This window comes from Melozone crissalis, unplaced genomic scaffold, assembly GCF_028551555.1.
Source record: "Melozone crissalis strain CALT ecotype California unplaced genomic scaffold, PUWL_Pcris_2 ptg000003l_1, whole genome shotgun sequence".
Lineage (NCBI taxonomy): Eukaryota > Metazoa > Chordata > Aves > Passeriformes > Passerellidae > Melozone > Melozone crissalis.
In genome coordinates this window covers 3,679,764-3,751,852 of record NW_026535781.1, presented here as the reverse complement: position 1 = coordinate 3,751,852, position 72,089 = coordinate 3,679,764, and positions in this window count along the sequence as shown.

Here is a 72,089-nt window from a genome sequence, read left to right as displayed (position 1 = left end):
GCAACACCTGTGCTACCAATATAGAAACACAGAAATATCAATTTATGAATAAAATTTATTCTTAGAATTGTGCTATTTAAATATATACAGATATCAACTTCAGTGAAAAAAAATTATTGCAACCCTCTGCAACAACTCACAAATATTGAAGTTACTGAATTGAAGTTTAACAATTAAATTCATTACTTATTACTACAAATGTACAGCCCATATACAAATACAGAAACAGCAATATCCCTCTGTAAAGGAACTCAGATCCAGAACTAAATAAATAGAATTTTAGAACTATACAACTCCATACATAATAAATAGAAGTAAATACATATATAGGCATAACAATATAGACATGTAAACATGCATTACATATTTCATGACATATAACATGACAATATATTACAAACATAACAAACCTGTCTATAAATACACAAATATCAATGGACCAATAAAAAAATCCATAGAACCCCAGCAATAGAAATGTACAGCTACAGAGCTATACAAGTATGTAAACAGATGAATATACACGCATCAATATAACAATATACATACATAATATCCCTATACAAATATCAGTGTATATAAATATCCCTATACTTGTAACTATCCAAATCTAACTACACATCCATAAACAGCGCTAGATCAGGAGGGATTGCAGCCGCCGATGTTCCCAGGCCCTCGCTCGGTCTCCTCCTCCCGAGCAGAGCAGCTCTCCTGGACAGGGACAGCAGATGGGACATCTGACAAGCAAAGGGAACACTGAGTGAGTGTGGGGACGTTTGCCTTGGCAGCAGCTGCACTTCCATCAGGGAAGAGGAAATGTCAGAGCCTCCCCAGGGGGATCAGAAGGAAAAGCAGCCGAGCGGGCCAGGCTGTGGTGAGCTGTTCACTTCTTTCTAACATCCCAGTTGCTCTGAGGGAACTCCCTCATGTCACGTTATTGAACCACCTCTGCACTTAGCAAGACTGTGGCCCCCAAATCAATCAGCATTTATGTCTCCAGCTGCTTGCACCAATGACTGGGAATGTCCTCTAACAGTGCTGGGGCACAAAGTTACTTTGCACAGGTCATCTGACAGGGCCTTGCTCCTTCTCTGCTTCCTGTGTTTCTCCTAACCTTCCACTTGGAACTTTTACAGCATTTCTTTTTCTTTCCCCTTGATCAGTGCTGAAATGTGTGTTTCTCTTCCAAGTTACAGTTTGTTCAGTGATCCTGTCAAGCCTTTTCTCAGAAGCTTTTATCATGGAATTGAGAGTTAATTTCAGCAATTTTGGTGATTTTCTGTGAGATTTATGCGAGTGTCCTGTTCATTGGGCACCATTTAGGAAGGTACAAAAGAGAAAAAGGATGTTCTGTAGGTCAGTTCACTAGTGGAATATTCATGGATAGAGAGAGTGATTAGCTGAATTTTACATCTACTCCTAACCTGAAAGTGCAACAGGTAATTTGGGGAGAAATTAAAGCCTGATTTCTCCTTCTACCAGCCTGTATTCAAATGTAAAGTAAATAGAGCAGGGAGAGAATGTCAGTGTTCAGTTCCTGAAGTGCCTTATTAAGGTGTTCTTAAAGTAATGGAGATAAAATCTGGGTGGGCATTCCTAATTTCCAGCCACTCATTGTCAATTTCATTGACTCTGAAAACAGCAGAGATGTGCACATCATACCTGATCAATCCATTTGGGGATGGTTTAGGTTCAGATTCTCTGAGGCTTTAGATTTTTAGATCTCTAGACAATGCTTCCAGGAATCTCAATAGCTTTCAGAAATTAAACTTTTCTCCTTTTTTCCTCAGTCTTTGCACTCATGTGCACCAGAGACCTTCAGTGAATGGATTCCACTCTAATCCATCTCCAAGCTGAATCTCCCAGCTGTGCTCACATTGGTGGTTCGTGTGTCTCTTCTGCACAGTGCAATTTTAAAATCCTCGTTCCTTATTATCTCTGCCCTTCCTTTTCTGTTTTAGCTTGCAAATGCATGCAGATATATCAGAAATTATACATCTAATTTCTGATGCATCAGTTCCTGTCTAGCAATTTCATTTTATCCTGTTCTGATGTTATGCTAGCCTTATATGTTTTATTTTAAGTGGACTCCTGTTTTCTTGCATGTGGAAGTTTTACAATGCAATGCTCTCATTCACCTGCTTTCATGAAACCCTTCATTAACATTAGCACAAATAACTGTGTGATTCCCCTCTGCTTTGTAGATTTGGGAAGCTCAAGTCCTGCTCAGCTACAGAAAAACATACATGGTGCTTGGTAATTCCCCTAAGAGCTTAAGCTAATGGTAAACAACTGCAGCTTATTCATTTCACAGAAATTGGGAGAAAAGAAATTGCAAATATTGAGGAATGTAGTGCAATATTGATGGGCATCCCTCAGTTATCCAGACAGACTGATCTCACTGGCAAAATTCCCTCTTTTCCAAAGGTTTTCATTTGCTTTGGCTGTGCTTCGTATGGCTGCAGGTCACATTTCCCTTGGTTGAAGGAAGTGTCTTTGTCCCGTTCTCGGCTGTTTTTGATGGCCTGGAAAGGCTCGGGATTGCCTTGGGACAGCCCGCGCTCCAAAGGACGAAAAGAGTCTTCGGGTTTTTTCTCGGTCTTCAGTGTTTATTAGTTTTTATCTACAAGATTTTCTCCCGGCCCAACAGAGGTCTGCACAGCACGTCGGCCATGAGCACACTGAGAGCCCTCGGGGCGGTCACTTATCTTTATACCCAAAACTACGTATAAGATATTTACCTATTTTCCCCAATACCTTTCACCCTTATTGACAAGTGCACTTTTAGTAAGAACCAATCCCAAAGTGCCACCACCATCACAGAAGATGGAGGCCAAGAAGAAGAAGGAGGACAGGACACGCCCTAATTCCTCCATCTTGTTTCTCTAGACCGCCCTGTACTGAAATTCTAAAACCTGTGTTTCACACTATAATTAACCTATCCCTTCACCATTTATCCCCGTGAGATCCTCCCATCCTCATACAGGTGTCGTCTCCTGTGCAGGATCAAAGTCCAGCCACCAGACACTTCTGGCAACATTCCAGGACCTCTGAGCCCCCCAAGGGTTATCTCGGTGACTCTGCACATCAGGACTGATGTGCTGAGATCCCACATATCTTGGTAGGTATTCTTGGTGTTATATCTTGCTAATTCTGCCCTTGGAGGAATTACTGAGTTCTGCAGTCCTTATTACACGCCCTTTTCTAAAAGACTTTTATACTGTTTTCCCTCTCTCTATGTTTTCACATGTGTTCAACAAGGTTTTCTTTCTAAGAATATTAATCACTATATCCCAAAAGATTAAAAAATGCTTAGGTATTTTTCCCTAAGTATTTACTAAAGAAAAATAATAATAATTTCAAAAACCTGTATGCATGCTGGATGTAAAATACAAACAGAAATAAACTTGAGAGTTCTCCCAAAAACCCTTAAGAAAAAAACCCCATGTATTCTATAAAACCCAGAGTATTCATCTACAGTATACAAAAATGGGCATGTTCTAGAAGAGAAAATTTGTGCAACGGTTCTGCACAGAATTCTATGCTTTCAAGCTGTTTGCCCTTCAGGGGCAGTGCCATTCTCTGAACTGTAATGCTCTGAGCATGTTCTGCTCACCATGGCAGCTTTCTGCTCTCCCCTGGTACAGATCATCCTCCCAGCAAAGGGGGAGTGCAGCCACCGAAACTCGCAGCACCTTCCCACACAGCAAGAACCTGAAGGAGACAGATGGCTTTCACCAGCTGCTGCGGGTTCTAATAGTGCCACCTCTCAGCTGCTGAAAGCCTGAATTTCTGTGCTTCAGTGTGGTAGTTTATTGAGCCAAATGTTGTTATATAGTGGTATGTTCAAGTGTTCCCCGAGTTATTACAGTTAGTTTCTCCCCTGTGTTATCCCCTCCTACCCAAGTGTCTCTCAAGGAATTCCCTCCCTCCTCACCAGATTTTTCGCTGTCTATCAAGACAACCCGGCCCCTTTGCCCCATCCATCAGCCCAAACCCTACCCTTTGTTCCAGAAAGTTCCCTGTCCCTCACCCTAAGATCCAATCACTATCCCAACGCTCTCTCTTCCCCTTGTTCTGATTTGTTCTAGCCCTCAAAACCAGTACCCAAGAGTTGCTTATTGGTTACTATATGGTGTCCACCCCGTGTTTTGAAAGATTTTAATAACCCGTGCACAGGGGGGCTGGGGATTCTCTGAACGTTTGTTCCTTTTTGTAATTCTCTGCTGTGAACCTTCCCCTTGCCTGTCCTGATGAATTTGCTGCGCTTTACACCGCAGAAGAGCCTCCTGTGCTTCCTCCACTCGGTCCTCCAGGGGTCTCTACTGCTCGGCATTTGGCCTAGAGGTTCTGGCTCAGGCAAAACCCTAACCTAGCCAGATCCCCACTCCTGCCGTTGTCCCTGGAGCATCACAGAGGTAGTCAGGGCTGCGGAGGGCAGTGACAGTGACCCATGCCCTGGCATGTCACAGCCCCCAGAGCCACACCTGCCAAGCCACAAGCCTCAGCCCTGGTCCTCACTGCCGGCCTCAGGGGCTCCTGGGCATCCTCACCCTGAGTGCAAAGGCAGCCTCAGGAGTCCTCCAGGCCGCTCTGGATCCAGGCTGCAGACACCCTAAAGCCATCACTGAAAGGGACGTGGATGGGGACCGCAGCTGGATCTTGCAGTGCTCACCAGCCCTGATTGTTCTCTAAGTGAACCTAAACCTCATTTGCAGCACCTTGAGCACATTGACCCTGCTCGCCCCTCCTGGAACGTGGTGTTCCCACATCCTACACCAGCCCTTTTCAGGGAGTGACCAGCTCCCAGCTGCTCTGCTACCCTGGCCTTACTTTCTGTTTGCCAGCAATGAACTTAACGGATACCCTCCTGAGAAACCTAGCACAACATTTGCTTCTCAGGAGCTCTTTGGCAAAAAAACTCCCTTAATCCCTAGTTTTGCACAGAGAAGGAGGTTCTGACAAAGCATAAGGCACAGGCAGGGCTCTGGCATATGAATTCCTGAGCCACAGGATTCCACCCATTGTTGTTCCTAGCTACTTTGCTGATATTTTAGAGCCAGTTCTGGACAAGGGCTGCTGCTGACAGGATAGGAAAATTTGGAGAAAAAAAGGTGCAGGAGACAACCAAAAAAAACCAAGGGGGAAAACCCTTAGAAATACAGAGCACAACAGAAGTCCTTGGAGATGGTTCAATAGAAAATGCCAGCAGCAGTGAGCAGAGCCCGAGGTTGCTCACTGCCAGCCCAGGGGCTCCTCAGTCCCCTGCTGGTTTGTGTCTGATGCAGCCCTGCCTGGAAAGGGGTCCATGCTCTGGTGTTCCCAGCTTGCTCCAGGCTACATTCTTAGCAGCACTGAAAGAAGAGGTGAAACAAAGAGCCATTTTCTGTGCTGCCTGCAAACTCTTCTTCTTCAGTGCCACTGCCAGAGATCATCCCTCTGTCAGCTTGGCACTGTGCCTGCTGCATCCTTGTCCCTGTCCCTTGCATCAGCTCCTGCACATCATCAGCACTCGCTGTCCCACATCAGGAACAGAGAGAGCTGTGTCAGAAGAGCAAGGAGTGCATTTTCTTGGCCTTTCTAACAGACACAAGAAGCATGAGTCCAAATAACTTTGTTGTTTGTTCCTGTTCTCCTTTTCGATAACTCTTTTCTGCTTTAATGCAAAAGCCTCTTTTCATACATGGATGGAATGATCTGGAATTGGCAGTTGCTTCAGGCTGTCAGGCACCATGGGAGTTTTCTCTTGTCTCTGATGAGGATTTGGTGAATTTTCCATTGGTCACTTGGTGTTGTCACCATGGGCTGAGCTCAGCGGCCAACTCTGCTGTCCCCAGGGGAAGCATTGGGACGCCAAGCCCCTCATGGCTGGGATTCGGGGGAGGGCGGGCTCGGAGCGCCCAGGGCCTGGGCCCGTGAGGAGGTGCTGCTGGCGCTGGCTGTGCTCAGCCCACCGTGCCGAGCAGCCGCGGCCATGGAGACACAGGCGGGAGCTGTGGCCGAGGCCGGCAGGCGGCCCGTGCCGGCTCGCAGCTGCGAGGACGCCGGCAGCCTGTGCTCTGAGGCCGAGGCCGTGGCGGGCGGTTTGCGGGCAGGGCTTTTCCGAGCCGGCCACAATGTGCTGCCTCCGGTGTCGGCCCGGCTGCGGCAGAGGCAGGCGGGAGCGCGGCGGGGCCGGCAGTGGCAGGCAAAAGGCCGCAGAGAGCAGCAGCCCGGCCGGGCCCACTGCAGAGCGGCATGGAGCTGCCGGGCAGCCCTCGGCCGTGTCTGTGCCCACAGGGCAGGAGCAGAGGCAGGAGCCGCGGCAGGAGCTGCGGCAGGAGCCGGCCATAGCGGCAGCTTGTCGTGCCCGGGGCCGCAGCCGCAGCTCTCCCCTGCCGGTCACAGCAGCAGCCGCTCGCCTCCGAGGCTCCGGCGCTTCCCGAAGACGAGGGGCCCGGCCCCCAGCACGCCCTGGAGCCCCGCAGCCAGAGGAGCCGCCGGCGCCGCAAAGGGCAGTGCAGAGGGCGCAGGTTGAGGAGGAGGACATGAGGCTGGCTCTGGGCCGGGCTGTGGCAGCAGTGCCCTGTCAGCCTTCGCCTTGAGCCCTTTGCTTCTTTTCCATGAGACCTGATCCCCGTCCTTGGCCAAGGGCCCCCACAGCCCTTTGCAGGGCTGCAGGAGAAGCTGCCTCAGTCACAGAATCACATAATCCCTGGCTTGGAAGACACACTTTCAAGATGATCGAGTTCAATCTGTGGCCTAATACCTCAACTAAAGCACGGCACCGAGTGCCACATCCAGTCTTCTTTCAAAGGCTTGCAGGGATGGTGAGTCCACCAGCTCCCTGCAGGGGTCTGTCCCAGGAAGAACCAAGATAACACTGGGGCCTTCTACCCCCTGGCACTTGGAGCTCTGGAAGTTTGTCTTTCTGCTTAGGCAAAGGCCATGGAAAAGGCCTGGGAAAAGTAGTCACAAATCGAGTAGCCTACAGAGCTCTAAATTGATGTGCAAGGAATACAGAAAAGACAGAAAAGAAAAAAGGCAAAACCCAAATGGCATCAGCAAAGTCTTGGGCATGAAGACGTAGCTGCAAAGGGTCTTCTCAGCCCTATTTCTTTGTATTTCTGGGAACCAGAGGAATCCTGCTAGAGCCTCTGGGGAGATGGGTTTGGGAGGTAAAAGTTCATGTCTTTTTTCTCCTTGGGGCAGCTCCTGTTCCTAGCATCAGCTGAGCCTCTCTCCAGCCTGATGCCTGTTCTGATTGTTGCAGCAAAACAAGTCAAGGCAGACAGAAGAGACTGACACTTGCAGAGACGTGACTTTTTCCAGTGCCAGCTGGGAGTGGGAGTCAGAAGAAAAACTCGTGAAAGCACAACTCCATTGGAAGATTGCCTTCCTTTTCATTGCGTAAAGAAGCTCTAGATTCACTTGTGAATTGTCAGTTGTTTGTTAAGGATGGGAAGTTTTCTTTCCTGATTTTTTTCCTGTGGTTTGGAAGTGGATGAGGCTCTCGTTCATTCACAAACTCCAGACCAGAGTGCTTTTGGAAGATGGCCCACATGGCAGTTTTTGCCCAGCCATGGTACTTGTGGATAGAAGAAAGCAAGGGCAATGGTATTTGCAGCCAAAACCCAGCAAAGCTTGGCTCAGCCAAAACATCCTGGGGAGAGAGAGGCCTCCAGCTGTTCCTAGAAATCAGCAGAGTACCAGCCAAATGGTTGTGTAGCACTAAGTGCAATCTCTTTGCCTGGATCAGAGCCTTGCTCAGCTGAAGAAGCAGAAAGATCAGCAAGGAGCTCCCAAAGGCCCCTCAAATAATTTTGATTTTGCTCATCTTGTGTAAGTTTGCAACTAAACGTGTGTTTGCAGTTGAGCTAATGAGAGAAAAAAAAAGTAAATAGAGGCTTTACGGTGGGGCCCTGACATTGCACAAGAGGAATCACCGGTGTGCATTTCATTGGAGCTCTCTCAATCCTATAAAAGTATTGTAGCCCTGATTTAAAATAGGCCGATATGAACCAATTTGGAGAGACAGAGACTAAAATGGCTTATGGGGGTTTTTTTAAGAGTGAGAAAAACTACCCAAAAGGCGTTGTTTTGTGACATTTTAAAATATACTACCTCAAAATTACCAACTGCAATAAATCAAGAGTTTAAAATGGAGTGTTTAGGTATATGAATAATTAAAACCACAAAAATGTGAAGATATGAATGCATGTTTTCATAAAAATCATGAAAGTATAGACCAAAAAATACATGCCCTGAACTACAATGCAAAGGCAGGTAGAACTGTACTTGAATGATTTCTTTTTAGATTGCTGGAGTTTTTTCCTTGTGAGGAGGAGCTAGGGTATTGCTGAAGAAAAGTGGCACAAGCAGGACAGGGCAGCGTGCTGTGCTCCATGCAGAGGCTGCCAGGGGCTGCCCGAAGAGCGCCCTGCTGCAGCCAGAGCCCTCCTGGCCTGGGGTCCGGGAGCAAAGGGCCAGGGCAGCCACCTCCTCCTCGTCCTGACCCTGCCATCGCTCCCTGCTGCTGCTGCTGCTGCTGCTGCTGCTGCTGCTGCTGCTGAGGGAAAGAGAAGACTCTCCTAAGGCCCCATGAACGAATGCACTTACGCAGCCCTGGGGATGCCAGTGAAGGAAACCATGTGTCACATAAAGCATGTGTGACCAGAGTCACCAAACACCACCTAAACATGGAATTGTTGCACCTCTGGGACAGGCAGAAATTTATAGAATTAACTGGGGACTTGAAGGCAGAAGAGGCCGGAGGAGGAAAACAACTCTGATGGAAAAAAACCACCATATCTGGAGGGGAAAACATCTCGGCCTGCTCAGAATTGGTCGAGGGAGCATGTCTCTAATCCTCTCCTGAAAGGGATGCTTTAGGTGAGCTTTGCATCTCCAACTGCCTTGGACCAGAGCAAGGAAGATTCAATTATGTAAATGTTACATAGATAGATAAATAGATAGATAGATAGATAGATAGATAGATAGATACATACATACATACATACATACATAGACAGACAGATCTCATTACTGAAATCTCTCTTTACTGTCCTCTCTATTGCTACACACATCAGAACTTTGTAGCCAGTGCCCCACTCAACTACAATCCTGAGATTGCTCTCCTGTTGCTTCAAAAAAGCACACTCTTGGGGAATCTGGAGCATGTAGGTCCTTAAGGAATGCAACCAGACACCCAGAGCATTGCACTGGGAACTGGACTCTTTGTGCATCTGTGCTCGGGCAAGTTCTTCTCTTGGACTCGACCACACTGGTGGTGCTAAAGTGGCTGGAATCAGAAATGCAGCCCAGCCCACCCCAGCTCCTCTGATCCCTGAGCGCCAGGTGGAATGCAAGGGCATTGATTTCCTGCTCAATTCCCAAACACAACACACACTGATTCCCTGGGCTGCCAAAAGACACGGGAGCCATTAACCTTGAAAGTGATGTGTTTCTGCCAGTGCTGGAAAAGGGCAGCAAAAACTGAGAAAAAGCTCCCTGGAGAAAGAGAAATTACACAAGGCTTCTCCTTCGAGCAAAGAAACAAATAAACAAAATATGAAAGTGTTACCTACTCCAGTGTCTAAAGCACTTGGATGCACTGAAGAGATGTTTGGCAGGGAAGCAGCCCTTGTGCTGAGCATTGGCTCTATGGATCTAAGGCAGGGATCTATGGAAGTCTGCCTGAAGGTCCCTCAGGAGCCCCCATTGTGCAGGCTAAAGCTCCCTCAGCACCTCCTCACTGGCCCTGTGCTGCCCCCCCTTGCCCAGCTCCCCTGTCCTTCTGTGCACACGCTGCAGCCCCTCCATGACTTTCTGCTTCCCAGGGCCCACAGCTGCACACAGCACTCCAGCTGTGGCCGCAGCGCTGCCCAGCACAGGCCACGCTCCCTGCCCTGCTCCTGCTGCCCCACTGCTGCTGGCACAGCCACCGTGCCCTTGGCCTTCTTGGCCGCCTGGCCCCACGCTGCCTCATCTTCAGCTGCTCACGGCCGCCAGCCCTGCGTCCTTTTGGCCCACGCAGCTCCCCAGCCACAAAGGTGCCCATTGCACTTCAGGTACAGCAGGCACCATTGCAAGACGGTCTTCCTGTTCTACAACGACATCTTCTAAGTAGATATCATAAAGTGTGATAAGTATAGAATTGTAAGGCACTCTGACTAAATCAAAATGGTCTAATTCAACTGTACAGGAAATTGCTCTTAAGTAAATATTCCACCCTATCTGCCGTCAGCAAGCAAGGTTCTCTCTGCAAAGCTGGATTTGTAGTTCTTTAAAGCTCTGAGATGGAAATTTTAAAATATCCACTTATGCCTTTGTTATTTTCATTGCAGGCATGAAAACTGATTTTCTTTCAGCCTTCCTTGCTGGCCCTCTACACTCTGTTGCTACTGACCAAGCTCTCAGCTTCCTCTACAATTCTTAAGCACCAGGAACATGAAATGTTCCTTTCTCACTCACCTCAGGGTCAGCACTGCTGAATGCATACTTCAGGTGACCTGTAGTGGGCAGGGAAAATGAACCAGATGGTGTGAGAAAACTGCTTGGGCTGCTGAATCCAACAGAAAAGTCAACCCAAACAGAGAAGATTTCCCATTTTGTAACATCCCTCCAGGAGACACCTTTCATTCACACAGCCAGCAAGGGGTCAGGACAATATTCTTGCTTGTGCCTACACTTCAACCTGTTTAGCCAGTAAATGAATACAAACATGACCAAGAAAATCCAAATTGTTCTTTAACACTCAATGCTCCTGTTCTAGAAAACACATAAAATGGCTTTTTAAATCCACTCCTTCAGGTCTTTTTTTTGGGTTTTTTTTTGTTTGTTTTTTTTTTTTTTTTTTTTTAAATCAGTTGCATGCACTAATTCTCTTTAATTTGCTGGAAATGCTTGCCCAGAAATGCTTCCTCAAAATCCCCTCTGAGCTGTGGCGGACACTCACTGCTTTAGAGTTTACATTTCCTTGCAAAGAGAATCACTAGCTAAGCACTTGGTAAAGGGTCAAGTTAGAGAGTAAAATCCTTTCATGACAAAATTTAAAAAGAAATAAGCTTTCCATGAGTTCTGGGAACAACTGCAGAGATTTTAAAAGGCATTCCAAGAAGGTCTGCCAGTCTGCATTTTCAAAGCTGTCTTGCTTGTCCCAGCAGCCTGAGGAAATGACAGACTCTGCTGCCACAGACTCTCCCGTGAAGGGAACGGAAGCCCTGCAGGTTCCCCTGCAAATGCTGCCCCTGTGGCTACAGACACCCCCTTTTTAGCTGAACCTCTTGGCAGGAGCTTTACCAAACCACTGGCATCCTAATGCTCTTTCTCCTACAAAATCAGAAACTCAGCCACCAAGAAAGAGCAGGAAGACATAGAAAAGCCAGGTTAGGATACACCCTAACCTAAGTAGAATGGAAAACTCTACTTACGTGCAAAGTGGGTAACATAACACGCGGAAAAAGAAATGCCATAAGCAGCAAAAGCTGCTCTGGCCAGATAGTGAAACATTGTTATTTTTGAAAGTTAGGTAAATAGATGAAACAATGCTCTTGTCAGTGGGCAGCTACCCACTGACAAAGGTGCCAATCAGGAAAGTTCTCCTGAATCTGAGCCAGCACTAGGGCTGCTCTGACACTCAGGCCTTCTGTGCACCAAGGCAACCTTCTGATGCCACTATGACGATGTGGCAACCATGCCCTGACATCACAAAGCAAACGCTCCATGTTGGTCTGTGAATTTATGCCAAGCAATAACCAACCTTCCCTACAGCAAACACAGAAGAGCCTGGGAAGTTTTCCTCTGTCACAAAGCAGCACAAATTCCCCTCAGGGGCCAAACCCTGTTGTTCAGGGGATCCAAGAGGAGCTCCAAGAGTGCCCCAAGCACCTACAGCCTGTACCCCAGCTGAGCACTCAGATGGGATACAAGCAAAGGCAACCAGACCAAGAAAATGGCCCACAGCCCAGGGCTCCTGTGGATGTACATCTCTGCCTTTCTTTCCCTTTGGAAGCAGTCAAACTGGCAACTTGAGGGGAAACCAAGGGCTTTGTGGGGGCTGCATTGCTCTGCACACACCCAGGCCACCCGTGGCACAGAGCTTTGGTGCCTAAAAGGATAAACCAGCTGGAAAATGTTTCATTTTGACCTTTCTTACCTGCTAACAGAAGTTGCCAAAATGAAAGTTTCCAAGCAGGGCCTGATCCCTGTTGCCAGCTCTGGGCTAGAAAGGAGGCATTACTTTGTTTCAGTGGTGGGTGCATAGGGAATCACTTCCCTAAGCCCTGCACACCCAGCAATCTCACCTACCCGTTTTGTATCCATGGAACTAAGACATATTCAATACTTTGCTGAAACTCATAGGCTAAACATTACCTCAAATTTATTGACATATTTCAATCACTTCTCAGAATTTACTGACATCAGAATAGGAGTGTCCTGTAGGTCCCTGCTGGTCGTTGCCACAGGTTCAGGAGGCGATCCATGCACAAAAGAACCTAAGACACAACTGAGCTTGCAAAGCAACTTTATTCCATTAGTTGCAGTAGCAAATAATACATACCAACCCCTGGATTCCCAAAAATCCGCTGAGCAGGAGAAGGAGATGGAGCGTGGTGCTCGGCAGCAGGGGCAGTTAGGCAGTGCACTTCCAGGACATCCTCTGGATCAAAACGCTGTGCATCTCATCCTTCTCACCCTTCCAGCTCAGAACCAGGCCTTGTATCTCCTGCTAAGGATGTGGAATTTTCCCAGTTACAGCACCAGCTCACACATGGCTGGCGTGTGAGATGATGGCTCAGGATGACTCCATGACTCCCTGCCACCGACGGCTCCATTGTTCCCCTTTCACAGCTTGACTGCCCACTGATTGACCAATACATTGTTTCTCTTTCAAGGGTCAAGGTCCCCCATGTTAAACAAGACACTTTCCTTCACTGTCTTGTCAACCTGCTCAAACATGGATCAAATATGGCAGGGCTTCGGGCCCGTCTCTGGTTCCTGACACAGTTGTTTGGGAAATATTCCCATTCCTCAAATTCTCCTTTGGTGGTCAAGAGCCTCCTAAAAACACTTTCTTCCCTTTGAATGCATTCCAGCTATGTTCTTAGCAGGGGCACTCTCCTTATTCTCAAGGCCAAGATCGCCAGTTGCACACAGTAAGCACTGCAGTGGGGGAATACAGGCTTCAGCACTCCTGTTAAAGCTAAAAGAATTCACAAGACTAAGCCCTGTTTGTTACACGCCTCTTCTTCCTATTCTGGGAATCAAACACAAGCGTTTCATCAATACACCCTGCAAGTGCTCTTGCTGAGTGAAGCCACATTGCTGTGTCAATAAAGCGGCTGGGACTCAGTTTCTTCATGCAGGGAAAGCCAATTCTTCATTCACATAACTCATTTTTACACGGTTTTCACAGATCTCGTGTTCAGTCCAGCTGGCTGGTAGTTTCCTTGCCACACAATTTATTGCTTAGAAGGTGTATTAGTGTGTACATGCAAAGACTCACTCTTTTTAAGACTCACTCTTACTCAGGTGATTACATTTTTTTTCGTGGATGCTCATGGGAGAGATTTCTTGTTTATTAGAGATGCAAACAGTTTTCTTAGCACAATAGCTTGTTGTGCTAACTGCACTCATGACTGTTCCCATGGGAAGTTTGCTGGCTGCACGTAGAAGATGTAACAGGCTATCTGGGAATTTACTATAGCAAGGCCTGATTTTATAAGGCCTTTCTTTTCTAATAACCCTACCTGTGTGCAACACATTATGACTTTCTTTCAGAAATTAATGAAGAAAACACAAATTGCCTGCTCAAACCCTTCTGCCCCCTTCCAAATCAGTTCACTCCACAAGCACAAACCTCAGGCACATCCCCGACTGCCTCTCTCCCAGCAGCTCAGAGCTGCATTGCACAGTGCATGCTGTGCGCCACAAAGCACAAAGCAGGCTGGCCTGGTGGGCCTGAATATTTCTGCCAATCACTCTGCATCTCACACCTTTGCTCAGGCTCAGTGCAGAACTGCAGGGTTGCAGGCGCTTCCTCTCAGAGCTGTGTGAGGTGCTGGCTCCTGCAGGTGTGCCCTGCCAAGCTGTCCCTGCCTCATGCTGGCCTCACTTCCCTGGCACAAGTGCCGGCCTGAAGGAGATGCCCTGTGCTCCAGCCTGCCGAGCAGCCCAGCTCCCTCCCATGGTGCCCAGAGTGCTGCACACACTGCTGGCCTTTGCCAGGGGTTGCAGGGCAGCCTGCAGAAGAGGAGGAATCCTCAGCCAGCCCAGCGGCCCGCGGCTGCCCTTGGCCTTTCTCTGCTCCTGGGCACACTCCAGACGGCCAATGCCTCCAGGCCGGGCTGTGCCCAGCACGGATGCGCTTCCCCTCAGCAGTAGCCAGCTGCCACCTGGGCTCTGAGAGCGGAGGATTCACCCGCTCCCAGCAAGAGGCACCCAGGGCCCGGCTGCTGCCTCTTGCAGCTCCAAGGGCCTCCTTCCAGCCTGCCTCTGCCGGGGCTCAGGCTGCTCCGGCCTCTGCCGGGGCTCTGCTGGGGCTCCAGCCGGGGCAAGGCCGGGCCCACTCTCACCTCACAGGCGCTGACAGCTCTGCACCACAGGAGACCTTCCCGAGCACCCTCTCTGATCTTTCTGCTTTCTCACTTGAGCAAGGCTCTCCTCCAGCCAAAGAGATTATTGCATTTAGGGATACAAATCCAAGTGGCAGGAACCCCAATGCTCTGCAGTCACAGCTGAAGGCCTGAACCTGCACAAGATGTTTGGGCTGCCTCATTCTTCCTTTGTTTTTGCCTTCAAATGCCATTGCCCTTACTGCCTCAACTAGAAATATCACAGCTGTGCCATAACCAGCCAGTGGCTCATATTCCAAAGGCAGTGTGGTCTGGAGAGGATGAATGAAGAGGAGCCCTCCTCACTTATGAAACCATACAAAAGAAGCCATATGTGTGACTTAGCACCCATAAAAAACAACTGGTAATTCAGAAGGAAATGTTGAATTTTCTGAAGGGGTCAGAAGGAGGAGAATCTTCCAAATGAGTTGATGTTTCAGAAACTTTATTAATTACAACTCTTATCTATAATTCTATGCTACAAATCTGTTCAGCAACCCTACTCTACAATCCTACTCTAAATTGGTAACAGAGATAACATCTTGACATGATTGCTATGTTCTCGTCTCCTAGGGTTAGGCTTAGGCTTAGGCTTAGGCTTAGGCTTAGGCTTAGGCTTAGGTTTAGGTTTAGGCCTAGGCTTAGACTTAGGGTTGGGGTTAGGGTAAGGGTTAGAGATAGGGACAGGGTTAGGGTTTGGGTTTGGGTTAGCATTTAAGGTAAGGGTTAGGGTTTAGGGTTAGGGTTTAGAGTTAGGGTTATTCGTCTTCTTCACTGAGTTGATGAGTTGTGCCAGGATGAATGGTGGCTTGGCTGAAGTTACAAATGGATGCTGTCCACCGGAAAAAAAAATACAACAAAGAACAGTGAACCATTACTTTCCAAGCTCATTGCTTCAGGGACTCAATCAGGATACATCAAGTTCCTGGAAAGACCCAGAAAGAGGAGCAATGGGACCATCTGCTCCCCAGTCATCTCCAGTGTGCAAGACCTTGCCATCACAGGCAAACCTGGCCCAGAATCCCAGTCATCTGTTTATTGTGATGTCTTCATCATGCTGGGATTTTTGCCCTGCCAGTGCTCTAGAAATGGCGCTTTCTGTCCCTAGGTTTTCTTTCTTTCAGGAAACTCCAATGACTCACACAGGCCCCTGCCTTTGAAAGACAGGCACTGTGCTGATTCCCACAGGGACAGAAAGCAGTGTCTACCGTTCCATGCCCTGCCCCTCGTGTGCTGGATGGCACCTTCCTTCCCAGCAGGGCCAGCCCAGTGGCACTGGGCCCTGCAGTTCCCTCTCTGCCACACAACCTGGCAGTAACCCTGGCGCGGTTCCCGTCTGCTTGAGCGTGCCAGGCAGCAGATGGGGCTGGGACAACTCCCTCCCAGCTGTCCCTGTTTGCGTGGCAGAAACCTCTGAGGGTGGGCTGGGGGGCACAAACCAGGGCCCCTCAGAGGCTCACAGTGAGCCCCCCACAGCCCCTCCTGCCCACAGCCAAATCTCTGACCCCTAGGCTGGGACTGGCTTCCTTAGGTTCCTCCACCACCATTTCATGTCTCTGTACCCCACATTGCTCTACTTCAATTCTTTTGCCATTAGATAAAACTGAACACCCCACCAAATCACAAAAGAGGGTGACTGAAACAGTCAGAGGACAGAGCGCCTCTCCTCTCAAGAAATGCAGAGGGAGCTGGGGTTATTCAGTTTTGTGAAGAACAGGCCCCGGGTAGACTTTATTGCCACTTTCCAAGACTTCAGAGTGGCTTTGAAGAAAGTAGGGGACATCTTTTTTAACAGGGCCAGTTACAATAGGATATGGACAAATATTTTTAAACACAAAGGGCATCTAATCAGAGTAGATCTAAGGAATAACTTGTTTCTCGGAGTATGGTGCAACCCTGGCACAGGTTGCCCCAAGAGCTTGTAGGAGCCCCATCCCTGCAACCATTCCATCTCCGGTGGCAAAGGGCTCTGAGCAACCTGATCTCTTTAAAGAGGTCCCTGCTCATTGCAGGACACTTGCACCACAGGACCTTTATAGGGCCATCCAGCCCAGCCCAGTCTAGGATTCCTCACCATTTTCATTTGAAGAGCACCAAGAGTGGAGGTGAGGAGGAAGGGGGCTCATCTGCTGCCTTGGACTTGAGTGGAAGAGGAGCCCATCCCTCAGAGCCTGTTTCACCTGCAGCCCCTTCACATTTTACCTGCAGGAGCTCCTTGGCAGACCAGCGCCGCTCCTCGTCTGTCTGCAGGCAGCAGCTCAGGAAGTCACGCAGCAAAGCCGAGAGGAGCTTGGGCTGCCGCAGCTGTGGAGTCCCTACTGTGGCTATCAGGTGTGTAGCCTGGAGAAAAAGGAGACACCAGGCTCCACCTCCTGCTTTCACATCTCTAAGGCTCTCCCAGATCCCTTTGTTTAACCTCTGTTCTGCAGTGGCAGTTTCTGCCCTGGCACAGACCCAGAGATAACTTTCCTTTACCAACCAAAAACCCAAACCCCGATGCAGCCACAGCTTTTCCACCATCCCTCAGATCTTGCCTTGGCAGCTGATTTCATTGCCTGACCTAGTTAGTGGGAACTACATCAGCAAAAGGACATTTGCATCTCTGAGGATTCATGCCAGCTTCAGAGGCTTTTTGGAAGAGGGACTTTGCTATACTAACTAATTTCAAGGGTTAGTACATGAAGGGCATCTCTGCAGTGCTTTTTGGTCCTTTAAGCGCATGTGCCCTAGAAAAAAACTCATCAGGCTTTTTGTGCTGTTCTTGAAAACAATGGTAATTGGAAGAAAAGAAAGGAAATCCATCAGTTAATACCCAGATAGGGAACCAAACATTTACAATCTCCTCTTCAACACAGACACATTAAGGTGCCTGCACAAATGTATTGGGATGAAAATGCCTGCTTGGGCACACAGGAGCCACCTGCAGCTCTGTCTCTCAGCAGTCTGAAAATTTCAGCTTCCCATTTTTGCAGCAAAAGAAAAATTGTCTAGGTCAGAAGAAGGAGAGGCTCCATCCCTATGGCCACCCTCTAGTCATTTGGCTACTCAAGTCAATGCATGAATGGTAGGCCCATCCCAGAAAGTGCCAGGAATCACTGGGAGGTTTTGGCAGGCCCTCTGCATCACCAGGCTCTGGCTTGGTGACGTGCAGAATGTTGCTTGGGCTAGAAGAGAAACACGGTCACTGAGTGTTTCCACAGCACTGCACAAGAAGCAGAAGAGACTCTGTGGCCTTTACACCCTCATGCCCATGTTTCCCAATAAGAAGAAACTGCACACAGGGTTAGGTTCCTCTCTAAAGACCACAGTTTTAGAAACTTTGTTGGGTTTGGGTTTGGGTTTCCTTCCTTCATTTCTGGAAAGATAACAACACTCTTAAGATGCTCTTTTCCTGTTATTAAGGCCATCTACACAGACAAAAGAACTGGAACCACTAACCCAAATGAAAGTGTTGCCTGAGAACACTTTGTTTGTTTGGAGTTTGTTTGCATGTGGTAAGGCTTCAATTCCCCCATTGATGCAACCAAAAGTCCAGCAGATGCTGATGTGTTGCAGGGACATTTGTAGGAGGGGACCTTGGTGGAAGTAGTTCCAGCAGATGGCAATGGGATTTTGTCCAGTGGCACACAAGACATGGGACAGGTGAGAAAGACAGTGGGGTCAGTGAGTATTTGCTTCTTACCGTGCCAGAACTTTCACTCAAGTAAGGAGGTTCTTGTTCTATCATTTCAATTCCCACAATTCCAAAAGACCATATGTCCACTTTGGGGCCATATGGTTGACCTGTCACCACTTCAGGCGCCATCCACCAAGGAGTCCCGGTTACCGAGCACCGTCTGCTCTGCTCAGGGGTGAGCTGAGTAGCGAGGCCAAAATCAGCTGAGGAGAAAACAAAATACTGGTTTTATCTGAATTCTGTGCAGTTAGGAAAGCAAGCAAAAGAATTCCCCAGTGGAAGTTTGAAAATGTGCTGTTGAATCTCCTGGCATTGGTGACTTTAAAAATCCCCCCATTTTTTACACTGCCTCTAGCGGTGGCTTTTGTTCTTTGGAAACTTTGGACTTGTAACTCCCTCCCTCTGGAAGGGACACACACAGAGCAAGGCCACTCTTGACTGCTTGTGGTTCCTTATACCTCTGTGCATGTTGCAACTGTGCCCTCAGCTCACAGCAGGGGTCCCTGCACTGCCACCAGCACCATTTTTGGGGAGCTGGCAGTCACTCCAAGCAGCCCCACACCCACATCCCTGGAACGCTGAACCTGACCAAGAATATACTGACCCAGTTTGACAGAACCGTCGGTTTTGAGAAGGATGTTGTCACTCTTCACGTCTCGATGGATCACATTGTTTGAATGAAGAAAATCCAGTCCTTGCAGGCACTGAGCGAGAAAACAGAAACAGAAGGGCAAAAATGAGTGATGTGATTTCATCACACAAGAAAGGAAACAAAGAATCTAAAAGATTCCCTCTCCAGGGGAATGGGGAGTAATGGCAGAACAGTAATGGCCACTGAGAGGAAGAGCTTGCTGCTCCAACACTTGCAGAGCAGGACCTTTCTGAGGAAAGGCACGTCAGCTTTTGAAAGGGCAACAGCACCTGCTGTAGTAGGCTGTCCCCTGCCAACCAGCCAGGATGACTCCTGCTGCAGTGCATGTGCTCAGAAGCAAAGAGCATTCTGGCTGCACTCCTATCCTTTTTAGCTGAGGACTGAGAGAAATGAGTCTCTCTCTTTTTTCTTTGCTGTTTGTTTCAAATCCTGCCACCAGCACCTTTGCTTTTACAGGCAAGGAATGCAGTGAAGACAGACTCCAGGCAAACATTTAGAGAGGCAAGGTGGAGAGCAGCAAATACAAATACAAGAGACAGAGCGAGAATACAACAGCAGGAGCTAAGAGTACTGGCACTGAGTACAGGGAGTGCAGGGGCACTGGCAGGCCTTTCACTTGAGATGCTTTTACTTGCCCATAGCATACCAGCAACACAGAAACAAAGCTTGGCAAAGGAACCTCTCCTGTTCTGAGCCCCTGTTTCCCAGACAATCCTGCCCAAGCCCTTGGAAACACAGCTGGGATTGCTGACCTCCCGACTGATGGCTGCTGTCTCATCTTCAGACAGGCAGGTCTGGCTGACGATATCGCTCAGGACACCTCCATCCATGTACTCTATAACCAGCAAGAGTTCCTCGCCTAGAAGGTAGCTGAAAGAAGGAAACAAGGGGGTAGAGATGAACATGCATGGCTACACTGATTTTTTGCTTCCAAGTTTCTTATTTCCAGATGCCTTTGTGACAAGGACAGAATCAAAGGAATAGATATTCCCTCTTGGCTGTGCATTGTTTGCAATCTGTGCAGTCTCAAAGAGAAAGACACATCTGTGAAAAAGGAGATGTCTTAGAGGGGCAGCAGATGAAAAGTGCAGTTTAGAAACAGCCCAGATAAAAAACCTGTCAGGCATGGTGTTTCTGGAAATAAGCACCTAGTCTTCCTGGCATGCATAGCAATGGCAGGGAGGGGCAACAATCCAAGGTTAATCCACTTTAGGATGGTTCATCTGCACTTAAGAAACTTTAAAAAATCAATCCCAAATAAATGTGGAGGCAGTGAACTTTGAGGCTATTGAGTTAGGAAGATACAGCTGATCCAGGTTTTGAATAATTTTGGAGTAATTATCAAACTAGGTGTGCCAGGGAAGACTGATGCAGACAAGATGCACTCTCTTCTCATCCATTGGAGATGAGTAGAGACATATGAATAAATAAAAATAACAGCTTTACTTGCTGCCACTGACCAAAGTGGGTTTTTAACCTCTAATGTTTGCTTTATGTAAACACACATCCATGGGATAAGACCATGACCTCTCACCTGTCTAAATAATTCACAACATTGGGACTCCTATACCTCTTCATGATCATTATTTCATTAAAGGTTAGCTCCTTCCTCCTCACTCCTTGAAGATTTATTTTTTTTATTGCCACCTAAAATGACATTGAAAATCAGTAACTTGGGAGGTTGGTGGCACGAGACCACAAGGCATGTGGAGCGAGTGATTTTGCAATGACACAGCTGAGCTGTGCCAAACTGCCTTGTGATTAGGCACTGCAGTCATTAGGAACTGACATTCCAACAGCCCATTTCTCTGCTCCCTTGGGAGCCAGTTACAGGACACGTGGGGGCACTGACATTTTGCCTTGACCACTTGCTAACAGCAGTGTCTCAGTTATCACCCACAAACCTCTGACCGCACTCTCTGCTGCTTTGTTTGGGACTCAGAAGAAGTAATCCATGCCTTAATACTCTGTGGATACATCTTGGGATATGGGCAGGGCTTAGGGCTTTCAGGGACGCCTTGCAGATCTCTCCCTACGTGCAGTTTCCAAGTGCAGTACTGCAGGTGGCCAAGGAACTACGAGTAACTTTCAGATGGATTTTCTGGCAGCCAGAAATGAGAATTCAGGACTCTGAAGCTGTAGCCCCAGAGAGCAGTGAGGTGCTCACAGGCACCGCCTTTGTTTTAGCAATGGAGAGCGAGTGAGCACGTCCTTCTCTGAAAGGAACCGCTGCCCTCCGTGCCTTCCTTCCGGCAGCTGAGGAGGACAAAGTCCTAGATGTGTTCTGTGGGCTGGCACCAGTCTGTGCTTCTTGTGCCTTTTCAGTACAGCTCCGCCCAAAGCTCCAGCCACAGCTCACACCAGAGGGGAAAGCCCTCGAGTGCAGCAGAGCCTGCAGGGGCTGTTGACATTTACCTCTCCTCCTGTGGCAGTGTCGAGTGCTCTGTAAACATCTCCATACCCCCTAGAAACAAAACAGAAGCAGAGAAAGGAGAAGCCATTTAGATCTTGCAGTGAAAGCCAGCCCACACAGGAAATCTCTGCTGGAAGCGTCAAAATCTGCAGGATGCAGGAGGGCTCTGCCAGAAGGCAGATGATGCATTTTCCTCTCAAGTGCATGGGCACTGGGCCTGTTCCTGAAGCACTGGGGTTCAACTTCTAAAGGGAGGTTAGTATTTCCTCTTGGGTTTCACTGTCTAAACGGTGTGATTCCTATCCTGACCACAGAGTGTTTCCTTCCTCAAACCAGGGGAAAGAATTGCTCCTGGGAACTGTTATCTCACAGCTTTGATAGGGCATAGGTTGCTCTTTCAGGCAAGCAAGTTTCTTCTCTTTTCATTAGTGTGCCAGTATGATTTTGAGACATACAAAAAATGCTAAAGAAATTAACACAGAGCTGTCCCACACTTGAGAGACATTGAGACCTTCCAGGTCCTGTTCCTTGATGCAGGCAAGACCTCGGTAGCAAGGCATCTCTGACAATGCCTTCTGAGCCCACTCACAAATTCTGAGCAGCATTGAGAGATGGGACAATCTATCCCCAGTGTGTGAACATCTTTGCAGCTGGCCTGACTTCACGCTGGATAGACATTCCACCAGAAAAACACCTGGCCCATGGTTGTACAGGAGTAACTGCTGTTGGACTCACCCGCTGCCAATATAATTCAGATGCGTGTATTTCATTAGGGGATTTTCAGTGGGGTTCACCATTCTTCCTGAGGGAAACAAAATGCAAGATGCTGACTTTAAAGCAGAGATCCCAGCTTCCAGGAGATACAAAAGGCAGCCCCAGCGCCTGGGGCTCTGAGCCCTTTGTGGTCGGCAGGGTGACAACGACCACAACCAGGCAGACAGCTCTGCAGCACAGGTGGCCAGCACAGAGACTGATTTGTACAGTCTCTTGAAGAGTTCTCTTGACAGGAAACAAAGCACAGGGACATGCAATCCCAGGAGAGGAGGACATCTTCCTCACCTTTCAGCAATTTGCCAAAGGAATGCCTTCCCATTTGTAAACCAGAGCAGCTCAAGCTGTAACTGATTCTGACGGGGCTTTCAGCATCAGGACCCTGACCTGTTTATGAGCAGGCTGAACTCCAAGATGCCCCTCTCCCAGCTAAGGAAGGCTCCAGCCTCTGCAGTCCCTCCAGCCCTCAGGGACAGGGCAGTTAGCACAACAAGGCTGGCAAAGCCCAAGCATGAGCACTGACAGGCACTGATGGGAAGAAGCCAGAGTGAGCCTGGGCCCCAGACAAGCTTTTGCCCCCATTCCGGACACAACAGGATGGGCTTTGAGATCAGCCACACTGAGGCGCAGATCAGTGCCCTTTTTGTCCCAGCAGGTGATGGCAGACACAGAATTCACTGGGCTCTGGCCTCAGCCACACCAGGTCTTATCTGAGAGCACAGCACTGGCAGCTGTTATGGGCAAGAAGCAGATTCATTGGGTTGTGCTGCAGAATCACAAAGGGCTTGATATGTTTTCCTAGAGATGTATCTGAGCAGGGCCTGGGCCAATGGGTAGGATTCTAACAGTCATGGGAAAGAGTGGGAATCAGGTATGGAAAAGTGCCATGGATCTGAGGGATATACCATGGCTGAGCTGGAGGCTCTCTCCTGAGAAATGCCTGCAGTACAGTTTTATCAGATCATGCCACCTGGATGTGTCTCCTGGACACATCTTGATAAGCATAAAACTAGAAGATTAAATAAAGTTTGTTATCAAATGTCGGAGAATGACTTAAAGAAAAGGCCATGAGACATACAATTGAGAGAAAAGTATAAGGGAAAAGTAAAGCAGTTTCTAACAGTTCTCAGCCTTCTGATTTATATAAACAATTAGACTCTCTCAGGCATCATTCTATAAACAATGGAGTTCTCAGATTGTCTTCCCATAACAAGCAGAACACCGTCTCTGGGAAGGCCTGCCATCCTGAGAACAGATGTAGAAGTTTTGGGAACACTGGTTTCTGTTTTAGTTTCTGGTTTCTGTTTTGGTTTCTGTTTTTAATAAACAATTGTAGGTATTCTAAAACAAAGGGAGTGGTTAGAAGTTTCTCTGTTAGCCTATCATGAAATTGGATTACAGAATATTCATGGCATTCGTTAGCACTGTTATTTAAGATGATGGATTGATCAATAAAGCTGGAGTTCGATGCATTACCAGGATGGTCGTTTCTCCCTTCACTTCAATATATGGTGACCTCCGACCGTGATAGCGAACACCATGGGGAAGCAAACGCCACGCGAAGTGAAGCCAGGTTCGGGTTCCGTAAGATCGAAACTGCAGCCGGAACGGCAAGGAAGCACGGAAGACAAAGCGGAGGGTAACCTGCCGGCCCGCGCCGCGCTGCGAGCGACTATACAGATAGGCTCGTCCGATTCATGTGGCCGTGACCTTGATTTGAAGAGCTGCAACGTGCGCACGTAGGTATGGAAAGGCAAGCCGTATATGAACTTTTTATTACCCTTTTGCAAAAACGGCAAATTAAGGGAATAGATTTACAGAAAGAATTACCGGGTCTTTTAGCTTATGGCCTAGAAAGGGGGATCTTTATAAATCCTCACACAGTTCACGAATTGTCTGAGTGGGGTAAATTTGGTGATTTATTGTGGCAGGCTACGTTAGATGATGATAAAACTGCTAAGAAGTGGGGTAAATTATGGCGGGTCGTTAACACCGAGCTTTTGCAAATTCAAGCTGAAAAAAGGGCTGCTTATCAGGCCACTGCTGCTCACGATCGTAACAAACACTACGATCAAGGTAGGGAATTTGATAAGAACGCGGGAACTCCTCTTGGCCCCGCGACGCGGACAGTTTTATTACCTGCTTCACCACCTCCCTCGGAAAGCCAGGCTATGAGTCACACTATGAGCCAGGCGCAGACCGCCTCACTGCCCGCCGCGCAGCCCCCCTTAACGAGCCAGGCTACAAGCCCGGCTACGAGCCAGCCTACAAGCCAGGCTATGCAGACTGCTTTATTACCCGCTTCGCAGCCCCCCCTAACGAGCCAAGCTCCGCAGGGTGCCTTGTTGTCTGCTTTGCCGCAGGCTACACAGAGCACTTCTGACTCTCCCGTACCTGCTGCGTCCCAGCAGCCGGGGCCAAAAACGCGTACTCCGTTCCCGACAAGCAATCAGCCGGTCCCTGGGTTGGAAAACCACTTGGCGGAGGCGATTGCAAGGGAAAGAGATGCGTGGGCTGCCCTGGCCAAAGATGCAATTGAAAAGGGAGATCTAGAGCAAATAAGTTCGGCTCCGGAGCTGGTTTGTCCGGTTGTCTTTAACCCTCAGGCTGGTGGAGGAATTCAAGCTGCAATTAGTGCTCTTGACTGGGAATTGTTATCTCAATTGCAAGCTGCTGTTAGTCAGTTTGGGCTTGGAAGCAGACCAGCTAAGCAAATGCTTGATTATATTTTTAACACCAGTATCCTCATCGTTAATGATTGTCTTGGCATAGTTAAATTAATCTTTACCCACCATCAACAATTGCTGTTTAATGATAATTGGCGGACACTTGTCAGTGAGTGTGTGGTAGTTCAAAGACAGTCGGGTGACCCCTTGCATGGCGTCACTGTTGATGAACTTATGGGTCTGGGACGTTTCCTTCGTACTGATGCACAAGCTTTAATAGGTCAAGAAAAGTGCCAGGAGGCAATGCAGTTAGTCAGACTCGCAATAGACATGGTGAAGGAACCGGGAGAGATACCAGTGTCTATAGGAATTAAGCAAGGCAGAGATGAGTCATTTGGCGTTTTTGTTGATAAAGCTGCTGCTGCAATTGAAAGAGCTGGCGTGCCAGAATATTTGCGCAGGGTCCTACTCAGGCAGTGTGTCCTTCAAAATTGTAATTCTGCTACTAGAAACATACTTAATGCTTTAGGTGCAGATTGGACTGTAGAGGAAGCATTAGAGAGGATGGCTCTTATTCCTACCGGGCAGCAGGCTTTTGTGGCGGATGTACTCAAGCAGATAGGAATAGGTTTTCGAAAACAGGCAAGGTCCTCTCAGAGTCAGGTGTTAGCCGCTTTTGCACCTCTTCAAGCGTCCGCTGCGTTTGCAGCATCAAATAAAGAGGGCCGCACGAAATGCTGCCGATGGGAAGGCACGGGCCACTTGCGCCGGGAATGCCAAGCACCTTCAGAAGTCATCGCTGCATCATCGGTACCTTTTCCTGCCTCTAACCCTCTGCAGCAGGGAGCCTCTAATCCTCCGCAACAGGGAGCCTTCAACCTGACACCACAGGGAGCCACCGCGGGCGAAGCTGAACCACCGCGAAGGGAGTGACCCGCAGCGCAAAGCAGAGATGAATTGGCAAAAGGACTTAACAGGACTTTGGGCTTATGACTACGGTAAAGGGATTTTCCATATAGTTTATGGATTAACGGAAATGTGTAAATTCGGTGATTTATGGTGGAATTGCGGTGCTGTGCTACTCCGAACTTGGCACGGGCGCACCGGAGGCAGCGGCGGGAAGATCAAAAGCCGCCGCCGCAGGAGCCGAGCCGCGCCGCCCCGAGAGCGGAGCCACTGCGCGGGAGCAACCGCGCCGCCGCCGCAGAAACCAAGCCGCGCTGTGCCGGAAGTGATCAAAGAGCGCCGCGGGGGGAGCAACCGGAGCCACATCGCCCTCATGTGTGAACTGGGGGCCAGATGTCCATGGGCGGCCAGTTGCTGCTTGGGAACAGTGACTGGACATCAGAGAGCAGGTGATGGAGGAGCAATCATGCTGTGTATTGATAGTTTTCGTCCTGCTGTTTAGATCGACCAACATCTTTTCTGGGCTCTGATGAGCGTCCAGCGCCATCCATTTTCAGGGCTAGTTGATTCGGCAAGTGAGTTGTCACACACTCCTTAGCGGATTCCGACTTCAGAGTGCTTTTTCGAGCTTGAGTGCTTCTCCCTCCGCCCCGTAGCCGGCAGGAGCTACAGTTTGAGATCTAACAGCCGTAATAACTGTGACTTTTATCAACAAAAGAAAAGATTCCTATTGCAATTAAAAGACCAGTGAAACTAAACAAGCGACACCAAGGACTGTTGCTGTCAGGATGTTTTTCACCTAAGTTAGAAAGATCTTTTGTTCTCCCCAGCACAGACTGTAAAGCAGATCAGCGTAAATGAATGCAGGAGTCAAATTTCAGCCTATTTGGCTCAGCATTGGGTATGCTGTCTTGGAAACATCTGTATTACCAGAGACTTTAAACATCAGAAGCCCGGATGGCTGGGCCGGTGGAACATTAGACTTTAAAGCTGTGTTTTGAAAAGTTTAAAAATGTTGAGATGTGTTGGATTGATTGTATGAGTGAGATGTTGTGAGTGTGTTTTTGGTATAAATGCTGCAGCAAAGACGTGAGAAAGGTTGTTTTGGTTGAGTGTTTGGGAGTCAGGCCTGTGGGTGAGTGACAGTAAATGCCATATATTATTTCTATAGTAAGTTTTATCTGTTATTAAGTAGTTTAAGTTAAGTTATCAATTAAGTGCCATTAAATGTTAAGGTTAAGTTTGTTGAGCTTGTTTTCGGTTGGGTTCGAGGTCTTCTAAGTTTAAATTATATATAGGTTTGAGTTGTGTGGGATTTGAAGAAAATTAATTTTTGTTAAGTATTATTAAGTAAGTTAAGTTAGATTCTGTTAAGTTTGAATTAGATTTAAGTGATTTACATGATTTGCAAATAAGTCTGTTAGGTCAAATATTTTAAGTACTTTAAATGCATACTACTTTTCACCACTCCAAATTAACAAAGGACTGAGAATCACCCAGTTGATGCCATTTGAGCCAAATGACTAAAGGATTACAAACTGAAAACTGACCTTGAACATTTCTGATAAACCCATGTAAGGACAGAAAGGAGCATTTTCAGACTTTTTCACCTTCTCTCCAGGTTGCATGAATGAAAACAGTTAACAGCTTTCTTTTCTTAGTCCAATTACCACCTGTCGTGCAATGCCTGCTAAGGCCGTAACACGCCGTTGCCGGACGACCAGAGAACTGATTGACATTATTGAATCATTATCATCTTTCCATATAAGAGGACCGGCAAAAGAGAACTGTTTTGAATATCACAGCCTAAATTGTGCTGCTTGGGTTGCACTGTGTTGTGGGGGTTGTGATCAGTTGTTACTTTTTCATTTATGGTGCCACACCTGTAATTATAGACATATCTGGGAACATAATTGGGAGCGGGCACTACGGAATGAGACAGGGCTAAACACTGCCTCAGCTTTAGACCTTTATGAATCTCATGAGCAGAAAATCTTGGCTTATTATCGGTGGGAGGCACAGTGTATTTTGAAAAAGGTTAAAGCTCAAAGTACATCATATATAGCCTCAATAAGGTGTAGAAAACTGGTGCCTTTAACACAACATTCTGTTGTAGGCCCTATAAGAAGAGATCCCAATCAAGCATTAGATAATTGCAGTTCAGCTGTGATTACTCTGAATTTCAAAGGATGAGTCAGCATAAACAGACATGGGCTACTCTGGATTCATCTCTAAGCCTGGAAATAGTGTCCAAACAGCTTTATAACCAGTGTAAAGGCTCTACTATTATGACACCTAGGAAATTACCCACAGGGATATTTTTAATTTGTGGAGATGGAGCCTGGAATGGAATACCAGCCCAAGCGCAGGGTGGATCTTGTTATTTAAGCAAGTTATCATTATTCCACCTCTGAGCACTGGTTCTGATCCTTCTCCACAGGATCACATTTCTGACACTGAGTGTCCTGTTTGTTCTCAGGCCTTTGGTGCAGCTGAGCCCTGGCAGAGCAGGGTCTGCACTTTTGGAGTTTATGAGGCCCACATGAAGCTGCTCTGAAGTTTAAAGTGTTGCCAAGCATAGTGGATGAGTTCCCTTCTTTTTTCTTTGCCCCTGATAGTGAACAGGAGGTAATGTCTCCTCCACAAGAGTTTCTGTGAGGAAAAACTTCACCATTATCTTACCTTGTTGCATTCAAAAAATAGTCAGTAAGATAATAGAAAAAACCTGCAAACTAACCACTTTTCTCTCAAAGAAGAAAAAACGGGGGAAATGTCGGAGAATGACTTAAAGAAAAGGCCATGAGACATACAATTGAGAGAAAAGTATAAGGGAAAAGTAAAGCAGTTTCTAACAGTTCTCAGCCTTCTGATTTGTATAAACAATTAGACTCTCTCAGGCATCATTCTATAAACAATGGAGTTCTCAGATTGTCTTCCCATAACAAGCAGAACACCGTCTCTGGGAAGGCCTGCCATCCTGAGAACAGATGTAGAAGTTTTGGGAACACTGGTTTCTGTTTTAGTTTCTGGTTTCTGTTTTGGTTTCTGTTTTTAATAAACAATTGTAGGTATTCTAAAACAAAGGGAGTGGTTAGAAGTTTCTCTGTTAGCCTATCATGAAATTGGATTACAGAATATTCATGGCGTTCGTTAGCACTGTTATTTAAGATGATGGATTGATCAATAAAGCTGGAGTTTGATGCATTATCAGGATGGTCGTTTCTCCCTTCACTTCAATAATCAAAGTCTCTGTTTTTTCTTTGGGGCACATGGAAAATACCTCGTGCTCTCTATTTGTCCTGTAACCTGATGTTCTTTCAAAGTAGTTCTTATTGACAAAAAGATAGCATTCTCTTATTGACAAAAATATAGCATTCTCATGAAAATAAACTGCAGATGTAGTAGTGGTAACAGTAACAGTCATAAAAATGACATCAGTAAGACGTGGGGTAGAAGGGCTCCTTCAGGATGGAGAAAAACACAACAAAAAACCCCCACCAAAAATGAACAACACAAAAGCAATCCCACCCCCCCTCCCCTCCAAAAAAGAATCCCCAACCAAAAAGACAAAACTCCAAAGCCAGTCCATTTCTGTGAAGTATTTTTGCTCTGATGACTGGTTGGAAGTCAGGAGTCTAAGGAGAATTTAGGAAGCTAAAAATTCTATTCAGTTTGGCCACTAGCACACAGGACTTGCCTAGATCATTTGCTAGGTCACAGCCTTCTGCTGATCCAAGAACAATCCCTGCTTCAGCCTTTAGCAGAGAGGGAAGCTCAGGCAAACCCAAGCCAGTCCCAGGTGCCCTCAGAGGCAGCAGGAACACCCAGAGCTCTCTCACTGCCTCGGAGCACAGCACTGCCCCTGGGGAGTCCTAAATGGCCCTGTGACACCAAGCTCAGGAGGAGCATTTGGTACAGCTCTGCTGACACCCGCACACAACACACTGTCCCTCAGATAAGAAACACCCCAGACGTACCCAGCAGCTCCAGGTACTCCTCCTCAATCTCCTGTTCCCAGGATCTGCCCGAGCTTGAGTTCCCAGGTTTCACAGAAGGGTTTCCTCGAGGTGATGCTGCTGCAGCAGCAGGTTCAGAGCCCAGGATGTGCTGGACCTGGAGCATTTCTGGTGGGCACTGTTCCTGTGCCTCACTCCTAGCTTGGGGTCCTTCATTGCCACACATTCCCTGCAAGTCTTCGCAGGCTGCCCGGTGAGACGTCAACACTTGCACCTCAAGTCAAACAGAACAAAGCAGTCAGACACTACAGCTTGTCCCTGTCAGCCGGGAGTCATCGACTGTGAGGAAAGGCAAAGAACAGATTGACAGGGGATACAACAGCTTGTTTCAATCCTCCGTCTGGGTCACCAAGTTCCACTGTAAAAACACCTCAAGAAAAAAGGAGAGCAGGAACAGGCCAGCAGGAATCAATTTGGATGACTGCTGGCCAAAAGGTCAAAGGACAAGTTTCAGGGCAGCAGCTGAGATTCAGCACACCAGGAAATGTCCTTCAGAGTGACTGTGATACACACACTACAGCAGGATGGCACTCAGAGGCATGGCCCCACTCCCTGCTGCTCTGCACTGGAAAGGCAAGAAGGGCAGAAACCACCAGATTGGTGACTGCAGTGGCTGCATCCCTCTTTCACTCACTAGGTTTTGCAGAGACTGATGGAAGCGATTAAGTTTCTCTCTGATGATTTTCATTTCTTCCTCCCGCTGCTTATGCCTTGCCTTGGTCATACTGTGAGCTATCTGAAGCTCTGCATCCAGCTGTTCCTTCATGTTCTCTAACAAACAAAAGAGAGGACATTTCATGAGTGGAGTGGCTGCCACTCTTTCATTCACCTGGTTTTGTTGATCGCCCCTCTGCTGATGGAGATTCTCCTCTTGAATTCTTCCCATGTCTTCCTTGTTCTTTCTCTTCACTGCCATGATGTCACTCTGAGCTTTGGGCAGCTCTGCTTGTGGCTTTGCCTTGATGTCCTGTACACACAAAAGCAGAGGAAGGGACTGAGAGCTGCCATCAGGCTCAGCTTTTTTCCTCTTGCAGCCTCAAAATCACATTTATTCAGCCATTTCTTTCTGTTTCCCTCTCCACATCAGCCTCAATTGCAAACCTCCTGTCCCAGGGCTGATCTCTGCAGATTGCAAGGTTCTGTCCTTCCAGTGCCTGTGGGACTCCTGGCCTCCTCAGTCCCAGGAGCTCTGGTTTACGCCCCTCTTCCTGCCCTTCCGTCTGTCCCCTGGCCAGTCAGGCTCACCTGGCCATTCTCCTGTGGCTCTTCCACCTGCTGCCTGAGCTGCTCTTCCTGCCCTCGGGCAGGGAACAGCTCTCCCTGAGTCTGGCATGGCATCTCAGATAAGGCAGTGTGCTCCTGCTCTTTCTCTAGAAGCACCTGCACAGAAAGCAAGACAAGATGGGTTTCAACTTCCCATACGCCCTTTGTGGGCCAAGACTCAAAGGCTGCTGGGCTCACACGTTCCCAAAGCACTGTGCTGCTGCTCTCCTGGGTCGTTCTCTGCCCGAGGGGAGGCACAGATTCCAAAGTGACCCTGGCCCTACAATCAGGGGCCATCTGGGACTGAAGCCCCAACAGCCTCTCAGGCAGCTGGCAGGGAAGGGGTGGCATTTCTCAAGGGTCTGGTGAGGGCCTCCCTCTGCTTCTGCCATGGCCTGTTTGTCTTTCAGTAGTGACTGACACCTTGCCCTGTCCCACAGCTCCATCCTGGCTCTGCAGGGGCTTCCTGGGTGAGCTCACTCCTTGTGAGAGACACTTCTGGAGTTCACCTTCTCTTCAGGCCTGCACCAGCATTCCTCCTTCCTGACATCTACACTCTTGCTAGAAAACCGGGTCATTCAGGAGATGAGGATGCGTGCAAAGATCCCTGATGGAAGTCAGAGAACCTCTACGGCCATCTCAGTATATGGAGGAAGACCAAGGTGTTTCTTCTCCCTCTTTTGTCAACTGAGAATTCTGACCAGCAGGAACAGAGTTTCTCATAAGGCCCCATTAACGAATGCACTTACACAGCCCTGGGGATGCCAGTGAAGGAAACCATGTGTCATGTAATTCATGTATGAGCAAAGTCACCAGACCCCAGCTACAGCATGGGATAGTTCCACTCCCTTACGACATGCAAAAATTTAAAGGATAAAAAGAAGGCTTCAGGGCACAAGAGGCTGGAGTAGGAGAACAGGAGGGGAAAAATCAACCATCTCTGGAGGGGGAAACATCTCTGCCTGCTCAGGATCAGTCAATGGAACTTGTCTCTACCCCTCTCCTGAAGGGATGCCTTTAGGTGAGCTTTGCATCTTCCTCTGCTTTGGAGCAGAGCCAGGAAGATTCAAATAGACAGGGAGACAGATCTCACTTTTATAATCTCTCTTTACTGTACTGTGGTATTTACATTCTTTGTGCACAAAGAGATATAGTTCTGTCTCCTAGGTTTTTTTTTTTTAAGAGAAGGTAGTGAGAAACTTAAAGAACAAGAGAAAGCAATTATTATCTCTACTTGCTGTTCTTGTTGTTTAGTACATGTAGAATGTGTTCTAGTGATTGTTTACTGAAAGTGATTTGTTAATTGGATTTTAGTGATAGTTGTTTAGCTTGATTAGCTAATTAGATAAAAGCTGTGTTGTGACTGTCTGGAGACAGTCACGAGTTTTTCTTTAGTAGCTTTATAGTATAGTATCTCTTTAGTATAGTTTTAATACAGTACTAGTGTAATATAACATAGCTTAAAAAAGCATTTGTTTAACATTCTAAATCATAGAGTCAAAGCACATTATTCACCACGTGGGGTTCACCCTGAATCAACACTGTCATTTCTGTCGCTACACACATCAACACTCGGTAGCAGTGCCCCAATCAGCAGCCATCCTGAACTTGCTCTCCTGTTGCTTCAGTAACCCACACTCTTGGGCAATCTGCAGCGTGTGGGTCCTTATGGAATGCAATCAGACACTCAGAGCATTGCACTGGGAACTGCACTCTTTGTGCATCTGTGCTCGGGCAAGTTCTTCTCTTGGACTCGACCACACTGACAGTGCTGAAGTGGCTGGAATCAGAAATACAGCCCAGCCCCTCCCAGCTCCTCTAATCCCTGAGCACCAGCTGGAATGCAAGGGCATTGATTTCCTGCTCAATTCCCAAACACAACACACACTGACTCCCTGGGCTGCCAAAAGACATGGGAGCCGTTACCGTGAAAGTGATGTGTTTCTGCCAGTGCTGGAAAAGGGCAGGAAAGATTGAGAAAAAGCTCCCTGGAGAAGGAGAAATAACACAAGGCTTCTCCTTCTAGTAAACAAACAAACAAATAAACAAGCAAAATATGAAAGTGTTACCCACTCCAGTGTCTAAAGCACTTGGATGCAGTAAAGGGATGTTTGGCAGGGAAGCAGCCCTTGTGCTGAGCATTGGCTCTATGGATCTAAGGCAGGGATCTATGGCAGTCTGCCTGAAGGTCCCTCAGGAGCCCCCATTGTCCAGGCTAAAGCTCCCTCAGCACCTGCTCCCTGGCCTTGTGCTGCACCCCCTTGCCCAGCTCCCCTGTCCTTCTGTGCACACGCTGCAGCCCCTCCATGACTTTCTGCTTCCCAGGGCCCACAGCTGCACACAGCACTCCAGCTGTGGCCGCAGCGCTGCCCAGCACAGGCCACGCTCCCTGCCCTGCTCCTGCTGCCCCACTGCTGCTGGCACAGCCACCGTGCCCTTGGCCTTCTTGGCCGCCTGGCCCCACGCTGCCTCATCTTCAGCTGCTCACGGCCGCCAGCCCTGTGTCCTTTTGGCCCACGCAGCTCCCCAGCCACAAAGGTGCCCATTGCACTTCAGATAACGCAGGCACCATTGCAAAATGGCCTTCCTTTTCTACCACCTCATGTTCCAAGTAGATATCATAAAATGTGATAGGAATAGGAGTCTAAGTCACTCTGTTTAAATTAAAATTATCTAATTCAACTGTACAGCAAAACGGTCTTAATTAAATTTTTCCTATCTGCTGTCTGCAAGCATTGTTCTCTTTTCAAAACTAGGTTTTAGTTCTTCAAACTCTGAGAAGGAAATTTAAAAATATCTATAGCTGCCTTTGTTACTTTTGTTTCAGGCATGGAAATGGATTTCTTTCAGCCTTCCTAGCTGGCCCTCTACACTCTACTGCTACTGGCCAAGCTCCCAGCTTGCTCTACAATTCCTCAACACCAGGAACATGAAATGTTCCTTTCTCACTCACCTCAGGATCTTTAGCACTGCTGAATACACGCTTCAGGTGACCTGTAGTGGGAAGGGAAAATGAACCAGATGCTGTCAGAAAACTGCCTGGGCTGCTGAATCCAACAGAACAAGTCAACCCAAACAGGTACGATTTCCCGTTTCACAACATCCCTCCAGGAGACACATTCCATTCACACAGCCAGCAAGGGATCAGGACAATATTCTTGGCTGTTCCTACACTTCAGCCTGTTTAGCCAGTAAATGAATACAAAGATGATCAAGAAAATGCAAATTGTTCTTTAACACTCAATGCTCCTGTTCTACCAAACACATAAAACAGCTTCTGAAATCCTCTCCTTCAGGTACTCTTTTTTTTTTCCAATCAGATACATGCACTAATTCTCATTAACTTGCAGGAAACAGTTGCCCAGAAAAGCTTCCCAAAATTCCCCTGAGCTGTGGCAGTTCTGTTGTGGAAGAGCACAGCAGCACCTCTAGGGTTCAGGAGCAGACACTCACTGCTTTAGAGTTTGCACTTCCTTTCAAAGGGAATAACTATTTTTGCACTCAGTAAAAGGTTATTAAGTTAGACAGTCAAATCCTTTCATGACAAAATTTAAAAAGAAATAAGCTTTCTCTGAATTCTGGGAACAACTGCCGAGTTTTTAGAAGGCCTTCCCTGAAGCTCTGCCAGTCTACATTTTCAAAGCTGTCTTGCTTGTCCCAGCAACCTGAGTAAATGACAGACTCTGCTGCCACAGACTCTCCTGCGGAGGGAACGGAAGCCCTGCAGGTTCCCCTGTAAATACTACTCCTGTGGCTACAGACACCCCCTTTTTAGCTGAACCTCTTGACAGGAGCTTTACCAAACCACTGGCACTCTAATTCTCTTTCTGTTTCAAAATCAAAAACTCAGTCACCAAGAAAGAGCAGGAAGACATACAAAAGCCAGGTTAGGATACATCCTTACCGAAGTAGAATGGAAAACTCTACTTACGAACAAAGTGTGCACCGTAATATGCAGAAAAACAAACACCATAGGCAGCAAAAGCTGCTGTGGCCAGATGGTGGATCATTGTCCCAGTGCTGTGCAAGTTTTCTCCAACACTAGAAAAACAAGTGTCCTGTCAGAGTGCAGCTGCCCACTAACCAATGCTCAAACCAGGAAGGTTCTCCTGATGCGAGCAAGGCCTAGGGCTGCTCTGACACTCAGGCCTTCCGTGCACCAAGGCAACCTTCTGATGCCACTATGACGATGTGGCAACCATGCCCTGACATCACAAAGCAAACGCTCCACCTTGGTCTGTGAATTTATGCAAAGCAATAACCAACCTTCCCTACAGCAAACACAAAAGAGCCTGGGAAGTTCTTCTCTGTCACAAAGCAGCAAAAAATCCCCTCATGGGCCAAACCCTGTTATTCAGGGATCCAAGAGGAACTCCAAGAGTGCCCCAAGGACCTACAGCCTGTACCCCAGCTGAGCACTCAGATGGGCCTCAAGCAAAGGCAACCAGGCCAAGAAAATGGCCCACAGCATTGCACATGTGAGAAATGACTCCCACTTTTAAAGGTTTAATAAACCTTAACAAAGGACTGACTAAGGAAAAGTTTCAGCATTGGGAGTCTCTGTGACTAGCAGCCACGTGCCCATCTACAAAAAGGATGCTCTGCCTTTTATACCCTTAGCCCCTCCAAAAGTTTTGTCAGTCAACTCTTTCTCTGCTGTCCATTGGTGGAGATTACTTTCTTGCATCCTGACTGGAGGTCAGGTGTTGTTACACCCTGCCTGCTGGTCACAAGCCAGCCCTCCCCAAATGCCCTGACTACCAAGGCTATTACAAGGGAGACAAGAAAGAGGACTATGGGAGGATATATTACAATACCATCACTACACATTTGAACATCCACATAACATCTACTTCTTAATTGTCAGAGCCAACCATTGCATTACTTGTCTAGAACACACAGAACCAGGAGTGAAGCCACTGTTGGCATCACAGCTGAAATGCTTCCTAACAAATCTCCCCACATATTTGCACCTTTATTGGACATGCCCAGGGCTCCGGTGTGTGTACATCTCTGCCTTTCTTTCCCTTTGGCAGCAGTCGAACTGGCAGCATCTGCCCGCCAGCAGCAGCTGCTCCAAGCTGGGAATGCCACTGGCGGTGCTGATTTCCAGAGGCTTCTGTGTGCCAGGGGAAGCCAAGGCAGGAGCGGGTTGAACGGCGCTGGCGCTGCTGCTGCTCTGTGCCAGAGAGCCCCGGCTGGGCAGGGCACGGTGCCCACTGCGCTGCGGGCTCCTTCTGCTGCCACAGCTGGGCACATCTGGCAACAAGGCATGACAACTTGTGGGCAAGCCAAGGCGTTTCTGGGGCTGCACTGCTCTGCACACACCCAGCACACCTGCAGCACAGAATTTTAACCCTCAAACAGGTAAACCAAAGGGAAACAGCTAGAAAAGATTTCATTTCAACCATTCTTACCTGCTCAACAGAAGTCTTCAAAATGAACGTTACCAAGCAGGGCCCAATCCCAGCTGCCAGGTCAGGGTTAGAAAAGAGGCAATCCTTGATCTCAGCACGGGGTGTGTGGGGAGTCACTTCCCCAACACATGCACACCCAGCAATCTCAGTTACTAGTTTGTATCCATGGATCTAAGACATATTCAATACTTTGCTGAAACTCACAGGCTAAATATTCCCCCAAATTATTTGATTTACTCATTGATACTTATTGACTTATTGATACTTAAATCACTTCACCGAATTTACTGACATGAGAAGAGGAGTGTCCTTTAGTCCCTGCCAGTCTTTGACACAGGTTCAGAAGGAGACCCATGCACAAAATAACCCAGGACAAAACTGGGATTGCAAAGCAAATTCATTCTATTTGTTGCAGTAGCAAATCATACATACCAAGCCCTGGATTCCTAAAAATCTGCTGAGCAGGAGAAGGAGGTGGAGCGTGGTACTCGGCAGCAGGGGCAGGTAGGCAGTGCACTTTCAGGACATCCCCTGGATCAAAACGCTGTGCATCTCATCCTTCTCACCCTTCCAGCTCAGAACCAGGCCTTGTATCTCCTGCTCAGGAGTGGAATTTCCCAGTTACAGCATCAGCTCACACATGGCTGGTGTGTGAGATGAGACCAATGAATCCAGGATTTTAAAGAACTGGAAGAGTTAAAATTTTAGCAAGATTTACTTAGGCAGAAAGAGTATAGCAAGAAGAGGAGAAATAATAAGGAATAGTTAATTTTTAGCAGATAAGGTAGTTAAGGCTAGGGTAATATATCACTTGCCTGTCTTTACTGTGTTTAAAGAAGCAGGATGGGATGCGGATTTCTTTGTGACAAAGAAGAGGACCATAGCCTGCACCTGGGCCCCGAAATTTCAGCTTTAGCCAAGGGGTGCGAAAGCCTGCCAACAGGTCATAAGGAAAGAGGTCAAATTGAGGAAGACGTCTTGGCTTCATCAGAAGGAGACCATTCCCTGCTTTAAAACCCACCAACCCATGTGATGTGAAAGAACCCGCAAATATGAGGGAACTTTGGACTCAATTATAATACATTTTAATACAAAGGGGGTAGGTGGGGTTACCTAATGAATATGTATTAGTCATTTTGGGAATTATATGAATATGTAGGACTTTTTTAGATAAGTAGAGCGGCAGTGATTCTTCACACATGTCTTTAGGAGACAACTCCTCCTGTGCCTGGCTGTAATAAACACACCACCTTCTACCTTTAACTGTGGGGAGTTCTATTCCACACCTCATTTGGTGACCGCGGCAGGAACGCTTCTCTGCTCCAGCGAGAACAACCAGGCTCTGGACGTCTCTGGGTGCTGCCAGGACATTCCTTTCCTGGAGGCACCTCCGCTCTCGGCTGTTCCTCATGGGGGACAGACAAGACTGCTGGGACTGTGGAGAAAGGGAACGTTTAACTCTGTATAAAGAAACCCCTAAGGTGTATGCAGGGGAAGGGCTGTTCACAAGTCACACAGAGACGTCCTGTGCACAACGTACACCTGTACAGTTTGGGTTTGGGTCTGGCTGCTGGCAGAAAGGATTTGCTGTGTTAATCAGGACCTGCTAGCAATTCTGGGGGTGAATTGAGCAAATCCTGTTTCATTGCTGCTGTTTTTCCTGTGTTTTGTAATTGTGGTTGTGTTTTCAGTGTGTGAATGTTTGAGGAAGATGATGTGTGTGGATGCTGATGTGGTGGATGGTGTGTGTTGTGTTGAGAAAAGTCAGCACTCTGTCCCCTCATAAAGAGATGCTCCTTCCCCAGTGAGCCTGTGTATGTGGACTTTCTAGTTGCAGGGGTTGGTGCTCCCTGTGACACCTGGTGCTTGGGTATACAGGAGGGTTGAGTGGTTTTTCTCCCACATTGTGGTCATTTGGGACTGCACGGTTGTGTTTGGGGAGAGTTTAGGATTTTGTTTGCAACAAGTGCAGCAATTTATGCAGAAAACTTCAGTGTGGTGATGTATTATGTTGAATTAAGGTAGTTCCTTTCTACCCACCCTCCTCCCCCAGGGTTTAAAATCCCCTGCCATGAGGTGGAAACTCTCTATCCTCCTCTGGACATCTTATTTCCTCTCCTGGACACTCCCTTTCTCTTCTGGAGTTGTTCTCCATTAAAGCTGTGGGACTTTGGTCCCGGGAAGAGAGAGCGCCTCTCGTCTTTTGCTTTTGTCCTTGTCAGTGTCACTGGGCCCAGAGCTCGCCAAACTGATCCCCCACGAGATGAAAACTGACAAATGGCCCCATATACACAGCTCAAAAATTGGCCACATTTTTGATGGACTGGGGTGTTCGCCACATTTTGGAATTCCCTATTCCCACACAGGTCAGGCAATTGTTGAAAGGACGCACCACACTCTAAAACCATTCTAGATCAACAAAAGGGGGAGTGGCTCAAGCATCACCCCAGATGAGGTTGAGAAAAGCTTTATATGTTTTTATGTTTTGAATAGCTCATTTGCAGGACCTAATCCTCCAATTTTTAGGCACTTTTCAAACAGCACACAGGAAAAATTGAAAGAAAATCCTTCGATTTTGATCAGAAACCTTGAGTAAGGACAAATTGAAGGACCATTTCCGCTAATCACTTGGGGCAAAGGGTATGTTGCATTTGCACAGGTGCCGGACCTAAGATGGTCCCTGTGAAGGACGTGAAACCATCTCATACACAAGAGCGCAGCGACAATTCCACCAGCAGGGAAATGAGCACGCAGATGTGAGCCGCACAGAGAAGCTACAGTGCATGCCACCTGTTCCCTGTTCAACCTGTGAAAGCTACAAATCTTGAGTTTGATGTTGATTTTTGGACTGTGAAAATGGTTTGTATCATAGAGCTCTTTCAGCAAAGCGTGGTGTCCATTGTGTTCAAAAGAATTCTACGATATCCAAATTTGTAAAAATTGAAGGGTGGAGGGACAGTTTAGTGCCCTATAGTTGGCCAGTCCCTGAACAAGTGCTAAAAAATTTGCTTGAGAACTGAAATAGATGGGGAAGCTTTTGCCAAAAACAGCTGAGCAGGAACATGGAGCTTGATCAAATGATATACAGGCGCTTGTTGGTTTTGCTTGCTTGCTTTTGCATGCATACATGCCTGTAGATCAACCAAAAATGAATGTTTGCCTTGCTTTAGCCAAGTCAGCAGGCTCAGACACCATGTGTTTGACCAATTTGAGCCTAGATAAATCCTTTGCAACCCTTTTGGTCGGTGTGCCTGTGCCAGCCAAGGAGTAGCCAATACCCAATCGTGACAAATATTGGTGTGAGGCTGCCAACGAGACCAATCCCATAACCAGCTGGCATCACTGGGCCCCGGATCTTCTTAAAGCACCTTCTGAACCTCAAGAATTGGGATTCTTGGTTCATTGGCGATGTAATTTTGTGCTGAGTTTCAGTACCAGGGAGATCCACAGTAAAATGTTACTCCCCATCATCCTGAGGACAGATACTCAAGTTTGTGGTGCAATTGTACTACCCCAGTGCCCCCTAAGGGTGAAACTGCCTACGAGTAGATGACCTAGATGAGTCCCCATGACAATTAGCAACAAAATATTGGCTCATTTGTGGAGATAGAGCCTGGCAGGACATTCCCTCAAAAATTAAAGGTGGCCCATGTAGCATCATGCAACTCACTGTGATAGCACCTATCATTAAAAAAGCCATCAAGAGAAAACACAGAGAAAAAAGATTTGCCCATCATTATAAAGAAAACTGTAATAGCAATTTCAGACCCTAGGGCCCTGCAAAATGAGGTACATGGAATTTATTTCTACATCAACTTGCCTCGGGCAAGGCATTGAAACCAATATACCGATTGGGGTGTTGGCTGAAGAAAGAAGACAGTGCTACTTCCATTGCAATTAGTGACATGATGACTGATGTTAGTGCTGTCAGACATGCAACCTTACAGAACAGAGCAGCAATTGATTTCCTTAGCAGCCATTCCATGTGTTCAGTGTCACCCCCATGTTCAACACTGTCACTGTCAGCTTTGACAGCTTTTGGACTGTGTTTGAGAAGTCAAATTTTTCTGACTGTTGAAGGGCTTTGGGGCCCAGAGTTCTTGTTAGGAACAAGGGATTAAGTGTGTGAGCCATGGAGTTGTTGGACCAGGTGTTTTGTGGAAGTGGTGAGAAGGGTTTCTTCCTTTCTGTTTCTCTTTCAAGGGGAATATTAATGTTGCCCCTGAGTCCTCAGGAGGGGAGCCTGTGGACTGAGCTGCAGCAGAGGGAGCTTTGCCTGGCACCGAGAGCTGTGGGAACAATTCCCAGGAGCCCGAGGAGCTTGGTAAGGACAGAGCCCCCACTGGTTTAGAGAGGGGTGAGATGGCTGCTCCGAGCCTGCCTCTGGCAGTGAGAGATCAGAAGGGTTGAGTTTCTCTCTGCAGGCTTGGTGCTTCCTGGTGCCTTTAGTTCAAATCCTGCACTGGCACAACCTGCCTGAGCCCTGTCCTCCACGCTTATCCAGAGGCTCTGACATTGAGTCCTCTGAGGGAATCCACAAAATTAGAGGGTTTTGGGAAAGCTGCAAAAGGCAGGTCTCACATACAGTAGAACTGTGATTAGAGCCAAGCAGCAGCCATGAGATAGGTCAGCAGAAAAATTATTTAACCTGTAGAAAAGCAAGGACAAATAGAACAATGGTCTGTGCATTAACGCTGGTCTAGAATAACTCTCTAAGCTATAGAAAAGTTTATCTAGCAAGATATTAGGAAGATTGAAGCTTAATAATGGAGCTCAGTGCGTTGTGTTTTAAGGCTTACACGTAGGTATTGTATTCGAAATAAGCAAGCATTGTTTTAACCAATGGAACATGTGCTTAAAGTGACTGGATAGAACTACTGTCAATAAGCTTTTGCTTTGCGTGATTGGTCAAAAAATTTATAAAGTAAGTTGTAACATTAAGTTCTTTGTCTGCTGCCTGGGATGTGAGCTGCTGGCATCTTCCCATTGTCATAACCATGTAATGAGACTGATGCTGGAAAACAAACAGCTCGAGGCGCGTTCCTCAGCAGTCCCGGCCCATTGGTGATTTCTACATAGCCCCCTGCCAGCGTCAAATGGCATGGCTTGATTTGCAGGGCAGACAGTCTTAAACATCTGCAATACCCTATCAGAGTCCTAGTTTGGCTTCATTCAAAGAAAGAGGAGAGTGCACCTAACACTGACCACTTGTTAGGCAATATCTTCCACCTTGCCCTTGTACCCCTACAGAGAGGCTGTCTGCAAAATGCCCAGAACACCATCCAAATCTGCAGCGAGGACAGGAAAATCAGGCAGAGAATCTTTCTGTTTTCAAGGTCCCCCTTCCTAGGTGACTTGACCCTTTCTACCTGATTCTCACTTGAGATCTACCAATGATAGAGCACTGCAGGAAAACATTTTAAAGGGTCATTAACCAGGACCTGCTTGGAAAGCAAGGGTAGAAACTCTTTCCCTCCCTGATAGGATGCGGGCTGGCAACTGCTGCTCTGAAGATGTGCAGCTGCTCCTCTCTGGAGAGGCCATGGAAGGGCTGTGATGGTCTACGGGAACCAGAGGAACGATGAGCTCAGGTTGGCATTTAAGCTTCATGGGAACAAGCAGAATGAAGAGCTCACAGTGGAGATGAAATTTGCCTGTTCGTGGCTCTCCAATGAAACCCCAAGAAGTCCAGATGAAGCAAACACCTTCTCCCAAGAAGCTAGGAAAACCTCAGAGTCCTGAGCACCTGCACTTAGCCTGGAAGGGCCTGGAGGCAGCTCTAAATGCTCAGGTGAGGCAGCACTGAGGTCCTGGTATGAAAGCGCTGTGTGGCAGTGAGGGAAGGAAACGGGAAGCAAAGGGAAGGCTGGGTCACTATTGGTCTTTGGGTGTGTTTCCCTTGGCAGCAACTGTACTGTCAGGGAAAACAAAAGCTCCCTGAATTGTTAAAACTGAAAATCAGGAACAAAGACTCTCTAACTAGTCACGGTTACAAAGTGGTATGTTCATTACACTGGTGGGCAGCACAGGGGAAAGTCATTCCCGAAATGCGTGACTGGTGGCTGGGCTCAGCTCGGCTCGGCACGGCACAGCACAGCAGGATTCCGCAGGACAGGGAAGGGCAAGACAGGCACGGAAGGGCAGGGCAGGGCACTGGGAGCAGTGACAAGCTCTGTCCCCACGCTGCACCCCATGCCTGGGTAACCATCAGGGACAGAGATGAAGGACATTGCTCTGTCTTGGCTGCGGAAAGGATGAAAAGGGGGAGTTAGAAAACATTCATTTGGACTCCTTTTCAGCAGACTAGCTGGTTTTATCTCACCATGTCTGCCTGTCTTTGGCAGAATTGGCACATTGCTCGTGATTCGGAGTCAGCTACAGCAGCAGGAAGGGGCAGCAATTTTGTCAGCATTGATATCGAAGGCAAAGTGCTGCACCATGATGGATGTTGCTTTCTTCAAGAGATTTCTGACCTTGAGTGGTAGCAAACTCACACTGGCGTCTTCCCAAATGGCGTTGCCGTTTTATTTCCACAGGAATCATGTCTCCTTTTTCTTCCCCCCCCAAGGCAAATGCCTCCTGCAGCCAGCTCCTGTCACTGTAGACTGACAAAGGAGGTCTTGCAATGGAGAAAGACTCCCTAGAGCTGCTGTAGAGAGCTGAAGGGGGAAGCTTTGTCCCTTAGTCTTGAAGTCTTGTTGGGGAGCTGCTTGTGCTTTGGGGGATGGAAACCAATGTTGTTTATGCAAGGCTTGTAGGTTCATTCCTGAGCTTCCTGACACACCACAGAGACTTTGGGGTTGTCATATTGGCAAACAAATTTCAGTCTGGGCACTTCTTGAAATGCTTCAATTATTCTTTTTTTTCCTTTTCTGCGGAAATGTTGTCATCATCTATTCCTTCCAGAGAATCTTTTCCTACTTTTTGGGGAATTCCTTTTGCTGCCCTCCCAGATCAGGCCAATTCCCAGGGCTCCTTCCCAAAGTGAGGTGCAGCCCATGGCCTCCACTCTCCAGCTGGAACAGAAGGAAGCAGAGAATTTGCGGTTGTGGGAGAGGAGCTTCTCTTTCCTGCCTGCTTTCCCTTTGGGACAGATTGGTGTGTGCTCATTTGGTAAAGGCAGGTTTAAACTCTGAAGCAGTTGTGTTTCAAACTGCTCCCTTCTCCAGCTCTTCTGTGGGTATCCTTGGACAAAAGGCCTCTTGGTGGGAGCTCTCTGTGGAAAGTTAAGGAAGGAGGTTGGTATTTCAGGGTTGTGACTGCTGAAAGCAGCTGGTTTCTGGAGGTGTCCAGAACTGGGAGTGGCTCCTTTTCTCACCTGCCTGCAGAAAAGGAAGTTGCAAGGTGGGAATTTCATTTGTGGAGATGGCCACCAGAGGTGTTTGCCAAGAGATGGGCTGGCAGAGAGGCAGGTCACGTGCTAAACTGGCTGTGTGTTTGTTTTGATGGTGGGGAAGGTCAGAGATGCAGACACAGACACCAGTTGAAGGAACAGTGTGATTTACTGTAATGCCAAAGTGCAAAAAAGAGTCAGGAAAGGATAATCTAAGCAATGCACCTCAGCATTATTACAAAAGGGTGCCTCTGGTGATTAAGGAAGATCCATCACCAGGTACCCCAGCGGTTTCCCCTTCATCCAGAGCTGCACATCAGCTGGGGGAAGCTGTCCCAGCCCAGCCCTGCAAAGCCACGGCCGGGAACCGGGAAATCCTGCGGTGCCTCCACCTTTGGTGGCCACGAGGCTTCGAGTGCACTGTGAGAGTAGCCCGGCTCTGATCGTGCTGGACGAGCAATGTGCCAGAGCTTCTGCTGGGGGCACAGCTGGTGTCATTCTCCTCTTGGTTTTCTCCCCGAGCCTGCCCAGGGCTCAAGGAGGAACCAAGGCCAGATGTGGCCTTGTCCATTTTCCTCATGCAGAAAGGTGAAGACGTTTCACCAGTGAATGGATGCAACAATCCTTTTGATAATAACACTTGGTTAAGGAGCAGGTACATAGAACATTGGGTTGGGAAGGTCACCTAGAGGGCAGCTTTGGCTCAGGTCCTGTTGTTGAGGCTTCAGTCAGGGTCTGTTGTTCAGGCCTTGGTCCTTCAGTATTTTGTGGTGCAAATCACACCTGTGCAGAGCTGCAAACAAACAAGCCTGTCCTTAGCACATTTGAGACAGGATACAGGATTAGCCCTGCAAGGCCAGGCTAGGGCCAAGAGCAGAAGGCCAGCACCCTGCTTTTGCCCACAGGCAGCCCTGCAGAGCAAGCAGCCCCTCCTGCCCAGGGGCTGAGGTGCCCGAAGCTGCCTCCCCGCTGTGCAGCTCTGCAGAGCCCGCGGGGCGCAGGGTCCTGGGCAGCCAGGGCAGCCCGGCTGCCTTGGGGCACAAGGAGTGCCCCAGAGAGAAGCTGCTGCCCTTTGCTTTGGAACTGTTCCTCAGAGTCTTGTCAATAATCCACAGTGTCTGATGTGTTTTCCTTTCCTCTCCCAAGTTTAACACAGCTTTTTGAGAAAATTGACTGACGTAGCTGCTGCTGGTGGTGATGCTTTTGTCTGCAGGTAAGGGGAGGTGATTTGAACCAAAGACAGAGTCCATTAACACCCCAGCCTTTGCCAAGTCAAGAAAACCATTCACAATTGGGCTACCAGTGCTCAGCAGTTTTCCTAGGTTTTGGAAAGCTACCACCTTAAGAAACCCAACAGATTTTCCTCCAGGAGGATACCAGCAGTAGCATGATGCCAATGTTTTCCACTCCTTTTCTGTGTCTTTTAAGAGTTCCTCAGTGCCCAGCAGGAATGAAATGACCTGTGATAATGTGATTTGAGAGCTCTGTGTTGTTCGTTGCCACATGAGTGCTCATGACAAGCTGGACACCCCACTCATGCCTCTGTTGAGTTAAATTCATCCCAATTCTGTGCAAACAGCAGCCCCGAGATGCTGCGAAGAGCAAGCACAGTGGGTGGGTTTGCATGCACGCCACCGGGGGCTGACTGCTGTGTGTGCAGATGGTTTTGCACTGTTGTAAATCTTCACTCTCCCTAGCTGAAAGACTATTTCAAATAGATATCTTCAATGAAAATATATATCAAAAAATAAAATTGTCCAAAAATACATGTGCATTAAATTTTTATGCATATAATATAATATAATATAATATAATATAATATAATATAATAAATATATAAGATCATTTTTGAAGCCATTGCTTGTGGGGGATATTAGATGATCTCCTAGTGTTTGTACATTTTTGCTTTCTGCTTCTGCTGATCCTAGCAGCAACTCCCTGTCAGTTCTTTCAGGTCACTTCACACAAAGGGATTCCATCATTTCAGTGCCTGTGAGAGCTTGGCACTGAAATGCCAAGTTGATTCCCAGCTCTCCAGCCTCCTTCGGGATTTTGGGGCATCTCAGCACTTGTGTCCATGGCCCTTCCTTCATCCCCAGCCTGCAGCAGTCACAGTCGCTGCTGCCTCCCCCTTGCTGCAGCTCATTTGCCAAAGTGCTGCCAAAGGCAGCAGAGCTGGCTCAGGATCCCTGCTGGCTTCTGGTCTCCGGGATGAGCTTCATGGGGACACTTGGAGCACTTTCCTAAAGAGCTGCCCGTGGGATGAGGGATTTGTCCTCCTGGGTGGCTCCTGCTTGGATTCTGTGCTCATGGAGCCCCAGAGTTTTCTCAGCTGCCTCTGCAGCGAGTTCTGAGCCAACGTGGGGCTCTGCTGCCTGCCCAAATCTGCGCTTCCCCTGCCCAGCCTGAGTGCAGGTGGGGCATGTGCTGGGCATGGCCGGAGATTTGCATGGCCAGAATCCTCCAGCATTTACACCTGCTCATGGCTTTGTGTAGCACAAATCTACACTTACTTCAGTTGAAACATTGCATTTATTGCAGATAGTTACACCTGCACTACTAATGTACAAATACACAAACATTAACTCATGTTTAAAAATGAAATTTATTTTAAATTGCAACACCTGTGTTACCAATAGAGAAACACAGAAACATCAACTTATGATTAAAATCTAATTTATTCTGAGAATTGTGCTATGTAAATATATAGAGATATCAACTTCAATGAAAAAAAAATTACTTTATTGCAACCCTCTGCAACAACTCACTGTACACAAATATTGAAGTTACTGAATTGAAGTTTAACAATTAAATTTATTACATATTACTACAACTGTACAGCCCATATACAAACACAGAAACATCAATATCCCTCTCTAAAGAATCTCAGATCCAGAACTAAATAAATAGAATTTTAGAATTATACAACTCCATACATAATAAATAGAAGTAAATACATATATAGGCATAACAATACAGAGATGTAAACATGCATTGCATATTTCATGACATATAACATGACAATATAATACAAACATAACAAACCTGTCTATAAGTACACAAATATCAATGGACCAATAGAATATTCTATACATCCCCAGCAATAGAAATGCACAGCTACAGAGATGTACAAGTATGCAGACAGATGAATATACACGCATCAATATAACAATATACATACATAATATCCCTATACAAATATCAGTCAGTGTATGTAAATATCCCTATACTTGTAACTATCCAAATCCAACTATACATCCATAAACAGTGCTAGATCACGAGGGATTGCAGCCGCCGATGTTCCCAGGCTCTCGCTCGGTCTCCTCCTCCCGAGCAGAGCAGCTCTCCTGGACAGGGACAGCAGATGGGACATCTGGCAAGCAAAGGGAACACTGAGTGAGTGTGGGGACGTTTCCCTTGGCAGCAGCTGCGCTTCCATCAGGGAAGAGGAAATGTCAGAGCCTCCCCAGGGGGGTCAGAAGGAAAAGCAGCCGAGCGGGCCGGGCTGTGGTGAGCTGTTCGCTTCTTTCTGACATCCCAGTTGCTCTGAGGGAACTCCCTCATGTCACGTTATTGAACCACCTCTGCACTTAGCAAGACTGTGGCCCCCAAATCAATCAGCATTTATGTCTCCAGCTGCTTGCACCAATGACAGGGAATGTCCTCTAACAGTGCTGGGGCACAAAGTTACCTTGCACAGGTCATCTGACAGGGCCTTGTTCTTTCTCTGCTTCCTGTGTTTCTCCTTACCTTCCACTTGGAACTTTTACAGCATTTCTTTTTCCTTCCCCTTGATCAGTGCTGAAATGTGTGTTTCTCTTCCAAGTTACAGTTTGTTCAGTGATCCTGTCAACCTTTTCTCAGAAGCTTTTATCATGGATTTGAGTGTTAATTTCAGCAATTTTGGTGATTTTCTGTGAGATTTTTGCAAGTGTCCTGTTCATTGGGCACCATTTAGGAAGGTACAGAAGAGAAAAAGGATGTTCTGTATGTCAGTTCACTAGTGGAATATTCATGCATAGAGAGAGTGATTAGCTGAATTTTACATGTACTCCTAACCTGAAAGTGCAACAGGTAATTTGGGGAGAAATTAAAGCCCCATTTCTGCTTCTACCAGCCTGTATTCAAATGTAAAGTAAATAGAGCAGGGTGAGAATGTCAGTGTTCAGTTCCTGAAGTGCCTTATTAAGGTGTTCTTAAAGTAATGGAGATAAAATCTGGGTGGGCATTCCTAATTTCCAGACACTCATTGTCAATTTCATTGACTCTGAAAACAGCAGAGATGTGCACATCATACCTGATCAATCCATTTGGGGATGGTTTAGGTTCAGATTCTCTGAGGCTTTAGACTTTTAGATCTCTAGACAATGCTTCCAGGAATCTCAATAGCTTTCAGAAATTAAACCTTTTTCCTTTTTTCCTCAGTCTTTGCACTCATGTGCACCAGAGACCTTGAGTGAATGGATTCCACTCTAATCCATCTCCAAGCTGAATCTCCCAGCTGTGTTCACACTGGTGGTTTGTGTGTCTCTTCTGCACAGTGCAATTTTAAAATCTTCGTTCCTTATTATGTCTGCCCTTCCTTTTCTGTTTTAGCTTGCAAATGCATGCAGATGTATCAGAAATTATACATCTAATTTCTGATGCATCAGTTCCTGTCTAGCAATTTCATTTTATCCTGTTCTGATGTTATGCTAGCCTTATATGTTTTATTCTAAGTGGACTCCTGTTTTCTTGCATGTGGAAGTTTTGCAATGCAATGCTCTCATTCACCTGCTTTCATGAAACCCTTCATTAACATTAGCACAAGTAACTGTGTGATTCCCTTCTGCTTTGTAGATGATTTGGGAAACTCAAGTCCTGCTCAGCTGCAGAAAAACATACATGGTGCTTGGTAATTCCCCTAAGAGCTTAAGCTAATGGTAAACAACTGCAGCTTATTCATTTCATAGAAATTGGGAGAAAAGACATTGCAAATATTGACGAGTGTAGTGCAATATTGATGGACATCCCTCAGTTACCCAGACAGACTGATGTCACTGGCAAAATTCCCTCTTTTCCAAATGTTTTCATTTGCTTTGGCTGTAATTTGTAAGGCTGCAGGTCACATTTCCCCTGATTTAAGGAAGTATCTTGGCAGGTATTCTTAGTGATATATCTTGCTAATTCTGCACTTGGAGGAATTACTCCGTTCTGCAGTCCTTATTACACACCCTGTTCTAAAATACTTTTATGCTACTTTCCCTCTCTCTGTGTTTTCACACTTGTTCAACAAGGTTTTCTTTCTAAGAATATTAATCACAATATCCCAAAGGATTAAAAAAGGCTTAGGTATTTTTTCCCTAAGTATTTACTAAAGAAAAATAATAATAATAAAAAAAACCTGTATGCATGCTGGATGTAAAATACAAACAGAAATAAACTTGAGAGTTCTCCCAAAAACCTTAAGAAAAACCCCCATGTATTCTATAGAACTCAGAGTATTCATCTACAGCATACAAAAATAGGCATGTTCTAGAAGGGAAAATTTGTGCAACGGTTCTGCACAGAATTCTATGCTTTCAAGTTTTTTGCCTTCAGAGGCAGTGCCATTCTCTGAACTGTAATGCTCTGAGCATGTTCTGCTCACCATGGCAGCTTTCTGCTGTCCCCTGGTACAGATCATCCTCCCAGCAAAGGGGCAGTGCAGCCACCACAACTCACAGCACCTTCCCACACAGCAAGAACCTGAAGGGGAGAGATGGCTTTCACCAGCTGCTGCAGGTTCTAATAGTGCCACCTCTCAGCTGCTGAAAGCCTGAATTTCTGTGTTGCAGTGTGTTAGTTTATTGAGCCAAATGTTCTGTTATATAGTGGTATGTTCAAGTGCTCCCCGAGTTATTACAGTTAGTTTCTCCCCTGTGTTATGCCCTCCTACCCAAGTGTCCCTCGAGGAATTCCCTCCCTCCTCACCAGATTTTTCCCTGTCTGTCAAGACAACCCAGCCCCTTTGCCCCATCCATCAGCCCAAACCCTACCCTTTGTTCCAGAAAGTTCCCTGTCCCTCACCCTAAGATCCAATCCCTATCCCAACGCTCTCTCTTCCCCTTGTTCTGATTTGTTGTAGCCCTGAAAACCACATCCCAAGAGTCGTTTATTGGTTACTATATGGTGTCCACCCCCTGTTTTGAAAGATTTTAAAAATCCGGTCACAGGGATGTTGGGGGTTTTTTTAACATCTGTTCCCTTTGGGAATTCTCAGCTGTGAACCTTCCCCCTGTCTCTCCTGATGAAATTGCTGCACTCTACACTGCAGAAGAGCCTCCTGTGCTTCCTCCACTCGGTCCTCCAGGGGTCTCTACTGCTCGGCATTTGGCCTAGAGGTTCTGGCTCAGGCAAAACCCTAACCTAGCCAGATCCCCACTCTTGCCGTTGTCCCTGGAGCATCACAGAGCTAGCCAGGGCTGCGGAGGGCAGTGACAGTGACCCATGCCCTGGCATGTCACAGCCCCCAGAGCCACACCTGCCAGGGCACAAGCCCCAGCCCTGGTCCCCACTGTCGGCCTCAGGGGCTCCTGGGCACCCTCACCCTGAGTGCAAAGGCAGCCTCAGGAGCCCCCCAGGGCACTCTGGATCCAGGCTGCAGACACCCTAAAGCCAGCACTGAAAGAGACGTGGATGGGGACTGCAGCTGGATCTTGCAGTGCTCACCACTCCTGACTACTCTCTAAGTGAACCCAAACCTCATTTGCAGCACCTTGAGCACATTAACCCCGCTCGCCCCTCCTGGAACGTGGTGTTCCCACATCCTACACCAGCCCTTTGCAGGGAGTGACCAGCTCCCAGCTGCTCTGCTACCCTGGCCTTACTTTCTGTTTGCCAGCAAGGAACTTAACAGATACACTCCTGTGAAACCTAGCACAACATTTGCTTCTCAGGAGGTCTTCAGCTAAAAAACTCCACTAATCCCTAGTTATGCACAGAGAAGGAGGTCCTGACAAAGCATAAGGCACAGGCAGGGCTCTGGCATACGAATTCCTGAGCCGCAGGATTCCACCCATTGTTGTTCCTAGCTACTTTGCTGATATTTTAGAGCCAGTTCTGGACAAGGGCTGCTGCCGACAGGGTAGGAAAATATGGAAAAAAAAAGGTGCAGGAGACAACAAAAAAAAAAAACCAGGGGGAAAACCCTTAGAAATACAGAGCACAACAGAAGTCCTTGGAGATGGTTCAATAGAAAATGCCACCAGCAGTGAGCTCCTCAGTCCCCTGCTGGTTTGTGTCTGATGCAGCCCTGCCTGGAAAGGGCTCCAGGCTCTGGTGTTCCCAGCTTGCTCCAGGCTACATTCTTAGCAGCACTGAAAGAAGAGGTGAAACAAAGACCCATTTTCTGTCCTGCCTGCCAACTCTTTGTCCTGGGGTGACGTTATGATGCTTGTATCCCCATTCATCTGTTCTGTGCCTTTAAGACTGGCTCTGAAAAGTGGAAGTTTTGTTTGGGTTTCCCTTATCAGGACACAGAGACAAGGCAGTACTTAGGGCTGTTTTCACTTCTAGCTCGCAGCTCGCTGCTTTTGCTTGCTTGCTTTTCTGCTCTTGCTTCTGCTCTCGCTTTTGCTTCTGCCTATTAGCTAGTTTAGCTAAACAGTCCAAATTCCTTCCCGGACTGTTTCTCCTCTCCTGTTCCTGTGACCATCTCGAACCTGCTCCGGACTGGGACCCGGGAACACCGAAGGTTTGGCTGCAGCAGCTGGCCCAGTGCCGGAGGGACTGAGAACAGAGCAACCACCCCCGAGAGAGACTTTCTGATTTTGTCATCTTTCTCAGGGCGGTGTCAGCTGGTATTGTTCATTTTGTGTGCGGGGGGGTGCTGTGCCAGTCAAATAAACAGGTTCTTTCCACCTCTCTCCGAGGAATTTTTTCCCGAACCGGTTGGGGGGAGGGGCCGTGTGGGTTTTGCTTTCTGGAGGGGCCCTCCTTTGCAGATTCTCTAACAAATTTGCCCTAAACCAGGACAAAATATTGGCGCCCAACGTGGGGCTCGAGAGAGAGTGGAAAAACCCTGTTTTGACTGCATTTTGGTTGCTATTACTCTGTGTTCATTTAAATCAGCTAATAGCCATGGTTTTTGAATTGATAATGTCTATTGGGGTGAAGTTTTGCATGCATTTCTGGTCCCTAGGGTTTTTTGAGATTTTAATACCTCTCTGGTCCCTAGGTTTATTTTCTTATCCAGAAATAGCTTTAGTATTGCCCCTAATACGTAGTTTTTACATCAGAGGGGCAGTGACCAGAGTAGCTATCCTGCTGGGCTTGGTGGCAATAATGTGCAAGAAGTTTATAAACATGCTAGTGTCTGCTCCAGGTATGAATGGTTCATGGCTATGGTTATGCATCCAGTTTGTTGCAGGAGGAGCAGGAGGGAATGAGGTTTTTCAGCCTCTGCTTTCCTCCTTCTCCTATGAATCAGTTGCATCACTAGTGAAGGATGTTCAGTTTCCCCTCAATGTTAAAGAGACCATCTTCCTGGTATTCAATCTGGTAACCTTCCTCTATACAGCCTGCTGCTTCTCTAGAATGAGGGCTGAGATTTCTAGACGGACTGATGAGACCCCTGACTCAAGAGTAGACCCCGGTGTGGAAAATCCTAAGTGGTGTGGGAAATGGGAGGATATGGGCCAAATCCTGAAGGAATTCTCTGACCCTATAGTCTGGGATTTTCCCCATGAACAAATTCAGAACCCAGCTGAGGTGGGGAAATATCTGAAAGAGAAGTACCAGGATGAGCCTAAGGAGAGGAAGGTCATTGCAGTGAGCTGGGCCCTGGCATATGCTTATCGCACGCTGCTAGATACTGTCGGACAGCAGAGAGAGGCAGGGGGGCAGGGAGATAAATCAGCAACTGTCCCGGTGACTCAGGCTGCAGCTAACACTCCAGGCTCGAAACCAGCAGCTAAACCCATGGCTGTTGCTACCAGCACTAGAAGTGGGAAATGCACGGACAAGACCAATCGACCAGGGGATGATGATGATGATGAAGGAGAAGGAACCTCAATGCCTCCTGACATAAAATCAGGAGTCAAAGCAGCAGGTGCAAGATCAGATGAGTCCTTTTCCCTGAAGGACCTTCGTGGCCTACGGAAGGATTACACTCGAAGGTCTGATGAATCCATAATTAGTTGGCTTGTCCGTCTCTGGGATGCTGCAGGCGAGGCTACAATTCTGGATGGCACTGAAGCCAGGCATTTGGGATCCCTGTCACAGGATACTGTCATAGACCAAGGAATGATGAGGGGGGCTAACCCTCACAGCCTCTGGGAACGGGTCCTAAGAAGCGTAGCAGAAAGATACCTGTGTGCAGAAGATCTCTATATGCAGCAAACTCAGTGGAAGACAATAGAGCAAGGGATCCAACGCTTGAGAGAAATGGCTGTGGCAGAAATTATCTTCTCAGATGATGTAACAACCAGGAACCCAGACTTAGTACCATGCACGTCTGTGATGTGGCGAAAACTCGTACGACTTGGGCCACACGAATATGCTTCTGCCTTAGCCATCATGAAGAGGGATGAGAGGGGTGAGACGGTGCTTGACATGGCAAGGAAGCTCCGAGCATATGCAGATGCTGTACATGGCCCGACACATGCCAGAATCGCAGCGGTAGAAACACGTCTGCAGAACTTAGAGGATAAGATAGAGGAGAACCATAAGAAGCTTAGAGAGGAGATTAAAGAAGACCTTCTCCAAATTTCAGCAGTACAGATCCGAGGTTCTGGTCTCCAAGGCAGACGTTTCCCAGATGGCGAGAGAAGGTACACCCCACGAGCCGAGCTGTGGTTCTACCTGTGTGATTGTGGGGAGGACATGAGAAGGTGGCATAGGAAACCTACTGCTGTTCTGGCACGACGGGTGCGTGAACTGAAGGAAGCCACCAGGAGGAAAGCAGCTCCAGTAGCCCGTAGCCGACCGACCAGGTATGATGATGATGACATATCTGATCCTCTCGAAGGAACATCCAAAACATACGCCCAGGGAAAGAAGGATAACCAGGCTTAGAGGGGCCCTGCCTCTAGCCAGGTAGAGGCCAGGGAAAATCGTGTTTTCTGGTCTGTGTGGATTCGTTGGCCTGGCACTTCGGAGCCACAAGAGTACAAAGCTTTGGTCGATACTGGTGCGCAGTGCACATTAATCCCATCAAGACATGTGGGGACAGAGTCTGTTTCTATTGCTGGTGCGACAGGAGGATCCCAGGATTTCACTTTGGTGGAAGCTGATGTGAGCCTAACGGGAAATGAGTGGAAGAAGCATCCTATTGTGACTGGCCCAGAGGCCCCATGTATTTTGGGCATAGACTACCTTCGGAGTGGGTACTTCAAAGACCCAAAAGGACTCAGATGGGCATTTGGAATAGCTGCTGTAGAGACAGAGGGCATCCAGCAATTGAACACCTTGCCTGGGTTGTCTGAGAATCCATCTGCAGTAGGATGCCTGACGGGAGAAGAGCAACAAGTGCCAATTGCTACTTCCATAGTGCATCGACGGCAGTATAGGACCACTCGAGATGCCGTGATCCCCATCCATAAGATGATCCGAGAGCTGGAGAGCCAAGGGGTGGTCAGCAAGACCCACTCACCCTTCAACAGCCCCATTTGGCCTGTGCGAAAATCTGAAGGAGAATGGAGATTGACTGTGGACTACCGTGCATTGAATGAAGTGACTCCACCACTGAGTGCTGCCGTGCCAGACATATTAGAGCTCCAGTATGAGCTAGAGTCCAAGGCAGCAAAGTGGTATGCCACTATAGACATTGCCAATGCATTTTTCTCCATTCCTCTGGCAGCAGAATGCAGGCCTCAGTTTGCCTTCACATGGAGGGGAGTGCAGTACACCTGGAACCGACTGCCCCAGGGGTGGAAGCACAGCCCCACCATCTGCCATGGACTGATCCAGACTGCACTAGAAAGGGGAGAGGCTCCGGAACATCTGCAATATATTGATGACATCATTGTGTGGGGGAACACAGCTGCGGAAGTGTTCGAGAAAGGGAAGGAAATCATCCAGATCCTCCTGGGAGCTGGTTTCGCCATTAAAAAGAGTAAAGTAAAGGGACCAGCTCATGAGATTCAATTCCTGGGAGTGAAGTGGCAAGATGGACGGCATCAGATTCCTACAGATGTCATCAACAAGATCACAGCAATGTCTCCACCCACCAATAAGAAAGAGACACAAGCTTTCTTGGGTGCAATAGGTTTTTGGAGGATGCATATTCCTGAGTACAGTCAGATCGTGAGCCCTCTTTACCTGGTCACCCGCAAGAAGAACAAGTTCCAGTGGGGCCCTGAGCAGCAACAAGCCTTTGTCCAGATCAAGCAGGAGATTGCCCATGCAGTAGCCCTTGGCCCGCTCAGGACAGGACCAGAGGTAAAGAACATGCTCTACTCTGCAGCCGGGAACCATGGCTTGTCCTGGAGCCTTTGGCAGAAGGTGCCTGAGGAGACTCGGGGTCGACCACTGGGATTTTGGAGTCGAAGCTACAGAGGGTCTGAAGCCAACTATACTCCAACAGAGAAAGAAATCCTGGCTGCCTATGAAGGAGTCCAGGCTGCCTCGGATGTAATAGGCACTGAAGCACAACTCCTCCTGGCACCCCGACTACCGGTGCTGGGGTGGATGTTCAAAGGCAAGGTTCCTTCCACTCACCATGCCACCAGTGCTACATGGAGCAAGTGGATTGCTCTCATCACTCAGCGCGCCCGTATAGGTAAACTGAATCGCCCTGGGATTTTGGAGGTCATTACAAATTGGCCCGAAGGTGAGAATTTTGCTGTCACAGATGAAGAGGAACAAGAACCAGTGACACGTGCTGAAGAGGCCCCTCCCTATAACCAACTGCCACCAGAGGAAACACGCTACGCTCTTTTCACTGACGGTTCCTGTCGCATCGTAGGGATGAACCGGAAGTGGAAAGCAGCCGTATGGAGCCCCACACGACAGGTTGCACAAGCTACCGAAGGAGAAGGTGGATCAAGCCAACTTGCAGAACTCAAAGCTGTTCAACTGGCCCTGGACATTGCTGAGAGAGAGAAGTGGCCAAAGCTCTACCTCTACACTGATTCATGGATGGTAGCCAATGCTCTGTGGGGATGGCTGGAGAGGTGGAAAAAGGCTAACTGGCAACGTAGAGGGAAACCAATTTGGGCTGCTGATGAGTGGAAAGACATTGCTACCAGGGTAGGGAGGCTACCTGTGAAAGTCCGCCATGTAGATGCCCATGTACCCAAGAGTAGGGCCAATGAGGAGCACCAGAACAATGAGCAGGTAGACCAAGCTGCAAAGATAGGGGTGTCCAAAATAGACCTAGATTGGGAACATAAGGGAGAGTTATTCCTAGCTAGATGGGCCCATGATGCCTCAGGCCACCAGGGCAGAGATGCCACCTATAAATGGGCACGAGACCGAGGGGTGGATCTAACCATGGACAGTATTTCTCAGGTTATCCATGACTGTGAGACGTGTGCTGCCATCAAGCAGGCCAAGCGAGTGAAGCCCCTGTGGTACGGTGGGCGGTGGTCCAAGTACAAGTATGGGGAGGCCTGGCAGATTGACTACATCACACTGCCCCAGACACGCCAGGGCAAGCGCTACGTGCTGACCATGGTGGAAGCCACCACTGGATGGTTGGAAACCTACCCTGTGTCTCATGCCACAGCCCGGAACACCATCCTGGGCCTTGAAAAGCAAGTCCTGTGGAGACATGGCACCCCTGAGAGGATCGAGTCAGACAACGGGACTCATTTCAAGAACAGCCTTATCAACACGTGGGCTAGGGAACATGGCATTGAGTGGGTGTATCATATCCCCTACCATGCACCAGCTGCAGGGAAAGTGGAGAGGTACAATGGACTACTAAAAACCCAGTTGAAAGCTTTGTGTGGGGGATCTTTCAAGAATTGGGAGCAGCATTTAGCAAAGGCCACCTGGTTAGTCAACACCCGAGGTTCCACCAACCGAGCAGGTCCTGCCCAGTCTGAGTCCCTGAATGTAATAGAAGGAGACAAAGTCCCAGTGGTACATATCAGAGGTTTGTTAGGGAAGACTGTATGGATCAACTCTGCCTCGAGTAGAGACAAACCCATTCGTGGGGTTGTCTTTGCTCAGGGACCAGGTTGCACGTGGTGGATAATGCAAAGAGATGGAACAACACAATGTGTACCTCAGGGAGATCTGATTGTGGGATAGAATGATATGCAATATCACTGTTCATTGGATGTTACTGCCATTGTCTGTACATTAAACCATACAGACATGAGATAGAAGGAAATGTGTAAGAGTTGAAGGTCTGGGCAAGTGGAAGATGGAGAAGGAAATGTGAAAGTGTCGAAGGTCTGAGCAAGTGATAGATGGAGCTTTAAGTTACTAAAGTGAAAAGGGGGGAACCTGCAGCTCTGTAATATAGGGCCTGGATTCAGTGGTCCAGTGTGGGGATGTGATGAAGGCATGATGGGTATTGCTTGTAATTTTGGGGAAACAGATCGAAACTTTGTGTGAATAATGCATGATGTGTTGTAATATGTTGATGATATGGGGATAAGGGGTGGAATGTCCTGGGGTGACGTTATGATGCTTGTATCCCCATTCATCTGTTCTGTGCCTTTAAGACTGGCTCTGAAAAGTGGAAGTTTTGTTTGGGTTTCCCTTATCAGGACACAGAGACAAGGCAGTACTTAGGGCTGTTTTCACTTCTAGCTCGCAGCTCGCTGCTTTTGCTTGCTTGCTTTTCTGCTCTTGCTTCTGCTCTCGCTTTTGCTTCTGCTTATTAGCTAGTTTAGCTAAACAGTCCAAATTCCTTCCCGGACTGTTTCTCCTCTCCTGTTCCTGTGACCATCTCGAACCTGCTCCGGACTGGGACCCGGGAACACCGAAGGTTTGGCTGCAGCAGCTGGCCCAGTGCCGGAGGGACTGAGAACAGAGCAACCACCCCCGAGAGAGACTTTCTGATTTTGTCATCTTTCTCAGGGCGGTGTCAGCTGGTATTGTTCATTTTGTGTGCGGGGGGGGTGCTGTGCCAGTCAAATAAACAGGTTCTTTCCACCTCTCTCCGAGGAATTTTTTCCCGAACCGGTTGGGGGGAGGGGCCGTGTGGGTTTTGCTTTCTGGAGGGGCCCTCCTTTGCAGATTCTCTAACAAATTTGCCCTAAACCAGGACACTCTTCTCCTTCAGTGCCACTGCCAGAGATCATCCCTCTGTCAGCTTGGCACTGTGCCTGCTGCATCCTCGTCCCTGTCCCTTGCATCAGCTCCTGCGCATCATCAGCACTCGCTGTCCCACATAATGAACAGAGAGAGCTGTGTCAGAAGAGGAAGGAGTGCATTTTCTTGGCCTTTCTAACAGACAAAAGAAGCATGAGTCCAAATAACTTTGTTGTTTGTTCCTGCCCTCCTTTTCGATAACTCTTTTCTGCTTTAATGCAAAAGCTTCTTTTCATACATGGATGGAATGATCTGGAATTGGCAGTTCCTTCAGGCTGTCAGGCACCATGGGAGTTTTCTCTTGTCTCTGATGAGGATTTGGTGAATTTTCCATTGGTCACTTGGCGGTGTCACCATGGGCTGAGCTCAGCGGCCGACTCTGCTGTCCCCAGGGGATGCATTGGGACGCCAAGCCCCTCAGGGCTGGAATTCGGGGGAGGGCGGGCTCGGAGCGCCCAGGGCCTGGGCCCGTGAGGAGGTGCTGCTGGCGCTGGGTGTGCTCAGCCCACTGTGCCGAGCAGTCGCGGCCATGGAGACACAGGCGGGAGCTGTGGCCGAGGCCGGCAGGCGGCCCGGGCTGGCTCGCAGCTGCGAGGACGCCGGCAGCCTGTGCCCTGAGGCCGAGGCCGTGGCGGGCGCTTTGCGGGCAGGGCTTTTCCGAGCCGGCCGCAATGTGCTGCCTCCCGTGTGGGCCCGGCTGCGGCAGAGGCCGGCAGGAGCGCGGCGGGGCCGGCAGCGGCGGGCAGAGGCCGCAGAGAGCAGCAGCCCGGCCGGGCCCGCTGCGGAGCGGCACGGAGCTGCCGGGCAGCCCTCGGCTGTGTCTGTGCGCACAGGGCAGGAGCAGAGGCCATAGCGGCAGCTCGCCGTGCCCGGGGCCGCAGCCGCAGCTCTCCCCTGCCGGCCACAGCAGCAGCCGCTCGCCTCCGAGGCTCCGGCGCTTCCCGAAGACGAGGGGCCCGGCCCCCAGCACGCCCTGGAGCCCCGCAGCGAGAGGAGCCGCTGGCGCCGCAAAGGGCAGCGCAGAGGGCGCAGGGTGAGGAGGAGGACATGAGGCTTGCTCTGGGCCGCACTGGGGCGGCTCTGCCCTGTCAGCCTTCGCCTTGAGCCCTTTGCTTCTTTTCCATGAGCCCTGATCCCCGTCCTTGGCCAAGGGCCCCCGCAGCCCTTTCCAGGGCTGCAGTAAGAGCTGCCTCAGTCACAGAATCACTGGCTTGGAAGACAGACACTTTCAAGATCATCGAGTCCAACCCATGGCCTAACACCTCAATTGAAGCACAGCACCAAGTGCCACATCCAGTCTTCTTTTAAAGGCTTGCAGGGATGGTGAGTCCACCAGCTCCCTGCAGGGGTCTGTCCCAGGAAGAACCAAGATAACACTGGGACCTTCTATCCCCCGGCGCTTGGAGCTCTGGAAGTTTGTCTTTCTGCTTAGGCAAAGGCCATGGAAAAGGACTGGGAAAAGTAGTCACAAATCGAGTAGCCTACAGAGCTCTAAATTGATGTGCAAGGAATACAGAAAAGATAGAAAAGATAAAAAGGCAAAACACAAATGGCATCAGCAAAGTCTTGTGCATGAACACATAGCTGCAGAGGGTCTTCTCAGCCCTGTTTCTTTGTATTTCTGAGAACCAGAGGAATCCTGCTTGAGCCTCTGGGGAGATGGGTTTGGGAGGTAAAAGTTCATGTCTTTTTTCTCCTTGGGGCAGCTCCTGTTGCTAGCATCAGCTGAGCCTCTCTCCAGGCTGATGCCTGTTCTGATTGTTGCAGCAAAGCAACTGATGGCAGACAGAAGACACTGACGCTTGCAGAGACGTGACTTTTTCCAGTGCCAGCTGTGAGTGGGAGTCAGAAGAAAACCTCCCGAAAGCACAACTCCATTGGAAGATTGCCTTCCTTTTCATTCCGATGCTCTAGATCCACTTCTGAATTGTCAGTTGTTTGTTAAGGATGGGAAGTTCTGTTTCATAATTTTTTTCATGTGGTTTGGCAGTGGATGAGGCTCTCGTTCATTCACAAACTCCAGACCAAAGTGCCTTTGGAAGATGGCCCACGTGGCAGTTTTTGCCCAGCCATGGTACTTGTGGATATAAGACAGCAAGGGCAATGGTATTTGCCGACAAAACCCAGCAAAGCTTGGCTCAGCCAAAACATCCTGGGGAGATCGAGGCCTCCAGCTTACCCTAGAAACCAGCAGAGTTCCAGACAAATGGTTGTGTAGCACTAAGTGCAATCGCTTTGCCTGGATCAGAGCCTTGCTCAGCTGAAGAAGCAGAAAGATCAGCAAGGAGCTCCCAAAGGCCCCTCACATCATTTTGATTTTTCTCATCTTGTGTAAGTTTGCAACTAAATGTGTGTTTGCAGTTGAAATAATGAGAGAAAAAAAAAGTGAAAAGAGGCTTTATGGCAGGGCCAGGACATTGCAGAAGAGGAATCACTGGTGTGCATTTCATTGGACCTCTCTCAAGCCTCTAAAAATATTGTAGCCCTGATTTAAAATAGGCCAGTATGAACCAACTTAGAGAGACAGAGACTAAAATGGCTTACGGGTTTTTTTTTTTAAGAGTGAGAAAAACTTCCCAAAGGGTGTTGTTTTGTGGCATTTTAAAATATACAACATCAAAATTACAAGCTGCAATAAATCGAGAGTTTAAAAAGGAGTGGTTTGGTATATGAATAATTAAAACCACAAAAATGTGCAGATATGAATGCATGTTTTCATAAAAATCATGAAATTATAGACCAAAAAATACATGCCCTGAACTACAATGCAAAGGCAGGTAGAACTGTACTTGAATGGTCTCTTTTTAGATTGCTGGAGTTTTTTCCTCGTGAGGAGGAGCTCGGGTATTGCTGAAGAAAAGTGACACAAGCAGGACAGGGCAGCGTGCCATGCTCCGTGCAGAGGCTGCCAGGGGCTGCCCGAAGAGCGCCCTGCTGCAGCCAGAGCCCTCCTGGCCTGGAGCCCGGGAGCAAAGGGCCAGGGCAGGCACCTCTTCCTCGTCCTGACCCTGCCACCGCTCCCTGCTGCTGCTGCTGCTGCTGCTGCTGCTGCTGCTGCTGCTGCTGCTGCTGCTGCTGAGGGAAAGAGAAGACTCTCCTAAGGCCCCATGAACGATTGCACTTACGCAGCCATGGGGATGCCAGTGAAGGAAACCATGCGTCACATAATGCATGTGTGACCAGAGTCACCAAACACCACCTAAACATGGAATTGTTGCACCTCTCTAGGACAGGCAGAAATTTAAAGAATTAACTGGGGACTTGAGGGCTAAAGAGGCCGGAGGAGGAAAACTACTCTGAGAGGGAAAAAAACCCACCATATCTGGAGAGGAAAATATCTCTGCCTGCTCAGAATTGGTCAAGGGAACGTGTCTCTAATCCTCTCCTGAAAGGGATGCTTTCGATGAGCTTTGCACCTCCAGCTGCCTTGGACCAGAACCAGGAAGATGCAATTATGTAAATGTTAGATAGATAGATAGATAGACAGACACATCTCATTACTGAAATGTCTCTTTACTGTCCTGTCTGCTGCTACACACATCAGAACTTGGTATCCAGTGCCCTGCTCAACTACAATCCTGAGATTGCTCTCCTGTTGCCTCAAAAAAACACACTCTTGGAGCATCTGGAGCATGTAGGTCCTTATGGAATGCAATCAGACCCAGAGCATTACTGGGAACTGGACTCTTTGTGCATCTGTGCTCGGGCAAGTTCTTCTCTTGGACTCGACCGCACTGATGTTGCTGAAGTGGCTGGAATCAGAAATGCAGCCCAGCCCCTCCCAGCTCCTGTGATCTCTGAGCACCAGCTGGAATGCAAGGGCATTGATTTCCTGCTCAATTCCCAAACACAACACACACTGATTCCCTGGGCTGCAAAAAGGCACAAGCACTACTAAGCTCAAAGTGACCTCTAAGGCCCTACTGGCTGGCCTGGGACCACAACAGCTCCTTCTGCACCAAGGTCCCTGCACAGAATGATGTATTCTCATGCAAAAATACTGTATTCTCCAGAAGTGACACCTTGGAAATTAAAATTCTAGCAGACCCAATCCTAGTGCTATAAAAAGGCAGAAAATAATGATGAAAAGAGCCTTAATTGGGAGAAAAAGAAAATGAATAAGCCTCTTCCTCTAATCAAACAAAAACAAACTCAAGGAAAAAAAGGGGGTAAAGTCGCTTCCAAAAGTGGCTCAAATATTTGGATGCACTGAGGAGATTCTGAAGGTCCCTCATGAGGCTTCCATTGTCCAGGCTAAAGCTCCCTCAGCACCTCCTCCCTGGCCTTGTGCTGCCCCCCCTTGCCCAGCTCCCCTGTCCTTCTGTGCCCACGCTGCAGCCCCTCCATGACTTTCTGCTTCCCAGGGCCCACAGCTGCACACAGCACTCCAGCTGTGGCCGCAGCGCTGCCCAGCACAGGCCACGCTCCCTGCCCTGCTCCTGCTGCCCCACTGCTGCTGGCACAGCCACCGTGCCCTTGGCCTTCTTGGCCCCCTGGCCCCACGCTGCCTCATCTTCAGCTGCTCACGGCCGCCAGCCCTGTGTCCTTTTGGCCCACGCAGCTCCCCAGCCACAAAGGTGCCCATTGCACTTCAGATACTGCAGGCAGCATTGCAAGATGGCCTTCCTCTTCCGAGCAACACAAGACAGCAGTCAAGGAATTGCAGCTTCACCCCCACTCTGTGCTCCAATGCACTTGCCAAAGCTGCAGACTTCAGCGCAAAATGGATCAGCAGAAACTTGCCCCTCTGCTGTTTGCAGCTTCTCAAAAGCCAAAAGGCAGTTGGGTCAACAGTGACTCTACAAGTGAAGAACGACTCAAGAAAACTGCAGAACACTTCCACAAGCCAAAGACACCTTTCCAAAAAGGGAAAAGAAACCAGCAAACTTTTTTGATCCTCCAGAATTACCACATGCGCCCTTGGCCGTCACACAGCAGAAGCCCAGAGATGGAGCTTCCCTAAGCCAAGCAGCCAGAAGCTCAGCCGGAGCCCCCAGCTCGGCACTGCCCCAACAAGACAGGTCAAAGGCCAATTTCTAGCTGTCACTGCCTGCAGGAAATAGCTACGTCCTGCAGAACTCCAGCACTCAGCATCCTCGGCCAGAAACATCAAGTGCTGGGTGTTCAGAAACTTGCACCTCTGCCTTGCACCAAAGACAGCACCCCCCACAACGGACACTTACTCTCTTGGGATGATGAGCAGCCTGTGGTGTGACCACAGCTGGACAAAGGCGGTGGTCATCTTTCTCGTTTTCCTCTTCTCTGGCTTCTTCTGCAATAGTAGAGAGAGCCAGGGGAAAGACGGCTCTTGCTCTCATCACCTGTGGCAAGAGAGAATCACAGGGGGACAGGCTGTTACCTAGTGCTTATAACCCCATTTCTCCTCGCATCTACAGCCACATCTTCTAAGGAGAGTTCATCAACATTGTTAACAATGGCATTCTATGTGACTCCAATCTCTACCTATGTGCAAAAAGAGTCAAATAGTAGATTGAGAAGGAAACACCATATACAGCAAAAAGTGCAGGAGCAAGATGCTGAATCATTATAGCTCTGCAAGTTTGCGGGCTGTGCTGCAACACCAGAAAAAACAAGGCTTTTGTAAGTGTGCAAGTCCCCACCGAAAAATGCCTCAAGCCTGAGGATGCTCCTGCACTGAGCAAGGCCTAGGGCTGCTCTGACACTCAGACCTTCCGTTCACCAAGGCAACCTTCTGATGTCACTACAATGATGTGGCAACCATACCCTGGCAAGACAAAGCAAATGCTCTGTGTTGGTCTGTGAATTTATGCAAAGCAATAACCAACCATCCCTAGAGCAAACAGAAAATAGCATCGGAAGTTCTCCTGCGTCTCAAAGCAGCACAAATTCCCCTTGTGGGCCAAAGCCTGTTGTTCACGGGATCCAAGAGGAACCTCAAGAGTGCCCTCAGCTGTGGCCGCAGCGCTGCCCAGCACAGGGCCACGCTCACTGCCCTGCTCCTGCTGCCCAACTGCTGCTGACTCAGGCCACCGTGCCCTTGGCCTTCTTGGCCCCCTGGCCCCACGCTGCCTCATCTTCAGCTGCTCAAGGCCGCCAGCCCTGTGTCCTTTTGGCCCATGCAGCTCTCCGGGCACAAAGTTGCCTGTTTGACTTCAAATACAGCATCCACCATTTCAAGATGGCCTTCTTGTTCCACAATTGCATCTTCTAAGGAGATGGCATTGAATTTACAGAATAGAATTCTCAGTCCCTCTGACTAAATGGAACTGGGCTAATTCTGCTCTCTAGGAAGTTTCTCTTAGTTCAGTGTTCCCCTCTGGCTGCTGTCAGCAAGCGACATTTTCTCTGCAAAACTGAGTTTGTAGTTCTTCAGGGCTCTGAGATGGAAACTAGGAACTATCCACTTATACCTTTGTTACCTTTGTTGAAGGCATGAAAATGGATTTTCTTTCGGTCTCCCTAGCCGGCCCTCTACTGCTACTGGCCAAGCTGACAGCTTGCTCTACAATTCTTAAACACCAGGAACATGAAATGTCCCTTTCTCACTCAGCTCAGGATCAGCACCACTGAATACACGCTTCATGTGACCTTTAGTGGGAAGGGAAAATGAAGCAGATGCTGTCAGAAAACTGCCTGGGCTGCTGAATCCCACAGAACAAGTCAGCCCAAACAGAGATGATTTCCCGTGTCACAACATCCCTCCAGCAGAAACATTTCATTCACACAGCCAGCAAGGGATATGGACAATATGGACAATATTCTTGCTTTTGCCTACACTTCAGCCTGTTTAGCCAGTAAATGAATACAAACATGACCAAGAAAATGCAAATCATTCTTTAACACTCAATGCTCCTGTTCTACCAAAGACATAAAACGGCTTTTTAAATACACTCCTTCCGGTTTTGGGGTTTTTTTTGTTTTTGTTTTTTTGGGGGTTTTTTTTTGTTTGTTTGTTTGTTTTTCTTTTAGTCGGTTGCATGCACTAATTCTCTTTAATTTGCTGGAAATGCTTGCCCAGAAATGCTTCCCCAAAATCCTTCTGAGCTGTGACAGACACTCGCTGCTTTAGAGTTTGCATTTCCTTGCAAAGGGAATCACTAGTTAAGAACTTGGTAAAGGCTCAAGTTAGACAGTCAAATCCTTTCATGACAAAATTGAGGAAGAAAGAAGCTTTCCCTGAATTCTGGGAACAACTGCAGAGATTTTAAAAGGCATTCCAAGAAGGTCTGCCAGTCTACATTTTCAAAGGTTTCTTGCTTGTCCCAGAAACTGAGGAATTGACAGATTCTGATGCCACAGACTCTCCCGTGGAGGGAATGGATGCCCTGCAGGTTCCCCTGCAAATGCTGCCCCTGTGGCTACAGACACCTCCTTTTTAGCTAAAAGCCTTGACAGGAGCTTTACCAAAGCAATGGTATACTAATGCTCTTTCTCTTTCAAAATCAGAAACTCAGCCACTAAGAAAGAGCAGGAAGACCTACAAATGCCAAGTTAGTTTACACCCTAACCTAAGCAGAAGGGAAACCTCTACTTACATGCAAAGTGTGTCATATAAGAAATAGAAAAGGAAACGCCACAAGCAGCAAAAGCTGCTTTGGCAAGGTTGTGAATCATGCTATTAGTGTTGTGCAAGTTTGCCCCAACACTAAAAGAACAAGCCTCTTGTCAGTGAGCAGCTTCCCACTGACAAACGCTCGGACCAGGGGGGACTCCTGCTCTCAGCAGGCCTAGGGCTGCTCTGACACTCAGGCCTTCTGTGCAGCAAGGCAACCTTCTGATGTCACTACAACAAGGTGGCAACCATGCCCTGACATCACAAAGCAAACGCTCCATGTTGGTCTGTGAATTTATGCCAAGCAATAACCAAACTTCCCTACAGCAAACACAAAAGAGCCTGGGAAGTTCTTCTCTGTCACAAAGCAGCACAAATTCCCCTCATGGGCCAAACCCTGTTGTTCAGGGGATCCAAGAGGAGCTCCAAGAGTGCCCCAAGCACCTACAGCCTGTACCCCAGCTGAGCACTCAGATGGCATACAGGCAAAGGAAACCAGACCAAGAAAATGGCCCACAGCCCAGGGCTCCTGTGGATGTACATCTCTGCCTTTCTTTCCCTTTGGAAGCAGTCAAACTGGCAACTTGAGGGGAAACCAAGGGCTTTGTGGGGGCTGCATTGCTCTGCACACACCCAGGCCACCCGTGGCACAGAGCTTTGGTGCCTAAAAGGATAAGCCAGCTGGAAAATGTTTCATTTTGACCTTTCTTACCTGCTAACAGAAGCTGCCAAAATGAAAGTTACGAGCAGGGCCTGATCCCTGTTGCCAGCTCTGGGCTAGAAAGGAGGCATTACTTTGTTTCAGTGGTGGGCGCATAGGAAATCACTTCCCTAAGCCCTGCACACCCAGCAATCTCACCTACCCGTTTTGTATCCATGGAACTAAGACATATTCAATACTTTGCTGAAACTCATAGGCTAAACATTACCTCAAATTTATTGACATATTTCAATCACTTCTCAGAATTTACTGACATGAGACAGGAGTGTCCTGTAGGTCCCTGCTGGTCGTTGCCACAGGTTCAGAAGGCGATCCATGCACAAAAGTACCTAAGACACAACTGAGCTTGCAAAGCAAATTTATTCCATTAGTTGCAGTAGCAAATAATACATACCAACCCCTGGATTCCCAAAAGTCCGCTGAGCAGGAGAAGGAGATGGAGCGTGGTGCTCGGCAGCAGGGGCAGTTAGGCAGTGGACTTCCAGGACATCCCCTGGATCAAAACGCTGTGCATCATATCCTTCTCACACTTCCAGCTCAGAACCAGGCCTTGTATCTCCTGCTAAGGATGTGGAATTTTCCCAGTTACAGCACCAGCTCACACATGGCTGGCGTGTGAGATGATGGCTCAGGATGACTCCATGACTCCCTGCCACCGACGGCTCCATTGTTCCCCTTTCACAGCTTGACTGCCCACCGATTGACCAATACATTGTTTCTCTTTCAAGGGTCAAGGTCCCACCTGTTAAAAAAGACACTTTCCTTCACTGTCTTGTCAACCTGCTCAAACATGGATCAAACATGGCAGGGCTTTGGGCCCGTCTCTGGTTCCTGACACAGTTGTTTGGGAAATATTCCCATTCCTCAAATTCTCCTTTGGTGGTCAAGAGGCTCCTAAAAGCACTTTCTTCCCTTTGAATGCATTCCAGCTATGTTCTTAGCAGGGGCACTCTCCTTATTCTCAAGGCCAAGATCGCCAGTTGCACACAGTAAGCACTGCAGTGGGGGAATACAGGCTTCAGCACTCCTGTTAAAGCTAAAAGAATTCACAAGACTAAGCCCTGTTTGTTACACGCCTCTTCTTCCTATTCTGGGAATCAAACACAAGCGTTTCATCAATACACCCTGCAAGTGCTCTTGCTGAGTGAAGCCACATTGCTGTGTCAGTAAAACAGCTGGGACTCAGTTTCTTCAAGCAGGGAAAGCCAATTCTTCATTCACATAACTCATTTTTACACGGTTTTCACAGATCTCATGTTCAGTCCAGCTGGCTGGTAGTTTCCTTGCCACACAATTTATTGCTTAGAAGGTGTATTAGTGTGTACATGCAAAGACTCACTCTTTTTAAGACTCACTCTTACTCAAGTGATTACATTTCTTTTCGTGGATGCTCATGGGAGAGATTTCTTGTTTATTACAGATGCAAAGAGTTTTCTTAGCACAATGGCTTGTTGTGCTAACTGCACTCATGACTGTTCCCATGGGAAGATAGCTGGCTGCACGTAGAAGATGTAACAGGCTATCTGGGAATTTACTATAGCAAGGCCTGATTTCATAAGGCCTTTCTATTCTAATAACCCTACCTGTGTGCAACACATTATGAATTTCTTTCAGAAATTAATGAAGAAAACACAAATTGCCTGCTCAAACCCTTCTGCCCCCTTCCAAATCAGTTCACTCCTCAAGCACAAACCTCAGGCACATCCCCGACTGCCTCTCTCCCAGCAACTCAGAGCTGCATTGCACAGTGCATGCTGTGCGCCACAAAGCACAAAGCAGGCTGGCCTGGTGGGCCTGAGTATTTCTGCCAATCACTCTGCATCTCACACCTTTGCTCTGGCTCAGTGCAGAACTGCAGGATTGCAGGCGCTTCCTCCCAGAGCTGCGTGAGGCGCTGGCTCCTGCAGATGGGCCCTGCCAAGCTGTCCCTGCCTCACGCTGGCCTCGCTTCCCCTGGCACAAGTGCCGGGCCTGAAGGAGCTGCCCTGTGCTCCAGCCTGCCGAGCAGCCCGGCTCCCTGCCCCGGTGCCCAGAGTGCTGCACACACTGCTGGCCTTTGCCAGGAGTTGCAGGGCAGCCGGCAGAAGAGGAGGAATCCTCAGCCAGCCCAGCGGCCTGCGGCTGCCCTTGGCCTTTCTCTGCTCCTGGGCACACTCCAGACGGCCAATGCCTCCAGGCTGGGCTGTGCCCAGCACGGATGCGCTTCCCCTCAGCAGCAGCCAGCTGCCACCTGGGCTCTGAGAGCGGAGGATTCACCCGCTCCCAGCAAGAGGCACCCAGGGCCCGGCTGCTGCCTCTTGCAGCTCCAAGGGCCTCCTTCCAGCCTGCCTCTGCCGGGGCTCAGGCTGCTCCGGCCTCTGCTGGGGCTCCGCTGGGGCTCCAGCCCGGGCAAGGCCGGGCCCGCTCTCACCTCACAGGCGCTGACAGCTCTGCACCACAGGAGACCTTCCCGAGCACCCTCTCTGATCTTTCTGCTTTCTCACTTGAGCAAGGCTCTCCTCCAGCCAAAGAGATTATTGCATTTAGGGATACAAATCCAAGTGGCAGGAACCCCAATGCTCTCCAGTCACAGCTGAAGGCCTGCATCTGCACAGGGTGTTTGGGCTGCCTCATTCCTCCTTTGGTTTTGCCTTCAAATGCCATTGCCCTTTCTGCCTCAACTAGAAATACCACAGCTGTGCCATAACCAGCCAGTGGCTCATATTCCAAAGGCAGTGTGGTCTGGAGAGGATGAATGAAGAAGAGCCCTCCTCACTTATGAAACCATACAAAAGAGGCCATATGTGTGACTTAGCACCAATAAAAAACAATTGGTAATTCAGAAGGAAATGTTGAATTTTCTGAAGGGGTCAGAAGGAGGAGAATCTTCCAAATGAGTTGATGTTTCAGAAACTTTATTAATTACAACTCTAATCTATAATTCTATGCTACAAATCTCTTTAGCAACCCTACTCTACAATCCTACTCTAAATTGGTAACAGAAATAACATCTTGGCATGATTGCTATGTTCTCGTCTCCCAGGGTCAGAGTTAGGCTTAGGCTTAGGCTTAGGTTTTGTCTTAGGCTTAGGCTTAGGCTTAGGCTTAGGCTTAGGCTTAGGTTTAGGCTTAGGTTTAGGCTTAGGTTTGGGCTTAGGCTTAGGTTTAGGGTTGGGGTTAGGGTAAGGGTTAGAGATACGGATAGGGTTAGGGTTTGGGTTTGGGTTAGCATTTAAGGTTAGGATTAGGGTTTAGGGTTAGGGTTTAGGGTTAGGATTATTCGTCTTCTTCACTGAGTTGATGAGTTGTGCCAGGATGAATGGTGGCTTGGCTGAAGTTACAAATGGATGCTGTCCACCGGAAAAAAAAATACAACAAAGAACAGTGAACCATTACTTTCCAAGCTCATTGCTTCAGGGGCTCAATCAGGATACATCAAGTTCCTGGAAAGACCCAGAAAGAGGAGCAATGGGACCATCTGCTCCCCAGTCATCCCCAATGTGCAAGACCTTGCCATCACAGGCAAACCTGGCCCAGAATCCCACTCATCTGTTTATTGTGATGTCTTCATCATGCTGGGATTTTTGCCCTGCCAGTGCTCTAGAAATGGCGCTTTCTGTCCCTGGGTTTTCTTCCTTTCAGGAAACTCCAATGACTCACACAGGCCCCTGCCTTTGAAAGACAGGCACTGTGCTGATTGCCACAGACACAGAAAGCAGTGTCTACCGTTCCATGCCCTGCCCCTCGTGTGCTGGATGGCACCTTCCTTCCCAGCAGGGCCAGCCCAGTGGCACTGGGCCCTGCAGTTCCCTCTCTGCCACACAACCTGGCAGTAACCCTGGCGCAGTTCCCGTCTGCTTGAGTGTGCCAGGCAGCAGATGGGGCTGGGACAAGTCCCTCCCAGCTGTCCCTGTTTGCGTGGCAGAAACCTCTGAGGGTGGGCTGGGGGGCACAAACCAGGGCCCCTCAGAGGCTCACAGTGAACCCCCCACAGCCCCTCCTGCCCACAGCCAAATCTCTGACCCCTAGGCTGGGACTGGCTTCCTTGGGCTCCTCCACCACCATTTCATGTCTCTGTACCCTGCATTGCTCTGCTTCAATTCTTTTGCCATTAGATAAAACTGAACACTCCACCAAATCACAAAAGAGGGCAACAGAAACAGTCAGAGGACAGAGCACCTCTCCTCACAGGAAATGCAGAGGTAGCTGGAGTTATTCAGTTTGTGAAGGACAGGCCCCGGGGAGACTTTATTGCCCCTTTCCAAGACTTCAGAGTGGCTTTGAAGAAAGTGGGGGACATCTTTTTTAACAGGGCCAGTTACAATAGGATGTGGACAAATATTTTTAAACACAAAGGGCATCTAATCAGAGTAGGTCTAAGGAAGAACTTGTTTACTCGGAGCATGGTGCCACCCTGGCACAGGTTGCCCCAAGAGCTTGTAGGAGCCCCATCCCTGCAACCATTCCATCTCCGGTGGCAAAGGGCTCTGAGCAACCTGATCTCTTTAAAGAGGTCCCTGCTCATTGCAGGACACTTGCACCACAGGACCTTTACAGGGCCCTGCCAGCCCAGCCCAGTCTAGGATTCCTCACCATTTCCATTTGAAGAGCAGCAAGAGTGGAGGTGAGGAGGAAGGGGGCTCATCTGCTGCCTTGGACTTGAGTGGAGGAGGAGCCCATCCCTCAGAGCCTGTTTCACCTGCAGCCCCTTCACATTTTACCTGCAGGAGCTCCTTGGCAGACCAGCGCTGCTCCTCGTCTCTCTGCAGGCAGCAGCTCAGGAAGTCACGCAGCAAAGCCGAGAGGAGCTTGGGCTGCCGCAGCTGTGGAGTCCCTACTGTGGCTATCAGGTGTGTAGCCTGGAGAAAAAGGAGACACCAGGCTCCACCTCCTGCTTTCACATCTCTAAGGCTCTCCCAGATCCCTTTGTTTAACCTCTGTTCTGCAGTTGCAGTTTCTGCCCTGGCACAGACCCAGAGATAACTTTCCTTTACCAACCAAAAACCCAAACCCCAATGCAGCCACAGCTTTTCCACCATCCCGCAGATCTTGCCTTGGCAGCTGATTTCATTGCCTGACCTAGTTAGTGGGAACTACATCAGCAAAAGGACATTTGCATCTCTGAGGATTCATGCCAGCTTGAGAGGCTTTTTGGAAGAGGGACTTTGCTATACTAACTAATTTCATGGGTTAGTACATGAAAGGCATCTCTGCAGTGCTTGTTGGTCCTTTAAGCGCACGTACCCTAGAACAAAACTCATCAGGCTTTTTGTGCTGTTCTTGAAAACAATGGTAATTGGAAGAAAAGAAAGGAAATCCATCAGTTAATACCCAGGTAGTGAAACAAACATTTACAATCTCCTCTTCAACACAGACACATTAAGATGCCTGCACAAATGTATTGGGATGAAAATGCCTGCTTGGGCACACAGGAGCCACCTGCAGCTCTGTCTCTCAGCCGTCTGAAAATTGCAGCTTCCCATTTTTGCAGCAAAAGTAAAATTGTCTAGGTCAGAAGAAGGAGAAGTTCCATCCCTATGGCCACCCTCTAGTCATTTGGCTACTCAAGTCAATGCATGAATGGTAGGCCCATCCCAGAAAGTGCCAGGAATCACTGGGAGGTTTTGGCAGGCTCTCCGCATCACCAGGCTCTGGCTTGGTGACGTGCAGAATGTTGCTTGGGCTAGGAGGGAAACACGGTCACTGAGTGTTTCAGCAGCACTGCACAAGAAGCAGAAGAGACTCTGTGGTCTTTACACCCTCATGCCCATGTTTCCCAATGAGAAGAAACTGTACAAAGGGTTAGGTTCCTTTCTAAAGACCACAGTTTTAGAAACTTTGTTGGGTTTGGGTTCCTTCATTTCTGGAAAGATAACGACACTCTTAAGATGCTCTTTTCCTGTTATTAAGGCCATCTACACC